Raw genomic sequence first — 71,728 nt, forward strand, 5'->3', positions numbered from 1 at the left:
GGGAGAGGTGACAGAGCTGAGACTCTAGCCAGGAGACCAGCAGGGGCACAGAATGAAGAACCTTGTACAGGAGCGTCAACTCTGCAAACCAGTCTAAAAGTCTGGAGGGATGGAAGGACCTCAGGCTTTCAAGTCAGAGGGATTCAGGCCTAAGTAGCTCAGGCTTCCAGGGCAGAGTCCTTGGGTTCTACTTCCCACACCTGAGCCTCAGTTTCCTTCTGCCTCAGAGGAAGCTAATAAATAGTAAATATCAAATGAGATAATATGTAGAAACATGCTTTTCTCAGCCAGGCATGGTGGTAAACACCTGTGATCTGGGTGACTTAGTGAGACCCTATCTCAAAATAAAAAAATAATAAAACATGCTGGTGATGTGGGTCAGTGGTAGAGGGCCCTGGGTTCAATCCCCAGTACTCTGGAAAGAAACAGGTGTTTGTCTTTTAAAAAATGAATAGATAAATAACAATTAAAAGAAATACAGATTTTAAAATGCCATTGCTATTCTTATATAGAGAAGACTATAAAGAGAACATTCTCTGGGAACAGGGTATACCACACAATTACCAAGGTCACTGCAGGCCATGGTAGTGGGAAATAGTGAAGAGAGGACACCTTTCTTACAAGGGTCCCCTCAGGACCACACAGAGACAAAGAACCAGACCCAGGATATGTCACACCTTAGCAATAGTCTCACTGCTAGAGATCAGATCCTGCCAGAGGCCAGAAATCAGCTCTCAGACTACATCCAAGGTGGCCTCTGTGTCTCCCAAAGACATCATCTCTGGCTCAGGAGAGTCCCCTTCCTGGAAGCAACCCTGCCTAGAGTGTTTTCTTTGAAAGCTGTGTGCAGGTGAGCTGGGGGACTGAACCCCTGATAGGGAGACTCACCAGCACTGCATCCTCTGTTGGCCACAATGAGAAACAGCAGGAAGCTGAATTGGATCATGGTAGCCTAAAAAAAAAAAAGCAAGATGAAAGTCACTGTCTTGATTATCTTTTTTTCTTTATCCCTATCCCCACTTCTTCTAATCCTACAAAGACTCAAAGTTCCCTTGCCTTTTTTTTTTTAACTCCACACATCTCTGGGAACTAACCCAGACCTGAGCTAAAATAAGGGATCCTCAAACTCACAGAAAGCAAACCCCTTCCACCAACACAGGGCCAGGACTGAAGTTGCCAGCGAGTGGAGACTGGATCTTTCTCTGCAGAGGCTCCTAATGAGAGGTGAGAGCTGAGCTCTTTATGGAGAAAGCACAGGGGCAGGTCTCCAGACTCACCCTCCCCTGGCATGATGCCTAAGGAGGTGAAGTCTCTGGTTATGATAGGAAAGATAAACAGTGGCAATTCATGGAATTAGCAGGACAAATAGTAAAGCTAATCCCTAACATTGTTCCTAGATTTGTGGATTTCATGGACCTGTGTATTTAAAAAAAATAGGGGAGACTATCAAGAGTTGATGTTGATTTTGGGTTTTCTTTGTGCCTTTCTTTCCTGCTAAGTAAAAACTTTTTCTCCTATTAAATATTTACTATCATCATCATTTCATAGAAAAAGGAAACTTTAACAATGAAAGAGGAAAGGTACGATTTCAGAATCAGTAGAAGTCTTTAGCTCCAATAAATGTAGTGCCATACAAAGTTTTGTTATTTGGTTGTTAATTTTCTCATTTTGCCACAAACTAGTGAAACTTTACTACACATTGAACTTGGGATTAAATTAAAAAAACCCAAAAAACCTTTGTTGCATCAAAGCTCCTATATCATTCCTGTCCTAACGTTATCCAAATCCCATCAGCTTATAATAGAAGTGATCGGCTCCTCCTCAGTGACTTCACATCCCTAATTCATTATAGTACTGATAACATTGCAACCCATAGGAAAAGATTGTGAACCTCTCTTTGAATAAGCTTCTATTTTTTATCTTTTTAAATCCAAAGTACAGATTTGCACAAAACACTCAGAGATATTGAGAGAATAAAATAAAACAGTGCCCATTAAGGAGTGCCCACTTCTGCCCCCTCCCCTCTGCACTGTCTGCAGTGGTACCAGCAATCTCCTGCTCAGCATTATCACAGTCTCAGACCTCTCACGAAGTCCAAGGTCATCAAAAAGAGGAACACAATGCTCATTCAGCTCTAGTCAGGCTGATATGTCAAAAGTATAACCAATAGAAACCCAGGGATAGCCACAACTGTGTACAGAGAAGATTCGAGGGTCACAGCTTCATTCTTAACATTGGTTATGGGAGCAACAAGAAAGAAAAGCCCATGCTACTCATTGGCTTCTGGAAGTTCCTGGTCCCCAAGGTCAAGGAGCTGGAAATGCTGCTGATGAGCAACGAGTCTTATTGTCCTGAGATTGCTCACAGTATTTCCACCAAGAACCTCAAAGCCATCGTGAAAAAAGAAACCCTACTGTGGGAAGCCATTCTCGCACGTGATTGGGCACCTCCCTGATTGCACCTTGGAATGCTGCCCCCCTCGACCTTCATTGGATGGAATTTTCCCCTGAATTTCTTGTTCCCCAATAAAAGCCCATGTGGGAGGCCAACCTTACGGGTGACTGAGTTACACTCCCCAGCTGGGTGCTGAGGTGATCAGTCACAGAAATGGATGTGTCTTGCTACAGCCCCATGGGTGCAGCTATGCTCACCTGTTCCTTTGTAATATAACCCCTTGCCCTGTTTAGGATAGAATCTTCCATGGAAGTGCCTTGTGTGTGTCCCCTCCTCTTACTGTGCCCTTGGGTGTGGCCTACCCAGGTGTCAGTCAACCTGCTGACAGTGGACATCATGAAGATACGCAGCCCCGTGAAACCTGACCCCTTGCCTCATTTGAATAGCTTCTCCTCAATAAAAGGGGTCAGCGTGTGTGCTCTCTCTCTCTCTCTCTTTCTGCGGACCCTTAAGGTCAGAGGAGGGCTGGGGATGTGGCTCAAGTGGTAGCTCGCTCGCCTGGCATGCGTGCGGCCCGGGTTCGATCCTCAGCTCCACATACAACAAAGGTGCTGTGTCTGCTAAAAAATAAATATTAAAAAAAAGAAAACAAAAACAAAACAAACAAACAAAAAAGGTCAGAGGAGCCATCACAGCTACCCCAAAGAAAAAGGTATTTGTGTCTCTTGTGTGGTTATTTCGTGCAGCCCAGTTAGCCCAGTTTAACTAGAGTGACCCCTGAGCCTTTTAGTCCCGGCAAGCCCACTCCCTTGCATGCTGTCTCTCTCTCTCTCCTGCTAGTCCTGAGTAAGCCTTGTTGCCCCACTGGCTGGTTTGAGGGGAGAGCCAGAGAGGAGAGCCATCTCGGACCTGGTCATAGAAAAAGATAATTGAGTCTGTGTGTGTTTATTTTGATCTCACTAGTTAACTTCTATGCCACAAACCTCTTTAAAGAAACCAGCGTGCTGGTCGCCTGGTGGACCCTACTGGCCCTCAGAGTCACTAGTTCCAATGCTAGGCTGCACAGTGAAGAAAATGAATAGGAGACTCCTGTGTATATTTCATTTGTACTTAAAAAAACCCAGAAAAAACTGCACACACACACACACACACACAGAAAATATATACTTTTAGTACTTTTCTTATTAATTCTTGGATGTATTTTTTCATATTTTGACATCTTTAGTATCATTTTGCATCCCATCTTTAGTAGTACACACATCATGGAACAGTCTACAATTGATTGATTGAACCTAAGAGTCTAGGAAAATGGTAGACTTGTTTGAGGGATATTATCCCTTCTAACCATCAGCATCCAGTCAGTGACTGTGTCCCACTGATTGTACCTCCTACTTCCTCTGCAATCTGTTCCCCATGCCACCTCACCTAAATCTCACAATGAAGTGGCTTAAAACAACAGCAGCCATTTCTTTTGCTTATGCATCTGCAATTTGAGTGTGGCTTGTTTCTGTTGCATATCAGCTGAAACATCTTAATGTCTTCTCTTATGTTCACTCACTTATAAATAGACTCTCAGCCTGGGATTTTAGGGTTGAGCTATTCAGACATCTGGGAGCAACAGTGAGCCCATAGCTGGTGGCCAGGGGGGTTGTATGGATGCTGGACACTTGCTCTCTCCAGTCTTTCTCTTCCCCACTTTGGGTCTTATTTGTATTTTAGCTCAACTTCCTCCACCACTGAATTTCCATATGCTGCAGAAAACAGGAATCGGAGGATTTAAGAGGATAACTGTAGGACCAGTGAGGACTATTTTAACATTGGCAATGACAAGTTGAGGGCAGAGGAGAAAAATAGCAGAGATAGCAATGGCAGCCAAATGCACTTTCCACTTACACTACAACCTATGCTAAGCTACAGGAGGGGGCTGGTTTGAGACTAGGTTGTATGAAGTGAGGAGCTGAAAGTTATTGGGAGTTGAGGGAGTGCTGATAGGTGTAGAAAAGAATTCGAGTATTTGCCTAAGCATGCACCAGGCCCTGGGCTCAATCCCCAGCACTGCAAAAACAAAGAAAAGAAGGAAAGATGATGGTTTTGATAGAATATTGCATTTGATGAACTTAAGGTTCATCATCAATGGCCAGTGCATGTCAAAATAATTCAAAATGAACCTGAGACAGAAAATTGACAGTATGTACGTGCACCAAGAGAGAAGCATGTGGAAGAAAGTTCCTCCAGTACCACCTCACTCCAGCCCTGCATCTGTCTCTAGTGAGTTAGTTATACTTTGTTATTTTTTAAAAAGAAAGGTTTGTTGTACACATACACACACACACACACACACGTAGAGTTTAATGAATTACCACAAGGCAAATATCTGTATCATTATCATCCTGTTCAAGAAATAGAACTATCAGCACCCCAAAAGCTTCCCATATGTTCCTTCCAGATTATAAACCTGAATCTTCTCCCTAAAAGTCATCAGCTGCCCAACTCTTATGGTAATCAGTTTCTGTGTCCTTGTCACACTGTCAAAGCTATCATAGATTTATAGCTTAAGTTGGTGGCCCACACCTTCTGTAGTCACAGCTACTGGTCCGGGAGTGTTAAATCAAGAGGAGTTCCAGTTGGAGGACAACCTGGGAAATGTAGTGAGACCCTGTCTCAAACTATGTTGGCGGATGCCCTGCATCTCTCAAAGCCTTTACCCTTAAAACGATAATTTCTGTTCACAAATCTTGGTTAGAACAAGTTGCATAGTTCTGCTTAACTTCAGAGATAAAGTGCAACTCTTTCTATTGAGGATTGAACCTAGGGCATTCTGGGCAAGCACTCTACTATTGAGTTACATCCTTAGCCTTTTAAATTTTATTCTGACAGGGTCTTACTAAGTTGCTGAGGTTGGCCTTGAACTTGTGATCCTCTTGCATCAGCCTCCAAGCAGCTGGGATTACATGTGCCTGGTGGTTATTCTTTAGAGTTGTAACAAGTATCAGAGATATATGATAGCCAGGTCAGTCCTCAACCTCTCCGTCCCTGCTCCTCTTCCAGCCTGCCTTCCATCTATCTATCTATCTATCTATTTATTTATTTATTTTCCTGGTGTGGGGTATTGAACCCAGTGGTACTTAACCACTGAGCTAAATCTTCAGCTCTATTTATTTATTTGTGGGACTGGGTCTTGCTAAATTGCTTTTAGGACCTCACCAAGTTGCTGAGGCTGGCTTTGAACTTGTGATCCTACTGTCTCTGCCTCCTCTTCCTTTCCTTTATAATGCAATAGATACTTATAACCCATGACATAACCCAAGAACTAAAATGTTATCTGTCACCTACCCCTACCCCAGTGCTCCTTTGTATCACTCCGCCTCATTTCCCCCTAGGTGTTGCCATAATGCCAATTTGTGTTTGTTGTTTTATTGCTTAAGTTACTTTTATTGACCACACACATATGCAACAAATTGCATACGTGAATAAATGTATTTTAAATCTCTTTGTTTTTGAATTATATAAAAGTACTATTACATTACATGTTGCTTTCTGGGGCATACTTTTTCCCTGTGACATTGAACAACTAGTTGTCCTCTAAAGCTGTTGCAAAGTCACCCATTCATTTTCATTGCTATTGCTATTCCGTGGTATGAATTTATCATGATTTGTTTTTCTACTCTCCAATGATTGGGCATTCATTTTGATTCTAGTGGTTTTGCTTTTTTCAATTAAGCACAATACTTCTACAAGCATTATTAGGTGTGTTTCTAGGTGCAGCTTTTTGTTGCTATGACTGAGATCTGACAAGAACATCTTAGAGGAGGAAAAGTTTATTTGGACTTAAAGGTTCAGTCCATGGTCTGTAGGCTCCATTCCTCTGGGCCTGAGGCATAACATCGTGGCAGAGGGGTGTGGAAGAGGAAAGATGCTCAGCTCACAGCAGCCAGGATGTCTAGGTAGGGGAAGAAAGGTAATCCTGTTTCCCCTGAGATTACGGAAGGAGAGAGATTAGGAAGGAGAAGAGCAAAACACATGTCCATTTAAAAAGTTAGTTGCAGTAGCAAAGCAGTAAGGGCTATATTCAAAGCATAAAGTGGATCACTGTTACAATATATGGAAGTTCTAGTCCCTGTTATCTCCAAATGTGACTTTACTTGGGGACAGGGCCCTTTAAAGATATAATTAAGGTTAAATGAGGTCGTCGTGGTGGGTGCTAATCCAATGTGCTTGGTCTCTTTATAAAAAGAGGAGGTTGGGGCACATATACAGACTAAGGGTCAACAATGTGAGGGCACTGCAGTAGGGTGGCCATCCACAAACCAGGAAACGGGCCTCAGCAGAAACTAAACCACGAACGTTGGGATCTTGGACTTCTGGCATCCAGAACTGTGAGAAAATAAATTTCAGCTAAGTCACTCAGTCTTTCGTATTTTGTTCTGCCAGCACTAGCTGACGTTGCTGCCTTTAAGGATGGTGGCCATTAAGCATATTTTTAACTTGTACAAGAAAAATAATTTGTGTGTTACTGCATTCATCCCTGACAATGCTTTACTCATAGCAGGATCTTACTTTACCCATAGCCTCTGGGCCCCTTTGAATCTCTGAATCCTGTTTTCCAGTCGGATCCTGCAGGGGATCATCCTGTTCTTGATGACTGACTATAAGGCTTTTTTCCATCAAAATCTCCTGTAGTTCGCATTCCTACTAGGTTGGTCTCATGGTAGTTGAGAGTTAGGTGGCAGTTTGTTGTGTTAGGTCCCTGGAGTGCCTGTTTTTATTAGGCAAAAGAGACAGAAAGCAGAAAGCAGGAAATAACAAGCAGAATTTATGTTGAGGATCCATTTTACGTTTATTAATTTGTAGCAAAATAAAAAATCAAAAAACACAAACCAAATCCAAAACATAAAGCCACTCTATCACTCAGGCAGGAAACTTTTGGGAAACAGGTAAATTAATGGACCACTGGTTGTCAAAACCTTTTCTGAAGCACATAACAGCAGCATGTTTCAATGGCCATAAAATCATTCACTCCCTGAAATTCAGCAAATCCTCTCATGGGAACAAACCCTAAAGAAATTATTAAACAGAAACAAAAGGTTATATACATAAATATAAAAGATATTCATTGTAGCATGATTTGTAAGAGTATAAGTTCTAAACAACAAGGAAATTGTTAAATTAGAGCATGTAAACCAATGGAATACTATGCAGCTATTAAAAAGATGATACTTTTTTTTTTTTCTCTCCATGCAACCTTCTTTAGTGCCAACAGCCTACAAGCACAGAGGCCAGGCAATGGTTTGGGAGTACAGTTTGTTCTGGTAGGAGACACTATAAGAGGTAAAAAAAAAAGTCCAGGTAAAAATGATGATTATGAAGAATGTGTAAAAACATGAAAAATATTTTATGATTTTGGGGCACATATCAAGAAAAAGCAGAATGTAAAATTACATTCATTTTATGATTACAGGTATGTAAAAAATGTTATGTAGTCAAAAATGGATGGAGGATTAGAACTAAAAACAATTTAAAAATATTTACTTACACCTGTAATCCTAGAGACTTGGGAGACGCAGGCAAGAGGATTATAAGTTTGAGACCAGCCTCAGCAACTTAGTGAGGCCCTAAGCAATTTGGAGATTCCCTGTCTCAAAGATTAAAAAGGGCTAGGGGTGTGACTCAATGGTTAAGCGCCCGTGGGTTCAATCCCCAGCAATTTATATTTATAAATATATAAATATATATATTTACTTATTTCTTTTTGTGGCAATGGGATTTAAACTTAGGCCAATGCTTTACTGCTGAGCTACATCCCTAACTCCAAAACAATTGTCTTAGGATAGTAAGTCTATACATTTTTGAAAAAGAAATTTTATTTAAAGTATATATTTTACATATATATTTTGTTTTTTATTTTGAGACAGGGTCTCTGTCAGTTGCTGAGGCTGGCCTTGAACTTGTGATCCTTCTTCCTCAACCTCCCAAGTAACCAGGATTAGAGGTGTATGCCACCAGGCCTGGCTCAGATATAAATTCTTAAATAACGAAGTTCTTAAGTTTTGTTTCAGGAAAAGCCTTTAGAACCCACCTAAGGATAGTATCAAACTGGCTTTTCAGAACGGACATTTGCGGGGCACAGTGTACCTACTGTAATCTCAGTGATGCAGGAGGATCACAAATTCCAGGTCAGCCCGGGCAATTTAGTGAGATCCTGTCCGTGAGAAACAGAAACTTCCGTGGTCCATTTTCAAAATATAGTACTTAGCCTTAATTGGGATGTAAAATACCATTGTAGCCATTTTTTTCTGTGTGCAACTGGTTATTCAATCCACCATAGATCAAAAGTATTCTAGAAAAAAAAACGTGCTCAGACATTTTTTCCTTGCCATTCTTCCCCAAACAATACGGTGCAGCAGCTATTTACCCAGCATTCCCACTGTCTTAGCGGTGAGAAGCAAGCTGGCTATCATTTATATACACAAGTAGGTTATGCAAATGCAGTTACATAAGGGGCTTGAACAGCCATAAATGTGCACATCCCCAGGAGTCCTCCCTAGACCCTGTTCTCCACAGACACTGAAGGTCAGCCGACTATCCCTAGGGTCCTGCCCAGACCCCATCCTCCTGACACTGAGGGACAGCTGACTATTTTTTCTTCCCAGTGTTTCAAGGAAACCCCAGCTGGGGAAATGGTGGTGCTGGTTCTATTCTTCTCCCTCAGTCTCCAGCTCCTTCTTTGCAGCAAAGAACACTCAAGCAGAACATGCTGGAAGAATGGAAAATGAAGGCTCCATCTGGGTTTGCAGGCTTTCACTGGGTTCCATTTACTCTGTCCCTATTAGGTGGAAAAGACCGTCAGGTCCTGGTAACAACCGACCCAGTCCCACTGCCTTTCATTCCATCCTGTGAAGAACAGCAATTAATTACACATTAGTTCTTTTCATGCTTTGTACTAAATTGAGATGAAGGAATGTTTACTTGTACACAAAAATGCAAATGTGAACAATCATTCTGAAAAAAGGGGTTAAAACTTTTTTAGTTTGTGTAAAAATGATTATAATAATAATAATAAATTATTATGCAAATTATGTTCGCCAGGAAGAGATGGAAGGGAACAACACACACATGCACAAAAATGAGGTGAACATTCCCATGTGACTTATTTTCTAGTCACCTTTCCAGTTTTGTTCTCTAATATCACCCTATTTCCCTCACAAAAATTACTTTTTATTCATTGAACAGAATATAGGTCCTAAAATTAAGGCCTAATATTATCCGTGGCCCTGACATCTGGGGAAATTTTAAAGGACTCAAATTACTTAATCCTAAATCCCCTTCCATCCTGCCGCTGCAGAGCTGGTCTCCTGGCCAGGCACTTCCTGTCATTCTCAGGCAGCCTCTGCAGAATGATTCCAGCAAACCAGTTGCATCTTCTGGTGGGGTTGCTCTCCCCACGAGATTCGCGTGAGAAGGACAGAGGGTCCCATGGAGCAGGGCAGTCACAGTGTGATTGTGCAGCATGGCCCTGGGGCTCTTCTTGGCCTCTCTGTGCAGCCTTTTCTCCTCCTGGGGACAAGCAGGGCCTCTTCTGAAATGGGGGTCTTGTGATCTACTACCAGACAAGGGAAGTCAGAGCGTTTGTTTGTGGCCAGCTCCAATACAAAGAAGGGGGATTTGTTTGATTTGGGGGAAGGGGCTCCAGTTCCCATGAACTGCCTTGAAAGAAAGAAATTCAGAATTCTAGTTTCTCGAGCTTTCCTGAGGGGTTGAGTGGGGGCAGGAGGATAGAGGAAGAGAAGACATCGGAGGCTGCTTCTGTTTCCAAAGTGCCATGCTTCGGGTGCCATTTTCAGAGCCCCAACAGCATGAACGTCAAGAGGCAGGGTTGTGGGCATTTCTCTCAAGAGCTGTCCACCCTCCTGGGCTTGATAACTAGACAGGCACAGTAGGGCATCAAAGATGCTGCTTCCTATTCCGAAGGGCAGGCCTCTTGCTGGAAGGCAGTGCCCCCCAAGACCCTATTTCCAGACTCTCCCCGGGAGCTACACAGTCGACCTTACCCATGGTGAGAGCAGCAGTGACAGGGTCCACCTCAGCTTCCCACACTTGCTCGCTCCTTTTCTCCATCTTGATCATCCTGCCCATGTTGGAGGCCAGTGGTGAACCAGCAATCCAGCTGCAAAATCAGGAACCGCGCAGAGGCCCAGTAAAGCTCTGCACTCAGTCCCTCCCAGAGTGACAATGGCAGAATTATGGCACATTATATCACAGGAGCCTAAGGAGACTTGGCTTCTGACCGACACCAATGCTCAATGGTTCATGGCTCACTCTCAGAGGTCCTGACAGGTGTGCAAAGCTGGCTCTCTAGTGAGCATGGGATCCAAACAGCACAGCCTTGTTCAGAGAAGGCCATCTCTCCTGCTTCCTGCTCCAATTTTCTTGGCATCTGTCCCTGGCAGAAGAGCAGAACCTCACTCTACTCATGTCTTCTTGCCCTGGCCAGCTCCCCCATCCAGGCCAACATGTCACCATTTCCTGGCTTTCAGGATGCTTAGTGTTCCCCTTATAGTTTTTTTTTCAGCTCCTGTATAGCACAGAAACCTGGAAGCATAGAAATGGATTCAAAGAATCCAACTGTAGCCATTTTAACTGTAACCCTTCCCTTTGCCCACCCAATTTTAAAATTCGCCAATCTTGGAGATTGTAACCCCAAGCTCCTCCTTATCAGAGCAAGGGGTAGTACGATGTTAGGGATAAAAACAGGAGAATGGCCAGCCCAAGTGTGCTTGCCTGCTGGATCCTCTCTGGTAACCTGCCCTTCTGCAGAAGTAAAGTTTGCCGAACTACTTCTGAGCATGCGTTTGATTCTTTGCAGCACCCAGGTATTACTAACATGTCTCAGAATAAAAAATAAAGGGACTGAGGATGTAGTGGATGGAGTACCACTAGGTTTAGTCCCCATTGTTGCAAACAACAACAAAAAAATACAAAAAAACACATGTTCAGAAGAAGCCTGGTACTCTGTCCATGAGCTTTTGACCTCACAAACTCAAAATTCCCCAGGCAGCCAGGTGTGGTAGGGCACACCTGTAATCCCAGCCACTTGGGATGCTGAAGCAGGGGGATCGAGAGTTCAAACCCAGCCTCAGCAACTTATAGAGGCCCTAAACAATTCAGGAAGACCCTGTCTCTAACAAAATATAAAAAAAGTGCTGGGGATTTGGCTCAGTGGTTAAGTGCCCCTGGGTTCAATCCAATTCAATTCAAAAAAAGAAAAAAATCCTAAAAATAAAAAATCCCCCATGCAACATGCAACCTGTGAAGAAACATAATGGCCATTTACACGCATGCAAAAGACCCTCAAACTCTCCTTCTTGCCATCTAATAAACAAGCTACTTCTTCCTTCTTATAAACTCCCCCACTGGCAATTGATCAAGGAGGCAGATTTGAGATTATAGCTCCTGGTCTCCTTGCTGACTGGTTGTGCAATAAAGCCTTCTCTCCTCCCTCGCCCCCAGTATCAAGGTTGAACCCAGGGCCTACAAGCAGGCTTGGCAAGCTCTCAACACGGAGCCACATGATCAGCCCCAGTAAAGCCTTTTCTTTTTGTAAGAACCTGAAGCCATAGTCTAACAGTGGGCATTCCTTTGGGAGCTTCCCTTTGTAAATTTGCTTATCCCCGCTTTGCCTGATGTTCTAAATTCTAGAGAAAAGCTGCACCTAAATGATTCAACTGTAAATGGCTAAATAATCTTTCTCTCTATTTACAGAACCTAGAACATCTGTTGTCCTTCAGATAACATCAGAATATGTAACACCCCTTTAGTCTTTCATTCTCTGCATCGACTAACACAAAACGTGTAGGTTGCTGTGATGTTTAACTTGGGGGTGGAGGAGGAGAGTATGTTTGTCTAAAGAATTACAGGAACGAGCTCTAGGAGCCAGGGTCAATTGCAAGTTTCTGGCCCCAAAAAGAAGAAAAAACTCCATGCCCTGGATGGTGGAGACCCCACCAGGCAGTGTCCTACCTGCCCGTTGCCCCCGAATCTCCTCTCCCTCTCCATAGAAGCCCTTTTGCTTACCTGAGCTCCCAGGTGGCCTTTTGGGGGGATGATAGTCCCCTTCATCTACTCAGGATTCCAGCAGATTTCCTTAACAAACAACTCTCACCTCCCAGGAGTGTTTGCTTTTAAATCACGAGCAATCAGACTTGGGTCCTGGTAACTGTTAGCAAGAATTTAACACAGGCAACACCATTCTGAAACTTAGAATAAGTCATCTCAAGGTCACTCTGACTCAACCTGGCCCTCAACCCCAAACAACACTCCAGAGGAAACGGTCATCTGGGTCTGAAGTCCTGAGAACACCTGATTCAACATGGAACAGTGACCACCTCAAAGAGTGGAGGTGCCACCAAAAGGATCCTTCCTGCCGACCCCTAGCAACAGCCCGGCTAACTGCAGAATTCCCCCACTCCCTCATGCCCCGAGGGACCCCAGGCTGTAATTGGAAAGTGGGTCTCAGTCTCCACTGGGCCCACCTCCGTAGGTTTGTCCTGAATAAACAAACCTCTCCTCTCTCTTTATCTCCTTAGTTCTGTTCTTTCCTTACAGTAGCAACAGCTTTGGCTTATGGTTGGGGGGGGGGCAGCAATACCAGAGTTGATCTGATCTTATAGCAGCCACAAGGGACTATTGGGCAGTGGTGTATACAGTGGGGCTGCTTCATGCCCCCGTGGGAAGGAATGGGCTGACATGACACCATCACTATGCTACTCAGAACTGCACGCATTTTATTTTATTCATTTACTTTTTTTTTTTTAATATTTATTTTTCAGTTATCGGTGGTCACAACATCTTTGTTTTGTATGTGGTGCTGAGGATCGAACCTGGGCCGCACACATGGCAGGCCAGCGCGCTAACGCTTGAGCCACATCCCCAGCCCCTCATTTACTTTTTTGATTTCATTATTTTTATTTTATTCTAAGTATAAAAATTAGTGTCTTGTTTATTTTTTAAATTTTTATTTGTTCTTTTTAGTTATGTATGACAATAGAATGTACTTTGACATAATATACATTCATGGAGTATAACTTCACATTCTTTTCCCATTTTGTGGTTGGACATGATGTGGAGTTACACTGGTTGTGTATTCCTATATGACCATAGGAAAAAAATGTGTGTGATTCACTCTACTGTCTTTCCTATTCCCATTCTCCATCTCTTTTCTTTATTCCCCTTTATTCCCCTTTGTCTAATCCAAAGTTCCTCTATCCCTCTGCCCTGTTATGTGTTAGCATCTGCATCTCAGAGAGAACATTTGGCCTTTAGTTTTTCTGGGGTTGGCTTAATTCACTTAGCACGATAGTCTCCAGTTCCATCGATTTACCAGCAGATTCCATAATTTCATTTTTCTTTATGGCTGAGTAAGATTCCATTGTGTACATATACCACATTTTCTTTATCCATGTACATATACGACATTTTCTTTATCCATTCATTTGTTGAAGGGTACCTAAGTTAGTTCCCTAACTTAGCTATTGAACAACACAAATTTGTGTTCCGATAAATACTAGTCAGTACCTAGGGACGTTCCTTGTTCTGGGCAGTGAGATAAGGAATACTCTAAAGGATGTGATATGGAAAGAAGTAGAGAGGGGAAAGTGGCCACTTCCCTTGTCTCATATTTAGGTGAGGATCAAAGCAGAGTGTCCTTGGTTGTAAAGTAAAAGAATGTCCCATAAAACGTCTGAAGAAACCCACATGCACAGTGAGCGTGCAGCCTATCCTATGTACTCCTCCTGCCTGTAGGTGTCGCACAGCCCTGCATTATATGCCAGCCTGCTGCCAGGGTGTAGGTAATAAAATGTTCCAAGCCTCTTCACTGAGTCCTCCAAGGCCTTCCTTTGGCATCAGAAAACAGTATGCTGGGGTCTTTACAGCCCTGAAGTTGATCAGTTTGGTTTTTTAGTCGTGGGGACGGAACCCAGCGGTGCTCCACCATTGAGCTACATCCCCAGTCCTTTCATTTTTTATTTTAAGACAGGGTCATGTTCAGTTGCCAGGCTGGCCTTGCACTTATCCCCTCCTGCCTCAGCCTCCCCAGTTATTGGGATCACAGGCGTGCACCACCACTCCTGGCTTCCATTTAGGATTTTGGACTGTGGTTGATGACCTTGGAAAGTGAAATCATGGAGGGGCTGTGGATCCATAGCAGACAGCCAGAGAAATGAGTCAAGCTCAAACTCAATCTCAAATGAGTCAATCTCAAATATTTTAAATACTATTTTCAGCTTAAAGAAAGGAAAGGGTTTGTGGGGGAAGCTGATTTGGGAAAGACAGACAGGAAAGGTATGGTGACTAAGGGTAAGTTTTATTATGCAGAGTTAAATCAGTGCCTTCTCTGCTGATTAGAGTCTAGTGATTTACTTCTCCTTCTGGGTACAGAGAGTAAGACCAATGGAGATTTCCTTTTAAGATGTGAATTTTCTGTACAAAAGAGTAACTTCTACTTTGTTCTCAGAGGAAGTGTCTCCAAATAATCAGATCAAAGTATTCTGTTAAAACAAAATCCTCACAGCGAGGGGGCCTGGCTCTTTGGTAGAGTTTGCCCCTCGCGTGAGCCGGGCCCTGGGTTCCATCCAGGGCCAATTACATCTATAGCTAAATTGTTGTACTCTTTTCTTTCTTTCTTTTAAGATGTTGTGGTTGAAAAGCCAGTAGTTGGTTCCCCAGTTTAGCTATTGTTCACAAAGTAGAATCACACCATCTGCAGCTCATGAATCGTGGCAGTCTCCATTCTATACAACAGAGTGAGAGTTCCCTGGGCAGTCCAGAATGGTGGGTTTTGTAAGGAAGTTCTAATAAGAAAATAGAACAATTTAGGGAGAAAATTCCCCACTACCATCTCAACAGACCTGATTAGTAACATCATGTTATTTTGGGTTACTTTTTTGTTTGCAGGAATTAAAACAGAAAATACTAAGCCAGGCACGGTGGTTCACACCTGTAATCCCAGAAACTTGGAGGTGAATGCAGAAGTATCACAAGTCTGAGACTAGCACAAGAAATAAAGTGGGCTGAGATATGGGGATGAAGCTCAGTAGTAGAGTGCCCCTGGGTTTAACTCCTTATATATATGACCTTGGAAAGTGAAACTATGGATGGGCTATGGATACATAGCAGATAGCCAGAGAAATTATATATATAAATTATTTTAATAATGTACATCCTGGACTCCTTCTCTGACATTTCATCAACTGCACTGTCCATGGATTCTATTATTATAGTATGCTGGCTTGTTTGGGGCACTTTCTTCTCTTGTTTTTTCATGTTTTCTGTATGTCTTCCTTTCTTGCAGTGTGGATATGAGATATTACAGTTTCTATCCTATAATCTTAGAGTGTCCCTGCAGATTACCTGTATCTCACCTTGGTGTTGGACTCCTAGACCCCTGCTGGTGTCCTACAATAAATGCTCCTGCAACTAAAGGTGGTAGCAGAGACAAATCAAGATAGCAATGGGAGTGTCCCAAGATGGATGCAACCACTTTCAGAGATGGGGCTGAAAGGGCGGGCTGTCTGTTTAGAGATGCAGCTGTCTCCAGGCTCTCTCTGTTGTCCCAAGATGGAGGCTACTATGTGGGGAGGGCTATGACAATGGCTGCAGTGTCCCAAGATGGTATGGGGTTGGCCTGGGTTCCATTGTGGTCTGCTGGTTGGCAGTGCGGTCCTAGGTCTGGGCCTGGGTTCCAGGCTAGGGCTGGTCAGCAGGGGTAGTCCTAGGCGTGAATTAACTCTTTCTGATACAGATACTAACAAAAATCTTTAAAACATTTTTTTTTTTCTGTAGAAGAGATGGAGTTTTGAAATGTTGCCCAGCCTGGTCTTAACTTACCAGTCTCAAGTGATCTCCCTGCCTCCAGCTTCCTGAATACTTGAGATTTTAGGTATACACCAACTCATCTAGCATAAAAAATCTAATTTTTTTTATGGTAGTGGGGATCAAACCTCTGCCACGTGGCCTGCGCAGTGGTTTCATTAATGAGGTTCTAGGCATAAAGTTAGTTAGAAGAGATCGAAATAAAACACAGACTCATTTACCTTATTTCTATTGCTAGGTCGGAGATGGCTCAACTCTCTGGTTCCCTCACCCAGCAGGGCAGCAAGGATTACTCAGGGCTAGCAGGAGAGAGAGAGAGAGAGAGAGAGAGAGAGAGAGAGAGAGAGAGAGCACCCCGGGGACTAGCCTTTTATTAGGGAACCAGAGATTCAGGGGAGAATTCCATCCAATGAAGGTTGAGGGGGGCTGCACTCCAAGGTTAGGGTCAGTGATTGGGTCCCCGGGGTCAGTGGTCAGGCACACCCCCACACAGATGGGCTCTCTCATCAGGAAAGGGCCGGGAAAAACTTCGACTTTGCCAAAGTGCCTCAGGCCCTTAACGGGAGTCGCCCAATCACGTGTTAGAATGGCTTCCCACAAAACCCAGGGCCTTATGCATGCAAAGCTTATGCTCTACTAGTGAGCTACATCCCCAGACCTCCAATAGTTTATTTATCCATTTATCAGTTGATCTATACATGGGTTATTTCTGTGAATTCTGTGTGTTGACTGAGCAATATATTGCCAGCTGGGTCACTTGTGTGTCTGCACTCAGCTGAGAGCCAGACAAGGCCTCCTCCACATGCCCCTCTTTCCATGTGCTGTCCCCTCCCTCCAGGGCCTCATCACATGACTCCTTTGTCCCCAGTATGACACTTGGATTTCTGTATAACTTGACTGGGTTCCAAGCTAGCAAAACAGAAGGTACTGTGAGGTAGCAGCTAGCAAAGAGCAGTGTCATCAAGGCAAGGCCACACGTGTTCTTTAAATTGCTTCAGATTCTTCTTTAAACTACTTTCAAAGTAGATGAGAAAGCAAACAGTGGCTGTTAATTTGCAGAAAATAAACAGAAGCAAAGGAGCTAATTGGGGACACACGTCAAAAGGAAAGGCTTCCTGGGTCTAACCCTTGACAGGGTCCGTTGAGGCTGGTGTGGAGCCAGGAATCATGGCTATAGGTGTCTCCATTTGTCTGGGAAGGACTATTCCTTCAGTAGTGCAGGTCACTAAGGTATATTCTGACTGGCCACTGACGCCAACGCCCACAACATGGCATTCACTTGTAGATGCAGTGCCCCTGAGTAGGACGGCCACCATGAAAGTTCCCTGGAAGACCTACCAAGGCCAGAACCTCCCCCCCTGCTGTGAAGGTGGCTGAGGGAGGACCCGCTCTCCAGGCAAACATCGACAGGAGAGGGCTCCGTTCCCTTGGCTGCTCTCCCTTGAGCATGCTCTCCGCGTGAGCCTTGCTTCACCTTCACCTATTTTCACTGTACTTTCTCCTGTAATGGAGCTCTCTTGCACGACTTTTGGCCTCTGACTTCAAATTCTCTTTCATAAGAACTGAGGTTTAAAGCTTCAGCTCCCCACTCTCCTGTGTCATTACCATTTCTTTTTCTTTTTAAAAACCTTTTTCAGCGCTGGGGATCAAACTCAGGGCCTCACACAAGTGCTCTGCCACTGACCTACATGCAGCCCGGCTCAGTACCACTATTTTCTTTTCCTGGTATTGGGATTGAACCTAGAACCTAGAGCATGCTGGGCCAACGTTTTGCCCCTGAGATACATTCTAAGGCCTTTTTATTTTTTATTTCGAGATGGGGTCTCTCTAGATTGCTGAGGTTGGCCTCACACTTGTGATCCTCCTGGCTCAGCTTCCTGAGTAGGTGGGATTACAGGTGTGCACCACAGTGACTGACCAATACTACTTCCTAAAGACCAGGATGCACCTATATCTTTTCAACTACATTTTATCAAAGAGGTCCAATTTTAGCTCGGATTTATGGAGAGGGGATACAGACTCTAATTCTTTCTTTCTTTCTCTCTCTCTCTCTCTTTTTTTTTTTGGACTAGGGATTAAACCCAGGGATGGTTTACCATTGAGCTACATCCCCAGCCCTATTGGTCTTTATCAAAGTTTTAAACTTTAAGACAGAGTCTCACTAATTTGCTAAGGCTGGTCTTGAACTTGAGATCCTTGTGCCTCAGCCTCCCCACTCAGTGGCATTACAGGAGTGTGACATTGCACCCAGCTTAGACTCCAACTCTTCCTTCCTTCCTTTCTCTCTCTCTGTAGTGCTGGGGATCAAATCACCTCATGCATGCTAGGCAAGTCCTCTACCACTGAGTTATATCCCCAGCCCTAGACTTCAATTCTTTTTTTTTTTATTATCTGCATATATATATTTCTGACATCAGACAAAAGCCTCTAGCGAATTCAAAACAGCTCTGATGGCTAAATTTGGAGTCATGCTGCCTTTATTTTAAATTATTCAGTGTGCTCCATAGCCTCAGCCTTTTCTACATTCTGCTACAGCCTGTTTTTTTGGCAGGCAGAATCAGTGAATCCCCCACAAGCCCTGAACCACTTTATCCTAGTGACCAGTCTCTAAGAGTCTATTGCTGCATTCTTCCCAGTGAGTAACTCCTCCATTCTCTACCAACACCAACTTCCACTCCACCACTGTATCTGCTGGCAGGAAAACAGAATGAGACCAAAACCCATCCTGGTGATAGTGGAGTGGGATGTAAGTGTTCCATCTCCCAAGATTCTCATGGTCTCCAGTTATTGCAATGAATTGCCTATCAGTGCCTGTGATGTAATGCACCTGAAACCTGATATTAACTGGCTGAGACTCTGAAGCCATTCTTGCGATCTTTTTTGTTTTCCCATTCACTTCCCAACCTCTTGCCTCCATAAGAGTGCTTCTGCCACTGTCCATTGAGGCCTCAAGACTGCCACCCAAACCTACATCTCCCCAAGATGAGTGCCTAGACACCATTTCCCAGTCCTCATGGTCAGTGAGGTCCTGCTGTTCAACTGCAAGACTCACTTCTGTAGCTCTGACCATGAGCAGGTTGCTAGAAGACAACTCCTCTGCAAACCATGTAGCTGCTTTCACGGATGTGTCATGTTCTTTTTGGAATCTCCATTCTCCTATGTGAGATTCAAGGCTTTTTTTTCTTGAAACTTGAGAGTAACCCCTGGAGTTAGCCATCTCAGATGTAGCTAGAGACTGTGTGTCTGGTATCTGTCTAGCAGGAGCATGCTGTCTTGCAGTGTCCCAGTATTCTCCGGAAGGATTCTGTGGTCTCTGTGATGCTTCCTGTAGGTTACCAAGACCTTTGTGCATTAGCTGGTGTTATGCCAATGTAGTTTTGAAGTTTGTTAAGGCAACATGATGAAGTCAGTCCATCCTTACTGAAAGACGTGGCTGTGTCCTTACCTTGTCTCAGAAATCAAATGTCCATTGCTTTCTTGAAGATGCTCTGGTTTGATGACCTCCTCCTGCTTGTAAGGTCCGGGGCTCAATCCACCGCTGCCAGCACCCTGATGGCTTCCCGGAGCCGCAATATCAGTGTTCTTATGCTGCTCCGTGTCCCCGTCCTTCCCGTTGTCCCCAGGGGTCGCCCCGCAGCAGCCAAATGAAAAGCGCTCCTGCCAGACCCCCTCCGACCAGCAGGGCTGCCCAGACGGAGCCCATGGCTGAGAGGCCGAGGGAGATGACCAGAACCTGGACCAGGGCTCCGATCTCGCAGGCAGAGCCACCTAGACTTCAATTCTTGTGTGTAAAGGGAGGGGAGAGATTGTGGGTGGTATCTTTGGATTCCTCCATATGTGCCAGTCCTCTTTCGATTAGAAGGGACCATTTGACAAGTTTTAGACAATGAGCTGTGAACAGAACAGACATATTTCACTTCCAGCCTGAAGCAAAGCAAAGCACACACCATTTTTCAGATCTCTCATTCCTCTTTTTTCTTCTTCTTTATCTATTTATTTATTTCAGCGCCGGGGTTAGATCCCAAGGGCACTTTACCACTGAGCTACACCTACAGCCCCTTTTAAGTTTTTGAGGCAGGGTTTCCCTAAGTTGCCTAGACTGACCTTGGACTTGTGGTCCTCCTGCTTCAACGTTAGCAACCAGATAATGGAAGGTTCTTGTGGCTCAGTAAGCAAAGTGTAGCTGCCCAAGGCTTTTAATCTGGAGAGTGATTTGAAGGAAAAAAAAAAGTGTGAATGATAATTTGCTGACAAGAGCAGGATCTATGGCTAATGGGTGAGGGTTAAGAAAGAGTAATCAGTTAGGGAAAAGGTAGATAGTTTTTTGTGCCCAAAGCATCAGTAATTAGAATTTATAGCTGAAAGTTCATTTATACCATTTCCTATTAATCTATATAATCCTAAAAGATAATCAATGTTCTATTTGCCACTTGAAAATCCAGTCTGAGGGAGGTTGGTGATTGGCACATACGAATAAGGCAAAACAAGTGCTTTGGTTTCATTCATCAGTTTGTTCATGCAATCTTATATGGTTTGATTCGTAACTAAAACACTTTTTTTCTGAATCTCTGCTAGACCAGTGACTGTAGACCTTTGAATCATGAGTCAAAAAAAGAATAATTTTTGCCTGGAGAGGTGCTTCTTGGGGTAGCCAATAAAAACATGTTCTCTGGTGTTGTGTTATGCCTTATTGTCTTCTGCCAAGATAATAAGTACTGAATTTAGAAACTATACACAGGGTATCATACAAATAACATTCAAATATATAAATCTCTTAAATGCTGGGGATTGAACCCATGGCCTTATGTATGCTAAGGCAGGCACTCTACCACTGAACTACATCATCAGTCACTCCAATATAATTTTAACTGAAGTAAAAATTTCAAATGGTTGTGAAAACAGTTTTGGGTTATGTATCACTATGAAAAATTTATGACCGTCAGCATCTCCTGGGATACCTGTAGCCTGTTTATTCCATACCATGGTGTTATGGTGCACGATTACAGAAGCTCTGGGCTAGACACTGTGCTGTGAGCTGGAAATACAAAGATGAAGGAGACCCTACTCAGCAGAATTAAGTCTAGCCAGCAAAACCCCAACAGGACAATTATTTAAATGGAGCTCGTTAAACCTGGTGACAGAGGTGTATTTAGGATACACCTAACTCATTCTAGAGGAATGGGGTTCTGTTAACCATACTCTCTTTCTCCCTTTCTTTTTGGTAGTGTGGATGGAACCAAGGGGCACTCTACGAAAAAGGTATATCCCCAAATTTTTATTTATTAAATTTTGAGACAGGGTCTCCCTGAAGTGTGAAGGCTGATCTTGAACTTTCTCCTTCCTTTCTTCCTTCCTTCCTTCTTTTCTTTCTTATGGTAGGGTTGGAACCCATGGCCTTGTGCATGCTACTAAACCACTTTACCAATAAGTCACATCCCCAGCTCCACATTTACGTATTAAAGCATTACTTTAACAAATTTTATTGAACACCTACTAATGGCAGACACTGTTAAGCACTGAGGACAGACTAGTGAATGAAAATATTGACTCTGCTTCCTAATAGTGACCTTTACCATGAGACCCACTGAAATGACATTGGAGGGAGAACCATGGTTTGTGATTCAGATTCCTAGATAATGAGCTACTAAAGGTACATAATGGACTTAACAAATTGACCTAATTCAGACAGGCTATTCACAATGGCCAGGTTCTTTTGGTAAACGTTAGTGGTTTCCAATGACTTGAGGCAGGTAAGGGCTATGAGTCTTCTTTTCCAGCACGTCCCCATTGAATGATATAGTCATCCCTTGTACCCTCCAGGGCTTGGTTTGAGGAATGTCCCCCTTCCCTGGCTCCCAGACCAAATCTGAGGATGCTCAAGTGCCTTACGTAAAATGGAGTAGTACATGCGTATAACCTGTGCACATCCTCCTGCATACTGGTTTTTTGGATTGAACCCAGGGGTGCTTTACTATTAAACTACATACGTCACAGTCCTTTTTCTTTTTTAAAAATTTTATTTTGAGATAGGTTCTTACTAAATTGTTTAATAGCTTATGAAGTTGCTCAGGCTGGCTTTGAACTTTGACCTCTCAGCCCCCTTATATACTTTAAATGTACTGGCTTACAGGCCCTGATACAGTGTAAACACTAGGCAACTATTTGTTACACTGTGTTCTTTTGGTAGGAGCTGGAGATAGAACCCAAATGCCTCACACACACTAGACCTGCTCTACCACTGAGCTGTGTCCCTAGCCCTATTATCCCTGTTAAGGAATAGTGAAAAGAAAAAAAAACATCTGTATGTAGTCAGTACCAATGCAACATTTTGGGGAATATTTTGGATCTAAGGTTGGTTGAATCTGCATAAGCAGAACCAATAGCCTGTCATCTATATTCCAATGAAAGCAAGCCTCAGACTGAAATGTGTCCTGCATGCTTTTTGAGCATGTACAAACCATTCATAGGACTATCCTTTGAAGTTCAGTATAAGCACTATGCTTTCAGACACTCCACCCAACACTTGCACAGAGACAATGCTAGGAAGTCCTTACCACTGAGCTCCCCCCCTGGCTCCTGCCCATTTTTTAATCGAATTCAACTTGAACTGAGGCAGGAGGATCGAAAGTTGAGTTTTTATTGTTGTTGTTGAATCATAAATATAAGTTTCTCAAAGTTAAATTCATGGGCTGGGGCTGTGTGGCTCAGTGATAGAGCACTTGCCTAGCATGTATGAGGCAGTAGGTTCAAACCTCAGCACCACATAAAAATAAGTAAAGGTATTATGTCCATCTACAACCAAAAAAAAAAAAAAATGGGGAAAAATGTCAACCACATGTCACAGCTAACTTAAAAAAAAGAGTCAAATTCATGCTTTAATTGAAGTTTTTAAAATTTATTATTATAATAATTTCTGGCATCAGGGATTGAACCCAGGGGTGCTTTATCATAGAGCCACATCGCCATCCCTTTTTAAAAATATATTTTATTTAGAGACAGGGTCTTGCTGAGTTACTTAGGGCCATACCAATTTGAAGAGGCTGGCTGTGAACTTGTGATCCTTCTACCTCAGCCTCCAGAGCTGCTGGGATTACAGGCATATACCTGCGCCCAGCTGCTCAATTGAAGTTTTTTGTTTGTCTGTTTGTTTTACAGTTTTAAAAGCATTTCAATTTTGAGAAAAAATTTAAATTGAAAGAACTTTTGCAAATAATTTTTGAAGTCCAATTTTAAAATTGTCATTACCAGGAAGATACTGCAATATTTTACTCCAATCCCAATCTTATTTATTTCTTCATTTAATTTTGCATATTGGGGTTAAAAATCAAGGGTATTTACCACTGAGCTAAATCTCTACCCCTTTTAAGTTTTTGAATTTTGAGACAGGGCCTCACTAAGTTGCCCAAGCTGGCCTCAAGTTTGTGATCCTCCTGCCACAGCCTCTTGACTTGCTGGGGTTACAGGAGTGCACCACTGTGCCCAACATCCAATCCCAATCTTGGTAAAGATCTAGCATTAACTAGTAGCCACAAGGATCAATAAGTGATTCCTAGAAATAGGGACTGTTTAAACATCAAAGGATGTCCTAGGCCTCTGGAGGAACCTCCTCAGGTCCAGCTTCTAGAGGATGCCCTCTCAGTCCCACTTCTTCCTCCTGCCCAACCCTGGGGACCACTGGACACAACAGGCTCATTCATGTCAAATGTGGGCTGACCGAGGATCCCCTTTGATGACACGTTGTCTGGGGAGCAGGCTCCAGGGAAGAGATGGTGTGTTCTAGACAATGTCAAAGACGATGTCTAGTGTGTTTGTACAGTGTTTTATGGTTCCCAAAGTGTTCTAGATAAACCACCCCATTTGATCCTCATGATAGCCCTGTGAGAGGTGTCCTCACTTTACAACCAAGGACACAGCGCTCTCCCAAGGGGATGGTCAGGGTCTGCTTTCCTTGCCATGCGGGGTGTTGTCTTGCTTTATCCTTGCATGTGCACGTGCTCAGGGGAACCCCTTGGATCTGGGTCTTCCTTTGCTTTCTGCCCAGGAATGGATGCTTCTGCTCTGTGTTCCACCCCTGATGCTGCAGCAAGCCTCTTGGCCAGGCAGCGTAGGCTCTGCTGTACTCTGTGGCTGAGAGGTCTCCTCCAACTTGGAGTACGAATCGAAAACATGGCCAGGCATGAGGGTGCACACCTGTAATCCAAGCAACTCGGGAGGCTGAAGCAGGAGAACTGGGAGTTCAAACCCAGCCTTGGCAACCTATTGAAGACCTAAGCAACATAGCTAGATCCTGTCTCAAAATAAAAAAGTAAAAAGGGTTAGGAATGTGGCTCTAGTGGTTAAGTGCCCCTGGGTACAATCTCTGGTGCAATAAATAAATAAAAGAATAGGAAACGTAGCTAGGAGTTGTGGTGCAAGCCTGTAATTCCAACTACTCTTTAGGTTGAGTCAGGAGGATCACAAGTTCAGGGCCAGTCTTGGCAACTCAGTGAGATCCTCGTTCAAAGTAAAAAAATAAAAAAGGCTGGGGTGTGTCTTGTTGGTAGAGCACCCCTGGGTTCAATCCCTAGTATGGAAAAAAAAAATTGAAGATTGTGTCTCCCACATACACAATGCTGTTTGTTGGGTAAGAGTAACAAGCATTCCTGGGCTAACAGTGAGGCCACAGGCTGTCCAGACCCGGGGCTCCCTAGTGTGTCCCTGAAGGTCACTCTTGCATTTTCCTCATCTCACTTTGGTTCTATCAAACCTCAAACCCCTTCTTTCTACTTCCCAGGTGAGAATAGTGACACCTTTAGAAGTCAACTGACAGGTCTGGGTTCACCAGTTAGGTAGAGGTATGTGTATTTCCCCCAACGCTCCTCTTTCCAGCCCAACCAATGGAAATAAATGCACAAAAATCAGAGATGGAATAATTTTCATGGTTAGTCTTGTTCTACAAGGTTGGAATGGGTTCTATTTCTTGAATTTTTAGGGCATAATTTATAATTTGTACAAGAATTATGATTGGGCTGGGGTTGTGGCTCAGTGGTAGAGCGCTCACTTAGCATGCACAAGGCCCTGGGTTCAATCCTCAACACCACATAAAAATAAATAAATGAACAAAATAAAGGTATTGTGTCTAACTAAAAAATAAATATTAAAAAAAGGAATTATGATTTTTCCAGTTTTTTTTTTATCACAGATAAATCAATCAGTAATACTGAGTCATATTGAAACATTTGATGATAATTATGCATACTTGAAACTTTTTTACATGCTTTAATATTTTTTTTTACTTATTTTTCATGCAGTTGTTATCACTTTAGTTTTTGAAGATGTTATTTTCTCTTTTAATTTAATTTAAAAAAATGTTTGTGGTATAAGAGATTGAACTAGGGGTGCTCTACCACTGAGCTTCATCCCCAGTAATTTTCATTTTTTGTTTTGAGGCAAGGTCTTGCTAAGTCACTGGGGCTGGCCTGGAACTTGTAATTTTTGTGATCTTCCAACCTCAGCCTCTGCAGTTTCTGGGATTACAGGCGTTCACAGCTGTGCCTGGCTAGAAGACTTTATATTGCAGAACAGCTAAGGAACTTTGAGTCCTGTTAAAAATTGTGTTTTATTACTAGAGAAATATCTAGACATTTGGACTGGCATCATCCTGATAATTTATAGTCATGGGAAGGCATCGATCTTACAAACTTAAAGGACCAACTAACTGGTGACTGCCAGAAACAGTGGTTTTTTTTTTTTTTTTTTTTTTTTTGTGACATGAAGAATAGACCTTGGGGACAGTGGTGGTTGCCCCTGACCTTACTGTCACCCAGCCCCTCATCCTCTCAACTCCACCAGCCACTTGACACAAAAGGCATATTCAGGAGGGCTTGCTTTGACTTTCCTTTGATGCCACACTATCTGGGGAGCAGGTATTAGGCAGCAGATGGTGAGCCAGCCCACACTTACTAAGAATTTGATATGATCTAATGTTTTCTCTGTGTTTTGTTCTGTGCAAAGGGCATGACCATTTCTTATCTCATTTTGAACCCTTTATCAGTCTTATCAGGTCAGTACAAATCTATAATTCCTAATCCATAATTCCAAAAAATGAGTACCATATTCAATTATGAGGGCTACTGTAGATTCTGTTAGAGATGTTGGGCTATATATGGTATGCTTGACCAATTTCTTTTATTTTTTTCCTTTTTCTTTTGTTTTGCTTTTGATACTGAGGATTGATCTTAGGGGCACTTTACCATTGAGCTACACCCCTATCCCTTTTTATTTTTTATTTTGGAACAGGGTCTCACTAAATTGCCTAGGCCAGCCTCCAATTTGTGATCCTCCTGCCCCAGCTTCTAGAGTCACTGAGATTACAGGTGTGTACCACCATGCTTGCCTCAACCTAACTCTTCTGAAAATCCTCAAATTTTCTAATATTCAGCTGGTGCTGAGTTTTGGATAAAGAACTGTGAAACTGAATTCTTATTTCTAACTTACCTGTGAGAAAACCAAGGTAATTCAAAGGGACAGGCTCTTCTCTTAAGGGATTTTGGGCAGATGGAGGGCGATTACTATAAGAAGATGATAGGGAGGATTCTAGGTGAGATGAATTCTTTTTTTCTTCCTTTGGTGCTGGAGATTGAACCAGGGCCTTGTGCATTCTCAGCAAGGGCTCTCCCACCTAGTTACATCCCCAGCCCTGTGAGGGGAACTTTTGTTCTCCTTACTTCTCTCTTTGTTTCCTGGTCTAATAGCCTCTGGAGACAAGGTGGGTATATTTTCAGCACCCAGCGTCTACTTGACTTCCAGTGTCCCCAGCTATCTATCTCAGTAGGAATGGTCACTGAAAAGGTGTGGGTGTCTCCCAAGAATTTTGCATTTCTCACACCAGACAATTGGAATGCTATCAATGGAGGATTTTTTTTTTTCACAATCAAAGAAGTACCACGATCATTAAGCCTCAGTAGGGAGAATACTAATTTAGCAAGCAGAGATCAGATTCATGCTTTAAAAAAAAATTTACTGAGAATCCACTGCAGGCCAGGTCATATGCTAAATTTCAGGAGGAAGTAAGAGGGTGGGAAAACAGAGGGTAATAACATGAAGGTCACAATCTGTTCAAGATCAGCATTTGGCAAATGTGGCTCACGGCCTGGTTTCGTATGGTCAGCGATCTAAGAATGATTTTTACATGTTCAGAGGTTGTTACAAATAAGCAAGCAAGAGAGCAAATAGACAAATCAAAAAAGTAAAAAGTGTGCAAGAAAGAATTATGTGGTCAAAAAGTCTGTAGTATTTGTTATCTGATTCTTTGCAAAGAAAAATTGTGATATCTGCTCAAGATGATCTATCCAATGAGGAAATTAGAAACACACACACACAAATAATAGGTCTAAACCATATAAAGAAAAAGATCTATAAACAGAGATCTGTAAATAAATAGAAAAACCAAGGTTCATATTAGGATCAACATTTGAAGCTGGGTACAGTGGCATGTGCCTGGAATCCCAGCAGCTTGGGAGGCTGGGGCAAGAGGAAGGTGAGTTGAAGGCCAATCTCAACACTGTAGTGAGGCCCAAGTCACTTGGTGAGACCCTGTCTTAAAATGAAAAATAAAAAGGGTTGTGGATGTAGCTCAGTGGTAAAGTACCATTGGGTTCAATCCTCATTACCTACCTCTGGCCAAAAATAGTTACCAATATTCAACTTCATTAATAAACAAAGAAGTGCAAATTATAAGTTTGTTTTTTAAAAAAAATTCAAAGTGAACAAAAATCAGTAAATTATAATTTCTGGCTATAAACTCAGTTCATCATTCAAACCTCTGTTTTCCCTTCCTTTCTTCTAATGTTGGTAGCGAATATTAATATTCCTAGCTTCTGTACTAGCTAGGGATGCTTTCTTTTTCTTTCTTCCTGGAATTACAAATATAATGCCTGGAGAGACCACAGTTATCCTGTGATCAGAAAGCTAAAAATCATGTACGAAGGATGGAGAAACAGTAAGATCAAAGTAGACAAATATCTTTTTAACATTGTTAATTCCCACACCAGTCCTGCCTGACCTACACTTGGAATTTTTGTTTTGTGACAAGTAATCCCCTTACCTAGTTAATCTACTATGAAAAGGTTTTCTAGACTTTTCATCAAAATATATCCTTGATACACTAACACTGGCCTTTGTTCGTTTCTAGTGGAAGAAAAATTGGCACAAGTTATCAGACCAATAAAGATGACTTCAAAAAGTGTTCATACTATTTTGCCCAGAAATTTCACTTCTAGAAATTTATGTCTGGGAAATAATTGCATGTCTAAATGAAAGATATATATATAAGAATGTTTAGTGCAGTGTTGTTTATTATAGTAAAAACTTGGAAATAGCTTAACAGTTCAACAATGAGACAATTAAATTACTAAAAAAAGTTAATGCAACTGAATATTTGGTGATTAAAAATCTTGTTTTCAAAGAATATTTGATAAATATTAAATGCTTAGCAGTTTTGTGAAAGTAAATAAATAACCGACTCAGGATATGTTTACTCTTCTTTCTGTTTGTTCATTTATTTGTGGAGCTGGGAATTGAACCTAGGACCTTGTGCAAGTTAGGCAAGTTTTCTACCTCTGAGCTATACCCAGAGCCCTCTTTATACATATGTGATCAGGAGTCAATGGGAGCTGTCTTTGAATAATATGGTAAAGAGGAATTTTTTATTGATTTCTAACATTATTTGGATATATATATATATATAGAAGAATAGCAAGTAAACATTTAATAAGATTTTACATAATAAATACTATATACATGTGAATGTGGATATTAGCCTTTCTCAGAATCAAAATATACTATTAAGGGATAATAATCTGCCTCTGAGTCACATTCCTACCATAGTACCAGTGTAAAAACAATTAAAATGACCCCAAGACTGTATTTAATGCCTATGAAAGCATTAACTATGATAGGAAAAAAAATAACACTGGGAAAAGAAATTTGAAAATAGAAAAACATCAGTTTAGATCTTCACCTCACATCACACAAGAAAATTAACTGCAGAGAATTTAAAAACGAAATTGAAAAATTCCAGGTTTTACAAAGAAATGTACTAAGTGGATAAGGAACATCTGTAAGCCCATGGTCTAGGGTGAGCTCTTCTCTCTTCCAGGCTCCTGGACTCACCTTTCCTGGGCGTGGCTGGTTCTGGTGTGGACATGCACCAGCACCGTCCCCAGGGTGACCGAGGAGTCCCGAAGAGGCCTGGGTCTCTCCTGGGAATCTGCCTTTCAGTCAGGACCTTGGTTCTCACCTACTTCATTTTGGGGGTGGGTCCTGGGGATGGAACCCAGCTGTGTTCCCCCACTGAGCTACATTCCAGGCCCCTTCTATTTTTTGTCTTGAGGGTAGGACCTTGCTGAGTTGCCAGGGCTGGCCATGAACTTGCCATTCTCCTTCCTCAGCTCCCCAGGCGATGGGATCACAGTGTGTGCCACCGTCCTGGCCTCCTCTGCTCCTTACCATCTGACTGTGGCAACTGGAGTTTTTCTCTGGATTGTTTTGCCCCTTCTGTTGTCTCCTGAAAGCAGTGGGAAACACCTGGTTGTTGTGTGTATTAGAACATGACCTGAGTATCTGATGGTGGAAGCATGGCATGGGGTAATGGAGCAAAGCGGAGAACTTTTAATTTCTTCTTCTTCTTCTTCTTTTTTTTTTTTTGCAGTACTAATGATTGAAACCAGGGTTTCATGCATGCTAGGCAAGTGGCTTACACTTAGTCACATCCCCAGCCATCCCCTCACCCAGATTTAAAAAAAAATTTGAGATAAGTTCTCACTAAATTGCTGGCCTTGAAGTTGTAATTCTCCTGTCTCAGCCTCCTAAATCACTGGGATTACAGGCAGGGCACCATTACCCCTGTTTTAAATTTTTGTTTTAATTTTTTTGTTACTGGGGATTAAACCCACAGCCTCACATGTGCTAATCACATGCTCTGCCTCCGAGTCACACCCCTCCCAGGAGTTTTACATTTTTCATTTCTTTTTAGAAATTTATTGAGCTAGTGTCGTGATGCATACCTATAATCCCAGTGACTCCAGAGGCTGAGGCAGGAAGATTGCAAGTTTGAGGCCAGTCTGGACCACTTAGTGAGATCCTGCCTCAAAATAAATAAATAAATAAAGGTTGGGGATGTAGTTCAGAGATAGAGCACTCCTGGGTTCAATACTGAAAACACACACACACACACACACGAACACACACACACACACACACACAAAAAAAAAAAAAACCAGAAAAGAAAGTTTTTTGGATGAACCATATGTAACATTTGTGTATTTTAGTACCAGTTGTAGTCAGTTTCTTTCATTAAATTAATGATTTTTTTTTCAATGCTGGGGATCAAACCAGTGCCATGTCCTCTATCCTTGCGTAGGCTCTTTTTCATCCATCAAGGAGGTCCATGGACCAGGGTAGTGCAGAGTGCAGCTGCGGAGTCATGAATCAAGACCTCCAGAGACCAAGCAGGAAGCAGGTCTGATTTTATTTTGCAGTTACCATGTGTATACACTGGGGCAGTAGCTAAGCAGGTTACAGGCAGCCACCAATAGAATTTCTGGCCAACTGTCCTTGGAGCAACCAGTGGAGGAGCGGGCCATGGAGCAAGCCAGGGACCGAAACATGGGGCCTGTGCCTAAGGGGGCAAGAGGACTGTTGCTCACATGCCTAGCACAAGGGGAGTGGCCTGCCACTCAGGTGCCCTTAACAAGTGCTACATATGCAGTACTCCATGCACTTGTCCCCACATATCCTCACCTCCTTTGACTCCTATCTGGGTCCAAGAGAGAGAGCAATATGCAAGAAACATTGAAAAACACAGTTTCCCTGAGGTCACCCAGATGCACAGCAAGTCCTGCTTTGGTGCCACGGACAGAGCGGCCGGTTTGCTCCCCCAGCACTGACCACGGTGGGTGGCTCCTGTGCCTGGGATGACAATGAGACGTGCTGGTGCTGAAGAGGAAGCAGTGTCTGAAGAGCAGCAATGTTCCCCCACTCCAGGCTCAGCATCAGAGGCAGCAGGACACCATGTCACACCGTCAGTGGTCAGCTGGGGCCTCAGACTGAGCAGCACTGGGAGGACTCAGGGGGGCTGGGGTTTGTGTAGAACGGAGATTTCTTGTTTGTTAGCCCACGTCCCCTGGGAATTATGGGTTTCAAAGAGGACCAGGAGTCTCCTTAGAATGGGAGGGGATGAAAGCCGGAGAACTTTCAGGGCCATTACAAAGCCCGCATAACCTCTGGGCTATTGTACCCCAGAGAAATATCAGTTATGCTGAAGAATTAATGATACACGGGGCGTGGTGGTGCACATCTGTCATCCCAGGAACTCAGGAGGATTGCAAGTTCAAGACCAGCATCAGCAACTTACCAAGACCCTGTGTCAAAATAAAAAATGAAAGGGGACTGGGGATGTGGCTCAGTGGTTAAGCACCCCTGGGATCAATCCTTCATACAAAACAAAACAAAACAAAACAAACAAACAAACAACAACAACAACAACAACAAACCAATGCTATGAAAGTGTTAGTTGTATTGTGGTTGTATGTGAGAATTATTGTATTGTTAGAAGACATTTATTTAGGGCTAAATGTTCATGTTAAAAGACATTTATTTAGAGCTATAGGTCCATGTTGTACGTAATTTACTGTGAGATGGTTCAGACAAAAAAAAAAAGTGAGTGTGTGTGCATGCATGTGTATGTGTATGGAAAGAGAGAATAAATAAATGATAAGCAAATGGGTAAAATATTCAGAATAGGTGAATGTAGGTAAAGGATATATATGCGTTTGTATTATTTTAATTTTTGCAACATTTTTAAATTTTAAATAATTTCTAAATAAAAATATAGTTAAACAATGGAATTGTTGTGAGATCTGTGTGATAAATTAGTGTTTGGACAATGCAGAGTGGGAGGACAAGGAGGAAGCCATCAGCTTTGTCTGGTGGGAGCTCAGGGGAGAGGTCTCAGAGAAGCTCAAGGAGAGCCTTGAAGGATAATATGTGTCTGGGGAGCTGGGGCATCAGATTGAGGTGGGAGGGCATGAGGCAGGGAAGGACTGTGAGGTCTGATGTACCCCAAGAGTCTGGTGACACACCCTCTGGTGTGCCTGACAAAGCAGGACTCCCCTACCAGATGGTAAGTGTCACCTGGGTGACTAAGAGCACAGCTCCCTGCTCCTCCGGCTGTCACCCATCCCATCTCATTTCCAGAGAATAAAGCTTTGGTACCTTCAAAGGGAAGAGTGTCAGGGGGAGGGGCAAGCAGCTGGGCTGGGCGGGGCTTGTGTGGTTTGGTTCTTCCCATAAAGGGCTCAGCACCTCACCCACATCAGGACCCTGTGCAGAGGGAGCTGCGAGTCTCCACCTGGAAGGACTTTCAGCTTCTGTGGTCTGTGAGGCAGGAAGGTGGGAGCTACTTGGGTGGATGGGAAAGGTCCTTTTCTTTCTTGGGTTCTGGGTGTTGAATCCAGGGGTGCTTTACCACAGAGCTACATCTGCAGTCCGTTTTAATTTTGATTTTGAGACAAGCTCTTGGTAAGTTGCTGTGACTGACCTCAAACTTGGGATCCTCCTGCCTCAGCCTCCGAGGTCACCGGCATTAGTGGTGGGGGAGGGTGAGGACACCAGTTCAGGTCTGGTGTCAGTCTAGGGAGGGAGGAGCCATGGCCCCTTGGGTGTTTACAGGGGTCAACAGGGTGGAGGCTATTTCAGGAGTTCCAGATGGTTGATCACTTTCCTCTGGAGATTTCCCGACTCAGCAAAGTCAGGGAGGAAGAATGGGAGGAAGACCAAGGTGGCCCAGTCAGTGATCCTGGAGTCTTGTTTCTCCTTACAGGACAATGACCAGACTCGGCTTCCTTTTGTTTCTCTCTGTGGCCACCGAATGGTGCAGCGCAGGTAAATCACTCCAAGGAGCATCAGTTCCCTCTGCTCCCCTCTGGGGCGCCTCACAGCACAGGGAGTAGAGCTGGGCTGGGTTTCAAAGCCCTGGGCCAGAAGAGGAGTCGTGGAGGCGCAGGGAACACACCCGTGGCTGCCAGCTTGAGATGTGGACTTGGGGCAGGTTTCTGGCTTCTCCTGGGTCTGGCTGCAAGGAGGTCAGGGCAGACAGAGACTGTCCTCTCCCAGCTGCTCTGGCTCCTGTGGCCTTGGCCTTGGATCTGCAGAGGGAGCTGGTAGCCTGAGGTGTCAGGAATCTTCCTCTAACTTCCATCCTCCGTTCCATTTCTCATGACAGACATGATGGTGGTGTGTTCCAGTGTTACTTGGTCTATTGTTGATTTCAGTTCATTCCATCGTCAAGTGAAAAGGCACATTTTCATACACTATTTCATTCGCCGACCACGAGTAAGAAGAGTTTATTGATGGCACTTTTTCCTTTGGTGGAACTGGGAATGGAGCTCAGGGGTGCTTCACCACTGAGCACATCTCAAGCCATTTTTGTGATTTTCATCTTGAGACAGGGCCTCATTAAGTGTCTGAGGCTGGCCTCAAACTTATGATTTTCCTGCCTCAGCCTCCTGAGTGGCTGGGATTAGGGGTGGGAGCCACCATGCTTGACTTCACTTCTGTGCGTTTAGAGCAATAAACAAGGCCCTTCCCCCCACTGGTCTCTGCTAATTCCTCAGCTTTAGTTTTCAACCCCATCACATCCTATGGTCCAGCCAAGGAGGCCACTGACCTGTGGTTTCAGCAGATGGGTCTCTGCTTGGTCCTCCCCTCACGCTATTTTGCATGCCTTCTGGAGTGTTCTCTCCCATTTCCCTCCTGTCTCATAGCCAGTTCCTATTCATTCTGTAAGAATCAACCTGCTCTGAGTGACTTCTGGTCCCTTCTCAGCAAGTTGTCTTTTCCTGTCCCCACAGGTGGGCCTCTCCTTACCCAGTTTCAGTTGGGTCCCTCTCGGGGTCCTTCCTCCCTCTAGGATGCAATCTCTTGAAGAAGTGTCCCAAATTGTCTTTGAGTGCCCAGTGTCTGGGGGGTGCACACAGCAGGGATTTAAGTAAAGTTGGTGGAGTAGAAGACTCCGACTCTTCAGCCTGTGCTAGCTTCTGGATCAGACAGTCTTAGCAGAGGGAGTCCCTGACTTCTTGGAATTTCAGAACAGTGACGAGCTGAGGCAGTGGGCTGGGTGGAAACTCATGTCCGGTAAGGACGGTCTCAGTGGTACCAGACTTGTTAATGAGAACTGTTCTCACGTTCTCTAGCAGTGGCCCGTTCTCCCGAGATGTTCTGGGAGGACGAAGAATGTGCCTCTTCCTTTTCTTCCCTGCCTAGAAGCTGCAAGGAAATCAAAAAAACTTGCCAGAAAGCAAGAGGTAAGTAGTGAACCAACCCAGCATTCTCTCTTTGAAGAAACTTCTTTAGTGCAACACAGCCTAGTCATGGAGATCAAGAGGAACAGAATCTGTTCTGGCTCCAATTTTCACCCTAAAGAGGTTTCCAGTGGGTCTTTCTTCCTTTCTGCACTGGGGATTGAGCCCAGAGGCACTCTTACTACTGAGCTAAAAATCCAGCTTTTTTAGTTTCTTCTATTTTGAGACAGGGTCTCACTAAGTTGCCCAAGCTAGCCCTGAACTTGTGATCCTCCTGCCTCAGCTTCCGGAATAGCTGGGATTATAGGTGTGCACTACTGTGACCAGACTCTGGTGGGAATTTGAGGTGTTTGTGTTCCATGCAGCACATGATCTTCTGAACACAGGGAACATGCAGTTTGCCAGTGATCTTAGGATGGTGGCAAGAACTGTGAGGACCTAAGATCCTCCTCTACTTGTGAACCATCGAGTTAGTCTGCTGCAGGTTCAGGGATGACGGCACAAAGCGTGAGATTCCAGAGGCAGAGACATAGAACTTCCTTAGTCCAGCAAAGCAGAAGCCAGAGTATCAATATCTTCTTGTGCCTGGCCAGGTGACATCTCTACATGTAATTAGTTTGTCAAGCAGGCTGACAAATGTGGCCAGTAAAGAAACAAGCTGGTGGCGGTGGCACATGCCTATAACCCCAGTGACATGGGAGACTGAGGGGGTAGAATCACAAGTTCAAGCCAAAAAAAGAAAGAAAAAAACAAAGGAATGAGCTCTTTGTCGAGTCAGGTAGTTTCTTACAGAAACAGCAAGATCAAGATTAGCAAAGGTGTCAGCTTTTCTGATGCCTTGTCCTGGGGGCCGAGGAGAAAGGGCTGGTTGACGATGTGACGTGGGTGGCAGGGTGCTCTGGTGCTGAGGAGCCGATCTGTGTTGCAGCTCAGCAGTCTCATAGGCTGCGACGGAACCCTAAGGGGCACAGGTAAGATGAAGCAGAAAGCCTCAGACCTCCTCAGAATCTGGGGGCAAAGAGAACTGTCCTGACGGCTGAGCAGCGACGACAGCTTCCATGGAAGTCGGGGGGCGGGGAGGAATGACCACGGAGGAGCCCCTCACCAGCTTCCCAAGTTGCCGTGGTTTGGGGGGATCACGGGCTCTCTGGTAAGATCTAGGTGAGCTGCCTCTGGGGCCAAGGGAGAAATGTGGCAGGTGCTCACCGGGACCAGCCCCTGCAGGTTGTGGAGAAGAGGCCCACTCTGAACTTGGGGAATCTGAGTCCCACATTAAAGCGCAGGAGGCATGTGCTCTGAGAAGTGCAGGGGCCTCGTTCTGATCTCTGCTGAGACGAGGCTCCATGAGGATTTCTGGCCTCTCCTGTCCAGAGGGAGGCTGTCTCTAAACGAAGGAACCATCTTTCTCTATGTGATTTATAAATTCTTTGAGAAGAATTAGTGTTAGGACAATGCAGAGTGGGAGGACAAAGGAGGAAGCCATCAGCTTTGCCTGGTGGGAGTCTTAGGGGAGAGGTCTCAGAGAAGTTCAAGGAGAGACTTGAAGGATAATATGTGTCTGGGGAGCTGGGGCATCAGATTGAGGTGGGAAGGCATGAGGCAGGGAAGGACTGTGAGGTCTGATGTACCCCAAAAGTCTGGTGACACACCGTTACACCCTCTGGTGTGGCTGACAAAGCAGGACTCCCCTGCCAGATGGTGTGTGTCACCTGTGTGACTAAGAGCACAGAACAATGGTGGTCAACACCTCTGCTTTAGAAAGGAAGAAACAGAAGATACCCATGGAGGATTCTTATTCTCCCCATGGAGATAAGTGAACAGTGTGAGAACCTTCAGAATACACTTTTAGCTCCCAGGGCATTCTGGTCTTAGGGCTCAGATGGACCAGGAGCTCGCAGACAGGGAGGCTCGGGGCCGGTTCTTTCCACAGATGGCTTGTATTTCCTCCGGGCCAAGGATGGTGCCGTCTACCAGACCTTCTGTGACATGACCTCTGCGGGTGGTGGCTGGACCCTGGTGGCCAGTGTGCACGAGAACAACATGGCTGGGAAGTGCTCGGTGGGCGATCGGTGGTCCAGCCAGCAGGGCAACAGAGCAGACTACCCAGAGGGGGACGGCAACTGGGCCAATTACAACACCTTCGGGTCTGCACAGGCGGCGACCAGTGACGACTACAAGGTGGGTGCCACTGGGAAAGGGTGAGGACCTGAGTGTGGCTGGGCCACAGCATGCAGGAGGTGGGTTGGGACGGGGGCTGCCGACATGGAGCTGGAGCAGAAGAGAAATAATTAATGTCTTGCATCCCAGTGTCAGGAGCCTCTCTGAACAGAAGCTGTGTGCACACCCTTAAGTCCTGAGTAAAGGGGTACTGAACAGTTATTGCACCCTGCAATACATTGGGCTTTACCTCCATTGGGATAAGGAAGGTGTGGCTTCAGGAGTTGGTGTCACCTGATGGAGCTGAATTACACTCTCCTCTTCCTTTCTAATCCTACCCCTTTGCCCTTTTTGGGATAGAATGTTCCATGGAATCTCCCCTTGTGTGTCCCCTATATAAGAATAAAGAATTCCAGTGGTTCTCTCTCTTTCCGTGAACCCCTAAGGTCACAGAGCCACCCCCTGATTTTGAAAAAGTACATCTCTGTGTTTGCATGCTTTCTTTGTCATTTTCTTAAGTTATTGGAATAGTCAGATTCTGTGAACCCAGCATGGGTCACCAGCTCAGATAGATGGCGATATCCAGCTTCCTCCCACAGGGCCATGAGGCAGCAGGTGGTGGTGGGGGCATGATCTGGGTGTGTGTGAGCACGGCTGGCCATCTGTCCACCTGGAGCCCTGGGCTGTCAGCTCAGCTGAGGGAGCCCATGTGTGTCTTTTGCCCCTGCGGGACCTGGGCTGGTCAGTCTCAGTGTTGGTTGCTTTCCAGAACCCTGGCTACTACGACATCCAGGCTGCGGACCTGGGCATCTGGCATGTGCCCAATAAGAGCCCCATGAAGAACTGGCGGAACAACTCTCTGCTGAGGTACCGCACCACATCTGGCTTCTTCAAGGAATTGGGACACAATCTGTTTGGCCTCTACCAGGTACACAGGGCTGCTGGCTGGGGAGCACTTAGTGTTTGGGGTCGGGAGACAAATCAGCTCTCTGGAGCCAAGTCCTGAGTGAGTGGCTGGGAATATCAAAGCCACTACTATTTGAGTGATATTTTAATGAGTTCACTGCAATATCATGCATATCCCAGGAACTGCAAGTGGGTGTGTGTGAGCACAGGTACATCTGTGTGTCTGCGTGATTTCTTTGTCATTTTCTTAAGTTATTGGAATAGTCGGATTTTGTGAACCCAGCATGGGTCACCAGCTCAGATAGATGGCGATATCCCAGCTTAGGGCAAGGGAAGAGGCCTAACGGAGAGAAGAGAGGGAAGAAAGAGGAAGAGACACAGAGGACTTGGGACTCTTGGGGAGATCCTGCTGTGGGGAGAAGGAGTCGTCATTATTAAGACTGGTTTCTGAGTAATGAAAGTTGACCCGAAGGGATCCATTTTCTGTCCAAAAAGGCGGCATATCTACTGTCCTTACAAAACTTTTCTTTTTGGTTCCTGTAGAAATACCCAGTGAAGTATGGATTAGGGAAGTGTTGGAATGACAATGGCCCAGCAATACCTGTGGTCTACGACTTTGGTGATGCTCAGAAGACCGCATCTTACTACTCACCTAATGGACAAAGTGAGTGTTTGCTCCCAAAGTCCAATCAGAAGTCCTTTCTTGAACTCTTGGTGAAAGAGGGAAAGAGGGTAATAACAATAATAAAGAACTGCTAGACAGGGTCAGAGGTACATACTTGTCATCCCAGCTACTTTGGAGGCTTGAGGCAGGAGGATTGCAAGTTTGAGGCCAGCCTCACTAACTTAGCAAGACCCTGTCTCAACATAAAATATAAAATGGGTTGGGGATGTGGCTCAGTGCCAGAGCACTCCTGCATTCATTCCCCAGTACCACCACCAAAAAAAGTAAAAGCTAGTATTCACTTATTGAGCTGTTAAAATATGTCAGACTCATTTCTAGGAATTTGACATGATTCTGTGTCATTACATACAAGAAAATTATGCAGTTAGGATTATAATTTTCTCCATTTTATAGGGAATAAACCCAGCCTTCCTAACTACCTCCCTATGCAGCCTCTTATAATAGTTAAGAAAAGGCAAAGGTTAATGTTTACAGGAAAGAACTAGCAAAGTGGCAAGGAAGATTTGTTTTTATTTATGTAATGTTTATTCTGGTCCTGGGAATTGAACCAGGGGCACTTAACCACTGAGCCACACCCCCAGCCCTTTTAAATATTTTATTTAGAGACAGGGTCTCACTGAGTGAGGGCCTTGCTAACTTTCTGAGGCTGACTTTGAACTCATGATCCTCCTTCCTCAGCTTTTAGAACCACTGGGATTACAGAGATGCAACACTGAATCCAGTGAAGATTTATTTTTATTTTGAAGGATAGATATTAATTTTCTTAAAAGTGAGGCACTAAGCAACTCACCGAGACCCTGTCCCTAAATAAAATACATAATTGGGCTGCGGATGTGGTTCAGAGTTCAAGTGCTCCTGAGTTCAATCCCTGATACCCCCTACTCCAAAAAAAAAAAAAAAAAAAAAGACTTTTTTTTTCAGTATAATAAAACCACAGAAATTAAGTCTTGGATCAGAAAATCAAAAACCATTGCCTTTAAAAAATTTTTTTTGTATGTTTGTTAATGGACCTTCATGTTATTTATTTATATATGTGGTGCTGAGATTTGAACCCAGTGCTTCACACATGCTAGGCAAGAGCTCTACCACTGAGCTACCACTCTCCTACTGTGGAGAGCAGTGAAAGAGTATGGGAGAGCAGTGACTGAGATTGGGGGTCTCTGATGACCTCATGACTGTGGCATGCCTGGTGCCTTGGAATGTTTCTGCGCCAGGGCACAGGATGCTTAGCCGCTGTGGGAATGCCCTGCATGAGGAGGCTCTGTGTACGAGTCTTATCAGCTTCCACAGTGATCTCAGGCACACAGCTCCTGGGAATAGAGGAACTCTCTTGCTGACTACACAATGTTTTCACCAGCTCTGTGACTCCTGAGCCTGTCCTCTTAACAGTACCTTTACACTTATGCAGCTTTTCCACAGCTGCAATGTGCAATGTTAGGAGCACTCCACAAAGCTCCTAACATTGCACGTTGCAGCTGTGGAAAAGCTGCATAAGTGTTTCTAGTCCTCTAACTTTCCTGAGTACAAAGAATAATTCATGCAGAGTCTTTAACCTGATATATAAATGCAGAGTCTTTAATCTGATATATAAATGGAGAGTCTTTAATCTGATATATAAATGGAGATTGCTGGAGTAACTCTTCAGACCTGCTTCTCCATCAAAAAACAGTGCTCCACCTGCCCCCAGCTTTATCTTCAAAATCATATGTGTGTGTGTGAGTCTTTATTTTTCTTATCTCCCTTCACCCCTCGCTGGAAACTTCTAGTTTGGCCACACTGGTTGCTGCACCCTACTGTTTGCTTTGACTTTAATGACAGTGGGAAGGCAGGTGATGCTGGGAAAACAGGCCCATGGTCACTGGCTGAGATGGGTGTCAACAGCAACAGGTGGCTGCATCTGACAGTTGCTTAACCTGCTCAACGTTACATAGCGATCTTTCTTTCTATTTTCTTTTTATTTAGTGGCATTTGGGATTGAGCCCAACGGTATTCTACTACTGAGCTATCTCTCCAGCTCTTTTTATTTATTTATTTAATTTTTGAGACAGGGTCTAAGTTGCTGAGGCTGGCTTAGAATTTATGATCCTCGGGCCTCAGCCTCCTGAGTCACTGGCATTATAGGCTGCACCACCCTGGTGGGCCTAGTGAGCTTTCTGTACCGTCTAATTTCTCCACAATCTTTAGGAAAACAAGTCTTCTGTGAGTTCCAGCCTCTTACTCCAGATGACAGAGGTTCCCTCAGGTCAAGGTCAGGGCTGGGATGCATCAACCACTGGCCAAAAGGGTGTGGGGCTTTGATGTTTGGCTTTAGCCTAAACTTTTGGCTTAGGGCATCTTCATCTGGTTAAAAAAGAAAATGCTTCTAGTTGTTATTGTTATTATTATTATTTGATACTGGGAATCGATCCCAGGAGCACTTTGTCACTGCACTACAGGTCCAGTCTTTTTTTAATTTTGAATTTTGAGATAAGATCTCACTAAGTTACTGATGGTCTCACTACATTGGTGTGCTGGTGTTGAACTTGGGATCCTCCTGCCTCAACTTCCTGAGCTGCTGGGATTGCAGGTGTGCGCCACTGTGTCCTGCTCTAGTCACTCTTTTAATACTTGGCTCTTGTTTGCATTTTCTTTTTCAGGAGAATTTGTTGCAGGATTTGTTCAGTTCAGGGTGTTTAATAATGAAAAAGCAGCCAACGCTCTGTGTGCTGGGATGAGAGTCACTGGCTGCAACACGGAGCACGTGAGTTTCTGGGAGACAGCAGCCTGCACGCATGTGTGGGGTGTCGGGGGGCATGCTGGCCTGTGTGGGATGTGCCATGTGTATCTAAATTGCTCTCTTCTCCATTTGGTCTCTTTACTCTCTTTTTCCATTTTTCTCGGTGTATTTATACCTACCAGTTGGCCTTGGTGCTACGTATTCCTACACGCACAAGACATAATTTGACCACTTTTCACTTAGTCTTTTTCTCTTCTCCTCTTTGCCTGGTCCTTCCTCTTTTCTTCTGGTCTTTCTTCTATTTTCATGAGATGCCCCACTTTCCCCTTTTTCTCTTTAGTTTCCACATATTGGTTACTCTTTTAATGGTGCCATATGAGCAAAATTTGAATCGGGTCCATTTTATCAATATTTTTAGTTTATAGTTAGTATGCTTTTGCTTGCTTTCTTCTTCCTTCCTCCCTTCCTTCCTTCCTTCCTCCCTCCGTCCCTCCCTTCTTTCCTTCCTTCCTTCCTTCCTTCTTTTCTTTCCTTTTCTTTTTATTTTACACAGGAGAGTGTATCCAGGAGTGCTCTATCAGTGAGCTACATCCCCTTTTCATTTTGAGACATGGTCTTGCTAAGTTGCTGAGGCTGGCCTTGAACCTGCCATCCTCATGTTGTAGCCTCCTGAGTCACTAGAATTATATGCATGTGCCACCGTGCCCACTCAACTTCTGCTTTCTTAAAGAAATATTTCCTTGTGTTGAGGTCATAAGGCTATTGCAAATATAACATTAATATTGGAAATGCTTTAATATTAACATCCAGAGTACTCATCTTTAAGTGAGAATATATATATATATATATATATATATATATATATATATATATATATATATGAGAATATGACTTCCCTTCCTCCTTGCTGAGTCTCAGGCACCAGGGCTCTAAGACCTCCTGTCCAGGCACAGGCATCCTGTGCTGTTTAGGACCAATAATAAGGGTTGAGGTTTCAGATGCACCATTGCTGTATGCTGAGCCTTTGGGGTAAAAAAATTCTGTTACCTGGAGTTATGGTAAGGATTACATTCAGGAACAACCCATAAAAGCCTTTTGAAGCTGAGAGTTTGTGCTATTGGGGCATGAGCAAGATATAGGTTTTTCCCAAACTGCTTTTAGGGTGGCCTCCTCATTGGAGGCTAAAGTTTGGCTAAGTAATAGCATAATATCTTTCTAGGTGAGGTCAAACATCTGGCATAAGTTCTAAAACATTTCAATATATGTATTTGGATCTTCTGAAAATCTCCCTGATTTCTTTCTTATCTGTATTAAGTTGGGGAGGGGGGTCTCCTTAATTTCTTTCCCTTAATAGGTGATTTCTTAAGGCCTTGTTTCATGAGCGTAATTGAGATTAGACCTAATAACAAATGAAAATGAAGCACTTTCCCTGATCATTTGTAATTTCATAGTATGTAGGCTAGTTGATCCATTTTAATGTTATATCTAGAATGCAAAATGGACAAATTAAGAGAACTTCAATCCCTTCTTGAGAGAAGGTCTTAAAATATCTTTATATCTTATAATAGTACCCTCTAAACAAGTCAGTATCTCTCAATTTTCCTTTGAAAATACAACCAAGTTTACTTTCCAGTGTAGAGAGTACCATGCAAATGTTACAATATATGTTATTGGTAATAGGTCCAGTCAGAGAACCCTGAACTATATAAGTGAATTTTTAATTTGTTATTTTTATATTTTGAATCATCATACAGCTTTCATTTGGAGAACTCTGGTTTTGATTAAATGTTCTCTTAAATCTTGCACTTTAAAGATTCACATTCTTAGGAAGTAGATGTAATTGATATATAGAAATTAGTAATAATTTTCATAATTATTGATTTTTAAAAAATTATTTGTTTTTAATTAGTTTTACATGACAGTAGAATGCATTTATGCACTTTGATATATCATACATAGAAGGGATATAATTTCTCATGTAGTCACATATATACATACAATAATAATGTCTGTTTCATTCTACTATCTTTCCTATCTGCACATTTCCTCCTCTCCTCTCCCATCACTTCCCTCTGCCTAATCTAAGGAAATGTTAGTGCCCCTGCCTTATTGTGAATTAGCATCCACATATTAGAGAAAACATTTGGCCTTTGATTTTGTGGGATTGGCTTATTTAGCTTAGCAAGATATTCTCCAACTCCAACCAATTACTGCCAAATCCCATAATTTTACTCTTATTTAAAGTTGAGTTATATTCCATTGAGTTTATGCACCACATTTTCTTTATCCATTGATATATTGAGGGACACCTAGATTGGCTCCATAGTTTAGCTATTGTGAATTGAGCTGCTATAAACATTGATGTGGCTGTGTCACTATAGTATACTATTTTTAAGTCCTTTGGGTGTAAACTGAGGAGTAGGATAGCTGGGTCAAATGGTGGTTCTGAGGAATCTCCATAGTGCTTTCCATAGTGGTTGCACCAATTTGCAGTCCCAACAGCAATGTATGAGTGCACCTTTTCACTGCATCCTCATCAATATTTATTGTTGCCTGTATTCTTGATGATTGCCATTCTGAAAGGAGTGAGATGAAATCTTAGAGTACTTTTGATTTGTATTTTTCTAATTGCTAGAGATGTTGAACACTTTTTCATATATCTGTTGATAAATTGTATCTCTTCTGTGAAGTGTCTGTTCAGTTCCTTAACCCATTTATTGATTGGGTTATTTGTTTTTTTGGTGTTAAGTGTTTTGAGCTTTTTATATATCCTAGAGATTAATGCTTTATCAGAGGTGTATGTGGTAAAGATTTTCTCCCAATCTGTATGCTCTCTCATCACGTTATTAATTATTCCCTTTGCTGAGAAGAAGCTTTTTAATTTGATACATCCCATTTGTTGATTATTAATTTTATTTCTTGCACTCTAAGAGACTTGTTAAGGAAGTCAGATCCTAGGCTAACGTGGTGAAGATTTGGGCCTATTTTTTCTTCTATTAGGCGTAGGGTCTCCATTCTAGTGCCTAAGTCTTTGTTCCACTTTGAGTTGATTTTTGTGCAGGATGAGAGATAGAGGTTTATTTTTGTTACATATGGATTTCCAGTTTTGCCAGCGCCATTTGTTGAATAGGCTACCTTTTCTCCAGTGAATGTTTGTGGCACCCTTGTCTAGTGTGAGATAACCGTATTTGTGTGGGTTTGTCTCTGTGTCTTCTATTCTGTACCATTGGTCTACAAATCTATTTTTGTGCTAATATCATGCCGTTTTTGTTACTATAGTTCTGTAGTATAGTTTAAGGTCTACTTCACTTTTCTTGCTAAGGATTGCTTTAACTATTTAGGGTCTCTTATTTTTCCAAATAAATTTCATGATTGCCTTTTCTATTTCTATGAAGAATGTCATTGGGATTTCAATAGGAATTGCATTAAATCTCTATAATGCTTTTGGTAGTGTGGCCATTTGGACAGTATTAATTCTGCCTATCCAGGAGCATGGGAGATCTTTCCATCTTCTGAGATTCAACCCTCAGCACAAAAAATAAGACAAACAACACAACAACAACAACAACAACAACAACAAACAATGAGGGCCTACAAGAACACCTAACTATGTTGGGGGTGTCTGGGAAATGATTGCATGAAAGGTAACTTCTGTGTTGTCTTGAGAGATGCATAGATAGAACTTCATGAATATGAGTGCAATTTAGGTTGAATGAATAATGTGTTCAGAGTCACCAGTGTTTCAGAGGGCATGTGGCACTGAGGGGGCAGCAAGCTGTTTTGCAGTTTTGGTGCATGAGATGTATGTGGGGTAGTGACAAGGACTGGATTAGGAAGGGACCTCATATCACACCAATGATTTTGAACTTTATTCTATAGATGACGGGAGCCAATAAAGTACTAAGGGAAGATCAACTTGATCATTTTTGTAACAATCATGCTGGTAGCAAAGTGGTGATAGATGCTAGTGGGATGAGATTAAGGACCAGGAGACCAATATTGAGGTGGTCACAATAGTTCAAGCCTGAAATAGGGGAGTGCCAACAGGAGGAACAGGAGGTACTGATGAATTCCAAAGATTTTAAACTTATGTCCAGTTGAACGCAAATGATAGAAAGACAACAAATCTAGAATGAACTCATCATTTTCATTTGAGTAAGAGAATATCATTTATTAAGTCAGGGTTTCTGGATGATGAACAGGTTTGGGGTCAATGAAGGATACACAGTCATATGCTGCTGCATAATAATATCTTGATCAATGACAGAATGCAAATATGACAGAGGTCCCAGGTGATTATATTACCTGTGACACCATGGTCATCTTAGTTTGTGTAAATACACTATCATGTCCACACAGTGTCAAAATTGCCCAAAGATGCATTTCTCAGGTAGTGTCCCCATTGTTAAATGACGTCTGGATGTACTTAACTGTGTTTTGGTTGGGGGGAGCTTGAAGTGCCTTCAGAGAGGTCCTGGTGATAGAGTTTGAGCCCAAGAAACAAATGGACTGGAGACAGAGCTTTGGGCCATCAGTGAATTGTTAGTTGTTGCAACACGCAACTAAATCAGTCAGGGTCACTCCAGGTGAATTGGGCTGGCTATTACATAACCACACAGACATAGAAAGTAGCCTTTTCTTGGGGTTCAGCGATGGCTTCTCAGCCCCAACTCCCACAAGGGAAGCAATAGAGGCAGACAAGAAAGAGACAGGGGAGCATGTTCTGAAGCCTTAATTATTGAGGAGGAGCCTTGAGAAAGTTCCACCAAATGAGGAAAGCGACTGGGTTTCAGGGGGGTATAGCTTAGTCTCATTGGGGGACACCCATCTCCAGAGCTTCATTCCCCTGCTGAGTGGAGGTGAGGTCCACCTGCTTTGTACACATCAGAAGCCAGTTCCACACCTCCATCGCTCAAGGCTAAGGGTATGTGCTCATCTCCTATGTGACAGCTCCCGGCAATTAAAACTGTAGCCAAAGAGGATCAGAATCCTATAAAGGAGAGGGAAATGTGTCCCCCTTCAAGGGAGCAGCACTTAGGGATTTCATGAAGGAAGAGTCCAGCCAGGGGATCCAAGAAGGAATGTGCAGAAAAGTTGAAGGAAAGTCAGGAGGAGATGGTGTGTCACTAAGGCTAAAGATTAAGAACTTTTCATGGGAGAAATAGATCAACACTGCCATTGGAGAATTGAGGAGGACCGCATTCTCCCCTGGATTTGGCTATGAAGGTCTTTGGACTCCCCGGCAGACCTCTTATCACCACCTCTTCCTCTCCTTGTTTCCTAGCACTGCATTGGTGGAGGAGGATACTTCCCAGAGAGTAATCCCAAGCAGTGTGGAGACTTCTCTGCTTTTGACGCAGATGGACATGGAACTCAGGTGCATTTCAGCAACAGCAGGGAGATAACAGAGGCAGCTGTGCTTCTCTTCTATCGTTGAGAACTTCAGACTATGGAACCCGGAGCTCTTCTCCCAGGGATGCGGTCCCAACGATGGAGAACAAATTGCCCAGGAACTAGAACGTTAGAGTAGAGGAATGAAGAATAAATCATGCTAATTCAGGGATTGGTGTTTGTGTTATTTGACTTTGCATCCCTGCGACCAAAATATCTGTCAAGAACAACTTAGAGGAGAAAAAGTTTATTTTGTCTCATGGTTTCACAGATCCAGTCCCTGGTGGATCAAGTCCATTGCTTTGGGCCCAAGGTGAGGTAGAACATCATGATGGAAGGGTGTGGTGGAGGGAAGTCACTCCACTTATGGCAGAAGGGGGGGGGGAGACACACGTGTGAGAGCGAATAGAGTAGGAAGGGGCCTCTGGGAAGAAGATCCTTCTGGGGTCACTAGACCCCAGTGACCCACCCCCTCCAGCCATGCCCCATCTGCCTACAGTTACTGCCCAGTCAGTTCACACAGATTAGGATGGACTGATTAGTTACAGTGCTCACAATCCAGTTACTTCACCTCTGAGTATTCCTGAATTAACACAGGATCTTTTTACGTAGGGAGTGAAGCACTGCAGGAGATTCCAAAAGACTGTCTATTGCTCTCAACTATTCAACTTCCACCACCTCCGTGCTTGGACTGTTAGGGCTTAGGAATCCTGACAGAGGAATATGCCATCCCCCAAAGCCCTTCAGGTAACCCTTTAAAATAGCCAGAGGAGTAAAGGGCAGGGAGGAGGCTTTTTGTCCTACTCCTTCTTACCGTATCCATATGGATGCTCAATTTGCATCCTCTACCTGAAACTCCTAAGGAAGAAAATAGTCTTTTTGTGTGGGGGATTGGTGTCTGACAGCCTTGGTGGTGGGTTTCTCCTTAGGGAAGGACGGGGCTGGCAGGCCTCTGAGGATGCCTCTTCTAGGGTAGTGGCTAACCCTCCTGGAATCCCATCTTCAGGGCCTTGTTCAAAAGGGGCCAAGTGACCCAATCATCCCCACTGGGTTATCAGTACAGGTGGGACGGGATGACATCAGTACTGGCCCTTGGTTAAATGTTGGGCATTTTATTGTGTTTTCCTCTAGAATACAACCATGTTTATAATCAGCCCTTCCTTATCTACACTACTCTAAGTGTCAATCATTCCTCTCTGGCTGGTTCAATAATTTGCAAGAGTGGCTCATAGAATCCAGGAAAATAGTTTCGTTATTCTTGGCAATTAATTTCAAAGTCCACGCCTCCTGATTTCAAAATGTGCTACAAAGCTACAGTGATCAAAACCATATGCTACTGGCATAAAGACAGGCACAGAGACTAATGGAATCGACCAGAGAGCTCAGAAATGAGCCCTCACATTATGGTCAAATGACTTGGAACCAGGTTGCCAGGACCACTCAATGGGAAGAGGACCTTTTTTGACCAATGGTGCTGGGAAAAGAGGATATCCACAGGCAAAAGAATGAAACTAGACCCTTGCCTAACAGCACACACAGAAATTAGCTCAAAATGATCCGTAATCTACATGTAAGACCTACAGCTATAAAACAGGTCAAAGTCTTCATAGTAGTGAGTTTGGCAATGATTTCTCAAACTTGTCACCAATGACACAGGCAACTAAAGAAGGAAAGGACTAATCAGCCTTCATGAGAATTAAACATTTTGTGCATCTGGCAGGGCGTGGTGCCACAAACCTGTAATCCCAGCAACTGGGGAGGCAGAGGCAGGAGGATCATAAGCTTGAGGCCAGCCTCAGAAACTTAGTGGGACCCTGTCTCAAAACAAAAAATAAAAAGGACTGATAACTCATTGGTAAAGTGTCCCTGGGTTCAATCCCTAGTACCCAAATATATGTGTGTGTTTTTGTAATTTAGAAGCACTATCAACAGAGCAGAACAACCACAGAGTGGAGGAAATATTTTCATATCATATATGAACTCCTAAAATTCAACAATGCAACCCCAAATAACGCAAGTCACAACTTGGTAAAAGACTCAAATAGACAATTCTCCAAAGAAGGAATACACATGGCCAAAAAGCACATGAAAAGTGCCAAGTGCCACTAAGCATTATGGAAATGCAAACCAAAGCTCTAGTGAGATACCACTTCATAACCCATGAGAACGGCTACAAAAATGAATCCAGAAAATAACAAGTGTTGGCCAGGATGCGGAGACCTTGGGATCCTTGTGCACTGTTGGAAATGAAATGGCTTAGACACTGTGGAAAAGATTTTGAAGGCCAAGTTCATAGCTGGAATGTACCAACCACTGGCCACAGGGGTGTGGGGCTCCATTCCTACATCTTGGATGTTTGGCCTAAACTTTTGGCTTAGGGCATTCTGGTCTGGTTAAAAAAGAAGAGGTTCTAGTTATCTTGTTGTTCTTGTTATTATTATTATTATTAGGTACTGGGAATTGAATCCTAGAGCACTTTACCACTGAGCTCCAGCTCCAGTCTTTTTAATTTCTAATTTTGAGGCAGGATTTCACTAAGTTACTGAGGGTCTCACTAAATTGCTGAAGCTGGTCTTGAACTTGTGATCCTTCCGCCTCAGTCTCCTGAGTCACTGGGATTGCAGGTGTGTGCCACTGGGCCTGCCTATAGTCACTCTTTTTTTTTTTTTTTTTGGTACGAGGGATTGAACCCAGAGGTACTTTATCACTGAGCTACATCCCCAGTCCTTTCTTAAATTTTATTTTAAGGCAGAGTCTCACTAAATTGGGTAGGACCTCACCAAGTTGCTGAGGCTGCCCTCAAACTGTTGATCCTCCTGCCTCAACTTCCTGAGCTACTGGGATTAGAGATGTGAATCGGCTGTGTCCTGCTCTAGTCACTCTTTTTAGTACTTGGCTCTTGTTTGCATCTTCTTTTTCAGGAGAATTTGTTGCAGGGTTTGTCCAGTTCTGGGTGTTTAATAAGGAGGGAGCAGCCAATGCTCTCTGTGCTGGGGTGAGAGTCACTGGCTGCAACACGGAGCACGTGAGTTTCTGGGAGACAGCAGCCTGCACGCATGTGTGGGGTGGGGGGCACGTGCTGGCCTGTGCGGGATGTGCCATGTGTATCTAAATTGCTGTCTTCCCCACTTGGTCTCTTTACTCCCTTTTCCATTTTTCTTGATGTATTATACACACTAGTTGCCTGGGTGCTACATAGTCCTACATGCACATGACATATTCGGTCACTTTCATTTTACAGCACCTCTTTCCCTCCACTCCTCCTTTCCTGGTCCTTCCTCTGCTCCACTGGCCTCCCTTCTATTTTCATGTGACGCCCCACTTTCCCCTGTATTCTCTTTAGCTTCCACATATCTGGTTACTGTTTTGGTGGTGCCCTATGAACAGAATTTGAACGGGGTCCATTTTATCAATGTTTTAGTTTTAGTTAGTATGCTTTTGCTTTCTTTCTTCTTCCTTTCTTTTCTTTTTATAGAGGAGAGTGAATCCAGGGGTGCTCTATCACTGAGCTTCATCCCCTTTTTATTTTTATTTTGAGACAGGGTCTTGCTGAGGCTGGCCTTGAACTTGCCATCCTCATGTCTCAGCCTCCTGAGTCACTGGAATCATATACATGTGCCACCGTGTCAACTCAGTTTGTGTTATCTTTAGGAAGTACTTCCTTGTGTTGTGGTCACAAAGCTATTGTCACAATAATATCAATATTGGAACAATTTTCATATTAACATCTAGAATACTAATCTTTATGTTTTAGGGGGTTTTCTCCCCAGTTTGGTAGAAGAGTGCACCATAGCTGTGGTGACTGAAGACTGTTTTGGGGGGAGGCCTTGTAACTCCAAGGTAGGGAGAGATAGTCATCAAGAACAAGGACACCCACTCTTCCCTTCCCAAGTGGCTGAGGCATGAGGATCTCAAATTCAAGGCCAGCCTCAGCAATTTCCAGACACCCTCAGCATTTGTGGTGAGACCCCATCTCACAACAATAAATAAAATAAAAAGGACTGGGAATGTGGCTCAGGGGTAAAGCACTCCTGGCTTCAACCTCCAGGACAGACAGACAAAAAACCAACAAGCACCACAACACCTATGGCCCACGATCCACGCTGGCGATGGAATCAGGGTCACTCTGATGGTTTGGGCGGGTGATGAAAAGGCCACATGAACATGAAGGTCCCTTTTTCTCAATTGTGGGAGGCGGGGCGGCTCTGCAACCTCAAGGGTCAGCTCCACACTGGACAGCACTGGACCTGGGCAAGAGGACAAGAGAGAGCGCACTCTGAACCCCTCTATTTATTAGGAGAAAGACATTTGATAGAATATTCCACCCAAATAAGGCAGGGCATGATGTTTCAGAAGGGGGGCTGCCTAGTCCCGTTGGGTGACGCCCAAGGCCAGAGCAGAGGCACTTCTTTGCCCAGTGAAGGGAAGGCCCATTGCTTCACACAGTGTGCGATGCCAGTTCAATGTCCTCGTTACTCAAAGCTGAGGGGGTGTGCCTAGCTCATGTGCAGGGCAACCCCCGAGAAACCCTCCTAAACAAACACACCCCCAAACCATCTTACATTGAAAAAGATATTCTCTTCTCACAATAAAGAACGATCTGACCTGCAATGTCCATAGTGCTGTGGTTGAGAAACAAAGGCCAGCCAACATAGTGAGACTGTCTCAAAAAAGAGACTGGGGATGTAGCTTGGGGTAGGATGGTAGAACGCATCTGAGTTCAATCCCCAAAACTAAAAAAAATCTCAAGGTCAAGGTATCCATTGTGCAATGCCAGGCAGTCCTTCACCTATCACCCCTTGGTCAGGGATCCTTAATCAGAAGGAGGAGGAAGGATGACCAATGTATTTTTCTCTATAACAATTTCATAATATATTTTTTGGGTAAGCAGCAGATTTTTTAATGGCAACATCAGGAGATAATTACAAGGCTTGTACAAGAGCATGTAAGTCTGATTCCAACTGGCTGAGTGGAGTGGATGAGTCTAACATCATTAGCACACAGGGATCAAAGTGAACGGGGATGCAAGCAAGAATATCTTATGCATAGTCATCTATGAATGAATGAGGTAATGAATGAGGCATTTCAGAGAGGATGATGACTTTTGCCTCCAGAAGGACTTAAATTTTCTCCTGGCAGGTGCTCAGAGGTGCTACTGCTTAGGGATCACCCTAATTCTATTTTAACGTTAAGATGACTCAGAGGAAGCTGGGAATGTAGTTCAGTGGTGCAGTGTCTGCAGAGCAGGCTGAAGCCCTGGATTTAATCCTCAGCATCAAAACAACAACAATAAAGTCTCTGGCTCTTCCTTAAATTGTATTAGTCTTAAGAACAGGACATTTCTGCACTAAAACTAAAATTTTCAGCTTTTATCATATTTTTCGGTTATTTGTTTAAAAATTTGTCTTCTGCTGGGTGTGGTGGTACATGACTATAATCCTAGTGACTTGGAAGGTTGAGACAGAAGGATTGAAAGTTCGAACCAGCCTCAGTAAGATAGCAAGGCCCTAGGTAACTTAGCAAATCCTGTCTCAAAATAAAAAATAAAAATGGCTAGGCAATTCTGGTTAAAAAAAGAAAGATGCTTTCTTTTTTTTTTTATTATTTTGAACATACCAAACTCTAAGTCTGTGTCTGATAACTCTGTTACCTGGATTCCTGTGTTTGTTACATCATCTGTTATTTCTCTTGGTTTCTGTCATTGTTTTTTCTGCACCTTTGGAAAGTGATTTGTGATTGGGTGCTTGCCTTAGTCTGTCCAGACTGCTACAACAGAATACCTTAGAATGGGTGGCTTAAAATCAACAGAGATTTACATTTCTCGGTTCTGGAGGCTGGGAAGTGTAAGGTGCAGGCACTGGAAGACTTGGGGTCTAGTGAGGGCTGCTTCTGCACAGCTCACTGTCTTCTCCATAAACTCCCCTATAGAAGGTGTGAGGGACCTTCAGGACCTCTTTAATAAGTGCATGAATCCCACTCATGAGAGCTCTGCCCTCATGACCTTATCTCACAACGTCTCTACCTCCACATACTCTCACATTGGGGAGTAGGTGTCAACACATAAATTCTGAGAAGAACATCAGGCCACAGCAGGCTGGACCCTGTGTATCTAAAATTGCAGACACAGTTGGAGACCTAGGATGACGACTGCTGTTGGGGGTTCAACTGTGTTCCCTAAGAAGATATGTCAAAGAGCTAATGTCAGGAACCTATGAATATGACCTTATTTGGAAATAGGGCTTTGCAGATGTGATTACTAAAGAAAGAGGAGTTATACCCAGTTAGGCCTGGCCCGAGCTCTAATATGATTGGTGTCCTTATAAGAAAGAGAGAAGAGACAGAGACAGAAACCTACAGAGGGCAGAGGGCCCTGTGAAGATGGAAGCAGGGAATGGAGTTATGTTGCCTCAGGTCAAGAAATGCCAGATGGTGACAGTTACCAGAGCCAACGCCAGTCCCCTGTGGAAGGCAGAGGACACCATCCCCTCTGAAATGCCCCATTCATTACCAGCTCTTTCAATGACTATGACACACACAAAATTCTTGCTTCCATTTCCCCTTCACTTTGGTCCCTAGGTGCTAATGTCAGACTCATTCATTCTGCTCAACCAGTTGGAATCAGATAAAACAGAAAGAAATTATTTCTAGAATGCTTTGCTATCCTTCACATTCAAATCAAAGGTAGATGTGCACACTGTAATGTCATGGCTTCAACAAGAAATGATGATCCCATCTAAAAGAAGTCAGGAGCTGCGTGCGGTGGGGCTGGCTCCTAATTCCAGTGGCTCAGGGAGGCTGAGGCAGGAGGATCGTGAGTTCAAAGCCAGTCTCAGAAACTTAGCGAAGCCCTAGCAACTCAGCAAGACCCTATCTCAAAATAAAATACGAAAAAAGGGCTGTAGGTGTGGCTCAGTAGTTATGCACCCATTGTGTCAATCCCCGGGACAACAACAACAAAAAGAAAGTAGAAAGAGTCAAGAAAAAACCCTTTTTGAGACTCTTCAGAAAGAACATGGCTCTGAGGATGCCTACATTTTGAACTTCAAATCTCCAGAATTGTGAGAGAATAACTTTCTGTTGTTTTAACCACCCAAGTTGTGGTAATTTGATTGAACAACCATGGAGAATTAATACAATTGTGTTTTTGTTCCTTGTTCTCTCTTGTTTAATATTAAATATTTATTTGCAGTCCTGGCGATTAGACCCACAGTGCTCTACTACTGAGCCATATCCTCAGCTCTTTTTTTTTTTTAAATATTTTATTTTTTAGTTGTACATAATACCTTTATTTTGTTTATTTATTTTTATGTGGTGCTGAGGATTGAATCCAGGGCCTCGCATGTACTAGGTGAGCACTCTACCACTGAGCCACAACCCCAGCCCCATCCTCAGCCCTTTTATGTTTGATTTTGAGACAGGGTCTTTTTAAGTTGCTCATGCTGGTTTGGAACTTGATATCCTCTTGCCTCAGCCTCCCAAGTAGCTGGGATTACAGGCATGTGCCACCATGCCTAGCTACAATTTTGTTTTGTTATTTGTTTTCTCCTCTATATGAGCTTTAAAATTATGCACTTTGTTTCTATTCTTTTAGTGGTTACTATAGAATGAACAGCATATTTTATGAATGTCTTCTAACCATTCATTCATAAACTTAATGATATTCTCTACCATGATATTTTCAGCCCTTTTTATTTTTTTATTTTGAGAAAGGGTCTCACTAAACCCTGGCCTCAGACTTGCAATTCTGCCTCAGCCTCGCTAGTCGCTGTATTAAAAGTGTGCCACCACGCCCAGATAAATTTCATTCTTTTTACAAGAATTAACCAAGAGCCTATCACATGCCAGATCATGTTCTAGACACTGGGGATAGAGCAGCAAAACAGGCACAACTTTCTGCCTCCCTGGGGATTGTGCTCTAGTCCTGGAAAGCATACAGTATAAATAAAGTAAATGGAATGTCAAGCTTTGACAGGTATTTTAGAAAAAAGAGAGTAGAGCAGGGACTTGGAGGTGTTGAGAGGTGGTTTGCAGTTTTGAGTGGATTCCTGTGAGGGACTGAGCCATGGAGGGGTCTGGGGTAGCATGTCCCAGGCGGAGGGAGCAGCACAGGCAGTACACTTCAGGTGGAGGTGAGTCTGCTGTGTTCAGGGAGCAGAAGGAACCCGTGCAGCAGAAGCTGAATAAGCACGGAGCAGAGTAGGAGGTGATGATGTTGGAAAGGTAAATGGAGGTAGGAAAGGAGGAATGAGAAATAGGGAGGAGACATAAAGGAAGGATGGGGGGAAAGATTTAAATTCAGAAGTTCCCCACACTTTTCCAGGTCTGTGACACCCCCACCCCCCACCTCAGTCTGTCTTCCTTGCAGACCTGCCACTCCCAGATTCTTAGGGAATCTGTAAATCTACCTGTGCACTGTTCATTAACTCCCCCCAAAAACAGAGTAAGCAAAGAGAGATAGGATGCCTTGGGGAACCTATAATTTAGGGGACTTTCTAGCATTATCTATCATCAGATAATGAAGACCACAGCAGCTGGAGGATCCTGAGGCTGAACAGACCACCAGAGAGATCACCAGATTGATATCATCGCTACACACCATCTCATACTCACCCCTCCTCGAGTTTCGTTTGAGAGAAGAGCTCGGAATCCCCTAAACATGCCCTTCACTCTGGAGATGGGCCACATTCTCTCTTGAATGTGTTTTTCTTGTTTGATCCCCAAAGGCATCGCTCTCTTGAAATTGTCCTCGTTCTCTCTTGTTTAAATATTTATCTACTTCCCTAAATTAATCTGTCTATTCCTCTGCAGATGTGGGTTGAAATTCTTTTCTATTACTTACTTATCAAGAACCCAGCTGGGGGGTATGGGGCTGGGACTCAGCAGTAGAGCACTTGCCTGGCATGTGTGAGGCTCTGGGTTCGATTTTTGGCACATATATAAATAAATAAAATAAAAGTCTATCAACAACTAATATATATATATATATATATATATATATATATATATATTTTTTTTTTAAACAAAGAAAGAACCCTGGTGGTCCTAAGTCAAGTTTCCTCTTCTCTCGGTATTCCTTGAGCCCTTCTTCAGTCCAGTTTGTATATATGTGTATTGTGTGTGTGTGTGTGTGTGTGTGTGTGTGTGTCTATACATACAAGTATACATACACATATTGGGGATTGGGACGCTTTATCACTGAGCTATGTCCTCAGTTCATTTTATTTTTTATTTTGAAACAGGGTCTCACTAAGTTGCTGAGGATGGACTTTTATTTGTGATCCTTCTGCCTCCTTCTTCTGAGAAGCTGGGATTACAGGTGTGTACCATAACACCTGGCAGATCAAGGCTTTAGATATACTTGATGCCTTTTCTTAAACTTGCAGACACTTCCCCTCCAACCCTCTTTTCCTCCCTTCCTTCCTCCATACTTCTCTCTCTCTTTCCTTCCTTCCTTCTATCTTTCCTCTTTCCTTCCTTTTGTGTTTCCTTTCTTTCCTTGTCTCTTGTACAAATATCCCCTGAATCCTCTTAAATGCTATGCAGTGTGCTTGGTGTGGAGCAAGAGGTTTATTGTGAAATGCAGGCTCCATATCCCCTTGTTAATTGAATTTTGAGTTTCTCTGCTGCAGTGAACTTCTTTTTTTTTTTTTTTAAAGAGAGAGTGAGAGAGGAGAGAGAGAGAGAGAGAGAATTTTTAATATTTATTTATTTTATTTTATTTTTTAAAGAGAGAGTGTGAGAGGAGAGAGAGAGATTTTTTTTTAATATTTATTTTTCAGTTCTCGGCGGACACAACATCTTTGTTGGTATGTGGTGCTGAGGAGGATCGAACCCGGGTCGCAAGCATACAAGGCGAGCGCGCTACCGCTTGAGCCACATCCCCAGCCCATGCAGTGAACTTCTGTTGTCAGTGGGAGAAAAGAAAAGTCATGGTTTTCTGAGGTCGTTTTTCTCATTCTCACTCTGCTCGTCATTTCCCTCCTCGAAGCAATCCTGTAAGTAAAGATTATTTTGTTTTTCATTTTTAAAATTTGCTCTTTTTAGATACACATGACATTAAAGTATATTTTGACAGATCATACACATATGGAGTATATATCTTATTCTGATTAAGGTCCTATTCTTGTGGTTATACATGATGTGGAATTTCACTGCTGGTGTACTCATATATGAACACAGGAAACTTAGGTTCAGTTGATTCCACTATCTTTCATATTCTCACCCCACCCCGTCATCCTCTTTGTCTACTCCAGTGAACTTCTATTCATCCCTGAGGTAAAGCTTATTACACATATTTTGTGGATAAGAAAACTGAAGTTGAGAGGGATGAAGTGGTTTGCCCAATGTCACATATCTAATTAGTACCCAATCCTGAATTTGAACTCAAATCTTTGGGCTTGCAGGAAGTTCTTCATTCCAGCATACCAACTCTCTGCTAATGTCAGAGCGAGCATTTCTCATCAAGTCTAAGGTGATAGACTGCATCATTATTTATGTACCATTCAAGGTGAAAAATAAAATATGATATGCCATTGAATGAAGATGCATTTGATATCAGAGATAGTAAAGTGTTAAATCTAGCATAATAGGAAGTATACATTTTATGTGAACAATTGTCTCAGTCCCGGATACAATTCTATTTCCTCTTATTGATACATCAGGAGGTGTGTAAATCTTCAGGGAAAGTGTTGGCTTAACAAATAGAGTGACACATAATTTTTTTTCCTAAGAACTGTTGTGAGAGAAAATAAACAATCAAGTGATGATGGTATTACATTAATACAACTCTGCAGGAGGGATGGGGGAACACTCAGGAAGAATTGATCTGTTTTATTCCAGTAATGAGGGAGGAGAGTTGTAAGTAACACTTACGCTTAGGGAGATGAGGAATGAGCCTGGAACAGGGGGAGGGAGCAGGTATGTATGGAGCAAAAATTCTAAAATGCAACTTGGGGACCAGTGTAACTCTACAAGTAGGTTTTATTGGCTTGTAGCACAATGAGGGTAAAAATAAAATGATCATTTTGGTAGATGGAAAAGGTGATTCATACAATCTAAGATTCATTCATGATAAAACATCCATTCATAGATATTTTAAATATTCACTCTTGATGAAAATTAGGTTAAAAAGGGGATTTTAGAATCTAATAAATGTGGGCATGGTGGTGCATGCCTGTAATCACAGCGGTTCCAGAGGCTGAGGCAGGAGGTTCACTGAGTTCAAAGCCAGCCTCAGCAAAAGCGAGGCACTAAGCAGCTCAGTGAGATCCTATCTCTAAATAAAATACAAAATAGGGCTGGGGATGCGGCTCAGTGGTCGAATGCCCATGAGTTTAATTCCTGGTATCAAAACAAAAACCAACCAACCAACAACAACAACAACAACAAACCCCCCAGAAACATTGAAATCTTTGTTGTGTGGTGGAAGAGGAGGATCTCTGCTACTCAACATGATACAGAAAGTAACCACAGTGCAGTAGGCCAGGAAAGAGAAACAAAAGGTGTGGAGATGAGCAAGGATGAAATGATACTCCTTATTTTCAGATGTTATGCAGATTTTCCAAAATAATCTCCAGATCCGTGATCAGAATGGGTAAGAGAGAAGACAGTGTTTGCTGTATATGAAATCAATATGCAAATCAGTTGTATTTTTTTACATAACCATCAAACAGAAAATGAAATTTAAAATGATAAGCACTTAACAACAGCACTAAAAATGTCAGGAACAAGCCTGGTATGGTGGCACATGCCTGTAGTCCCAGCAACCTGGGGAAGCTGAGGCAGGAGGATCTCGAGTTCAAAGCCAGCCTCAGCAATTCAGTGGGACCCTGTTTCTAAACAAAATACAACAAAGGGCTGGGATGTGGTTCAGTGGTAAGTGCCCCTGTGTTCAATACCCTGTACCAAAACAAAACAAAAAGTCAGGTACACAGGAATGAATATAAAAGAAAATAGGCAAAATTCCTTATGGAGCACTTTTAAGATATTATGAGAAAGCAATAAAAACCCAAATAAATGTGAGATATATCACATTCGATACCTTAAAGGCATCAGTTCTTTCCAAAATTATCTATAGAGTCAATGTAATTCATATAAAAATCCCAAAGGTTTGTGTGTGTTGTATGGGAGTGTGTGATTTAAGTAGATTTAAAAGGTTTTATGTAAGAACTGGGGTTGCAGTCAGTGGCAGAGCACTGTCCTAGCATGTGTGAGACCATGGGTTCCATCCTAGTATTGAAAAACAAAAAAGGTTTTATGCAAAGGCCAATAGTCACCAAGACAGTTTTGAAGAACGGGTATTAAGACACTTTATAAATCTATATATTTTTAATTTTTCTATACAGGAGATTGAATCCAGAATTTTACTACTTAGCTACACCTCTAGTCCTTAAATTTTTTTGGGGGGGTGGGTGGGTATAGGCTATTGAATCCAGGGGCACTCAACTATTGAGCCACATCCCCAGTCCTCTTTTTATATTTTATTTTGACAGGGTCTCAGTAAGTTGCTCAAGGCCTCACTAAGTTGCTAAGCCTGGCTTTGAATTTGTGATCCTCTTGCCTCAGCTCCTGAGTTACTAGAATTATAAGCATAAGCCACAGGACGTGGCTCCTTTAATTTTTTTTTTTTAATTTTTGAGACAGGGTCTCACTAAGCTGCCTAGGTGGGCCTCCAATTTGATCTCCTTTTGCCTTTTCCCTCCCACCCCTCCAGTAGCTGTGATTATATAAGGTGTGTGCCACCATGCCTGGCTACAAATCTATAATATTTTTGACAGTGTGGCATGGGCACAGAATCTGATTACTGTAAGAGTTGGGCCAATGATGAATTTTAGGGAGAAGATACAGGTTTATAATCTGGAAGGAGCAAATGGGAAGCTTTTAGGGTGCTGATAGTTCTATTTCTTGAACAAGATAATAATGACCCAGGTATTTGCCTTTTTGTAATTCATTAAACTCTCTCTCTCTCTCTCTCTCTCTCTCTTTCTCTCTCTCTGTCTCTGTCTCTGAATCTGTCTCTCTCTCTCTTCTGTGTGTGTGTGTGTGTGTGTGTGTGTGTGTTTACAATAAAGCTCTCTTTTTTTTTAAAATAAGAAAGTATAACCAAGTCAGTAGAGATAGATGCTGGGCTGGAGTGAGGTGGGGGTGGAGGGAATTTCTTCCACATGCTTCTCTCTTGGTGCACATATATACATACTGTCAATTTTCTGTCTCGGGTACATTTTGAATTATTTTGACATGCACTGGCCATTGATGATGAATCTAAGTCCATCAAAAGCTTTGTTCTGTCAAAACCATCATCTATTCCTTCTCTTCTTTGTTTTTGCAGTGCTGGGGATTGAACCCAGGGTCTTGGGCATGCTTAGGCAAGTGCTCTAACTCTTTTCTACACCTATCAGCACTCCCTCACCTCCCAATATCAGCTCATCACTGCATACAACCTAGCCTCAAACTAGCCCTCTCCTGTACCCCAACATAGGTTGTAGTGTAAGTGGAAAGTGCATTTGGCTGCCATTGCTATCTTCTGCTATTTTTCTCCTCTGCCTTCAACTTGTCATTGCCAATGTTAAAATAGTCCTAACTGGTCCTAGAGTTACCCTTTTAACTCCTCTGATTCCTGTGTTCTGCAGCATATGGAAATTCAGTGATGGAGGAAGTTGAGCTAAAATACAAATAAGACCAAAGTGGGGAAGAGAAAGACTGGAGAGAGCAAGTGTCCAGCATCCATACAACCCCCCTGGCCACCAGCTATGGGCACACTATTTCTTCCAGATGTCTAAATAGATCAACCCTAAAATCCCATCATGATAGTTTATTTGTAAATTAGTGAACATAAGAGAAGGCACTAAAATATTTTAGCTGATGTACAACAGAAACAAGCCACATTCAAATTGCACTCATAAGTAAAAGAAAAGATGGTTGTTGTTTTAAGCCACTATGTTATGCAATGGACTTTTAAAAAAATTATTGTTTTTAGTTGTAGATGGATACAACACCTTTATTTTATTTATTTTTATGTGGTGCTAAGGATTGAATCCAATGCCTCACACACATGCCAGGCAAGCACTCTACCATTGAGCAACAACCACAGCCCCTGAGCAGGTTGTTATTAGTAATAGATAACTGACACAACTCCAGTGCCGTGGATTTTGAACCAGGTTGTCCAGATGATGTAGGAGAACAGGAATATTTTTAATGGGATTGTAGGGAAGGCTTGTGTTTTACAAGGATTCTTATTGGCACAAATATGGAGAAGGGATTAAAAGGAGCCAATACTAGAGATTGAAGAAGGTTAGGAATGTTTGAAATAGAGACTAGAGAAAGCCTTGTTATTTGACTCACCATTATTAATCACAAGCCCAGATGAATGGTTTGGGGCAATCTGGACAGATCTATTCCCCTGGCCAGGGATTGCTTCAGGAATGGGTATGTGAGTGAATCATGTTCTCATATTTAAATGTTGAGCATGAATGTGATTGCATTTGAAGATAGAGACTTTAAAGAGGCAATCAAGTTAAAATGAAGTAATTAGAATGGATTCTAATCCCATATAGCTGGTGTACTTATAAGAAGAGGAAATTTGGACAGAAAGAGAGACACCGGGAATGCACTGCACTCAGAGCTTAGACCATGTAAAGACACAGAGAGGTGGCTACTACAGCTAAGGAGAGAGGCCTCAGAAAGAATCAGACCTCAGAAGGAACTAGAACTGGGCACGTGTACCTTCGACTTCTAGTCTCCAGTCCTGTGAGAAAATAGGCTGGCATTGTTTAGAGCACCAGTCTGAGCGTGGGTAAAGGAAGCCCCATGGAGCTAGTGTCACATGTGACCATCTCAGGCCAATGAGACATTAGGAGCAGGAAGCTGGGGGACTCTGGAGAAAGCTTGCTCTCTCCTGAAAAGAGCCACAGGAAAAGATGAGCCCTCCTCCCTCGGCTTGTAGGTAATGCCTGGAATACCAGTTGCCATCTTGAACTCAGTGGTAGGATGAAGCCTGGTGGAGAGAAGCTAATGAGTCAGTTAAGCATAAATCCTACCCTCTTTCTAGATTTTTTACTTCATTAAGTGATGTATTTACTTTTTGTTTAAGCCACTTTGAGATGGAGTTTCTATTAATCACCACTGAATGTGTCCTATATAATCTAGACCTTAACTAAACCAGTGTCAAGGGCAGTGGGATTTGGAGGAGGTGGCATGGGGAACAGATTGCAGAGGAAGTAGGAGGTACAATCAGTGGGACACAGTCACTGACTGGATGCTGATGGTTAGAAGGGATAATATCCCTCAAACAGGTCTACCATTTTCCTAGACTCTTAGGTTTAATCAATCAGTAGTAGACTGTTCCATGATGTGTGTACTACTAAAGATGGGATGTATAATGATACTAAAGATGTCAAAATATGAAAAAAATCTGAGAATTAATAAGAAAAGTACTAAAAGAATATATATTTTCTTTGTGTGTCTCTCTGTGTGTGTTTGTGTGTGTGTGCAGTTTTTCTGGGTTTCTTTAAGTACAAGTGAAATACACACAGGAGTCTCCTATTCATTTCTTTCACTGTGCAGCCTGGCATTGGAACTGGTGACTCTGAGGGCCAGTAGGGTTTCTTTTTTCACAATGGCTTTGAGGTTCGTGAAGGAAATGCTGTGAGCAATCTCAGCACAATAAGACTCGTTGCTCATCAGCAGCATTTCCAGCTCCTTGACATTGGGGACAAGGAACTTCCAGAAGCCACTGAGTAGCATGGGCTTTCCTTTCTTGTTGCTTCCATAAACAACGTTGAGAATCAATTTGTGACCCTCGAATCTTCTCTGAATCCAGTTGTTGATATCCCTGGGTTTCTATTGGTTATGCTTACTTTTGACATTAAGGGCAAAATAGCAAAACTTTGTATGGAACTACATTTATTCAAGCTAAAGGCTTATATTCATTCTGAAATGATACCTTTCCTATTTTGTTGTTAGTTTCCTTTTTCTATGAAATGATGACTAGAGCCTGACTAGAGCTGAATGAGCCTTGTGTTCCTCTTTTTGATGAACTCAGACTTCTTGAGAGGTCTGAGGCTGGGGATAATGCTGAGCAGGAGATTTCTGTTAGCATTGCAGGCAGTGCAAGGAGAGGAGAGGGGCAGAAGTGGGCATTCCTTCATGGACACTGTTTTATTCTATTCTCTCAATATCTCTGATTATTTTGGATCTACAAAAATAAAAATACTGGCTTAATCAAAGAGAGGTTCACAATCTTTTCCTATGGGTTGCAATGTTATCAGTACGACAATGAAGTTATATATTAGGGATGTGGTGTCACTGAGGAGGAGCTGATTACTTTTATTATAAGCTGATGGGACTTGGATAACATTGGGACAGGAATGATATAAGAGGTTTGAAGAACTAAAGGGGCTTTTTTACTGATTTAATCCCAAATGCAGTGTGCAGTAAAGTTTTACTAGTTTGTGGCAAAATGAGAAAATTAAGGACAAAATAGCAAAACTTTGTATGGAACTACATTTTTTCAAGCTAAAGGCTTATATTCATTCTGAAAAGATACCTTTCCTATTTTGTTGTTAAAGTTTCCTTTTTCTATGAAATGATGATGATAGGTATTTGAAAAAAAGTTTTTACTTAGCAGGAAAGAAAGGCACAAACAAAAAGCCAAAATCAACATCAACTCTTGTTAGTCTTCTCTATTGTCTTTTTTGAAAATACACAAGTCCACAGAATCTGCAAATTTACAAACAATGCTAGTACTTGACCTCTAATATTTGTCCTGTTAATTCCATGAATTATCACTGTATATCTTTCCTGTATTAACCAGAGGCCTCACCTCCTTGGGCATCATGCCAGGGGAGGGTGAGTCTGGAGACCTGGGCTGTGTCCCCTGTGTTTTCTTCATAAATGGCTCTGCTCTCACTTCTCATTAGGAGCCTCTGCAGAGAAAGATCCAGTTTCCACTTGCTGGGAACTTCAGCTCCTGGCCTTGTGTTGAAGGAAGGTGTTTGCTTTCTGTGAGTTTGGGGAGCCCTTGGGGAGCTCAGGTCTGGTTTAGTTTCCAGAGATGTGTGGAGTTAAAAGAAAGAGACAAAGAGAGCTTTGAATTTTTCTAAGATTAGAAAGGAGTGGGGACAGGGTTAAAGAAAAAAAGATAATCAAGATAGTGACTTTCATCTTTGTGTTTTAAGACTAACAATGACCCAATTCAGCTTTCTGCTGTTTCTCATTGTGGCCAGCAGAGGATGCAGTGCTGGTGAGTCTCCCTGTCAGGGCCCAGTCTACCCTCCCCCCCCCCCCTCCGTCCCTCCCCGCACCCTCCCTCACCTGCATACAGCTTCCAAAGAAAACACAACTAGGTAGGGTTGATTCCCAGGATGGGGGACTCTCCTGAACCAGAGATGACGTCTTTGAGATGCACAGAGGCCACCTTGGATGTAGTCTGATTTCTAGCAGTGAGAGTATTGCTAAGACCTATCCTGGATCTGGTTCTTTGTCTCTGTGTGGTCCTGAGGGGACCCTTGTAAGAACTGTGTTCTCTCCTTGCTATTTACAACTCAAATGGTGTGCCTTGGCCTTGGGATTTCCATGGCAATTGTGGGTATGCTCTGTGTCCAGAGAATGTTCTCTTCATACTCTTCTCTACAACAAGAATAGGAATGGCATTTTACAATCTGTTTTTCTGTCTGTCTGTCTATCTATGTATCAATCAACCTACCTTTTAATGAGAAAAGCCTGTTTCTTTTCTCAGTACTGTGGATTGAACCCAGGGGCACTCTACCACTGAGCCACATCACCAGCATGTTTTATTATTTTTTATTTTGAGATAGGGTCTTACTGAGTTACCCAGGCTGACATTGAATTTGTGATCCTCCTGCCTCAGCATCCTGAGTCATTGGGATCACAGGTGTTTACCCCCGTTCCTGGCTGAGAAAAGCATGTTTCTACATATTATCTCACTTGATCTTTACAAAAATACTAGTAATTAGCTTCATCTTAGGCAGAAGGAAACTGAGGCTCAGGTGTGGGAAGTAGAACCCAAGGACTCTGCCCTGGAAGCCTGAGCTACTTCGGCCTGAATCCCTCTGATTGAAAGCCTGAGGTCCTTCCAGCCCTCCAGACTTTTAGACTGGTTTGCAGAGTTGACGCTCCTGTACAAGGTTCTTCATTCTGTGCCCCTGCTGGTCTCCTGGCTAGAGTCTCAGCTCTGTCACCTCTCCCTCTGCCTCAACCCCCTTAAGCTACCTGTATTTCCTCCTCAAGCCGGGCTTTGCTCCATTCTTTTCTCCAGGTCTTTGGACATGTTTTTCTCCTGCCTTGAATTCTCTTTTCTTTCTTCCAACTGATGAATCATGTCTATTCTCTCAGAGTACACTGTAGTGTCACCAGAACTAGAAAGCCTCTGTCACTAAGTCATCCTACCCCAGACAACCCCCTGGCTCCCTTCAGACTTCTCTATTCTCATCTCAGAGTCTTTCTCTTGTTCTCCTGAGATTATCCTTCATTCCTTTTAATAAAATTTTGTTGGTTTTGGCACCTCCCTCTAGAGGTAAGTTCATGGGGATGTTTAATTTCTTGAATGCCCTGTGCCCAGGGCAGGGCTTGGCACAGCACAAGGACCTGTGGAGGGAGGGAGGTAAACCTGTGCTGGATGCTGGCTCAGATGGGCTGATGGATGATGCTGGATAGCTCAGGGTCTTTCAACCCAGGCAGCGAGGCTCTGCCACAGAGGTGGAGTGAGTTGGGGATTAGTGGCAAGGGAAGGCTGGGTTTTGTGTCAAAGCAGCAAAGAGAATGAAACTCTGCATATTCTCTAGCTGTGATCAGTACTGTTCCCATGAAGTGGACCTGGTCTTCACTGTATGCATCTCTGCCTGGAAGCTGCAAAGAAATCAAAGAGAAGTACTTTGGTGCAGATGGTAAGTAACAAGCCCTGTCAGAATTTTGTCCTTTGTGAAGTCTTTTTTTTTTTTTTGAGTTTATTTAAAAAAAATTTTTTTTTGGTACTGGGGATTGGACCTGCTGAGCTACATCCCAAGGCCTGCCCTCCCTTTTTTTGAGACAAGGTCTAAGTTGCTGAGGCTGGCCAATTTGTGATCCTTCTTCCTCAGACTCCCCAGTTGCTGGTATCATAGCCTGTGTCACTATACCCATCAACACTATCCATCTCAAGAAAAATTTCATTACCCAAACAAAAACTCCATAATTATTAAGAAATAAATCTGCATTCTACCTTCCCTAAGGCCCTAGTAACTTCTGTTCTACTTTCTGTCCTATAAGTTTGCCTATTCTAGTTACTTCATATAAGTAGAATCATAAGGTAGCTGTACTTTTGCATCTGGCTTATTTCACAAAGCATAATGTTTCTGCTAAGCATAAATAATTCATTCCTTTTTATTCATTGTGTATAGATATATATGTCAATGTATGCATGCTATATATTGTGTATGATGTGTGTGTGTGTGTGTGTGTGTGTCTGTGTGTGTAGATCTACATATACACTCAATGTTTTATTTGTCCATTCATCTGTTGAATATTTGGGTTCTTTCTATCTTTTGAGTCTTGTGACTAGTGCTACAGTAAATGTTATGTGTACAACTTTCTGTTTGAGTTTCTGTTTTTAATTCTTTTAGTATATTCTAGAAGTGGAATTGCTGGGTCATGTAAATATTCTGTGCTTAACTCTGTGAAGAACATTGCTGAGAGATTGGATAATTTTATGTTTTGCCTCAATCAGAGAGATGTGGTCTTCTGAACTTGGGGATGCATAGTGACAGGACTCAGGAGAGGAGCCCTTAGGCCATGTTTCTAGTTCCCAGAGCTGTCCTGGTCATGGCACTGAGAGGGAGGCTAGGGGCCGGTTCTCTCCACAGATGGCCTGTATCTCCTCCGGGCCAAGAATGGTGCCGTCTACCAGACCTTCTGTGACATGACCTCTGCGGGTGGTGGCTGAACCCTGGTGGCCAGTGTGCACGAGAACAACATGGCTGGGAAGTGCTCGGTGGGCGATCGGTGGTCCAGCCAGCAGGGCAACAGAGCAGACTACCCAGAGGGGGACGGCAACTGGGCCAATTACAACACCTTCGGGTCTGCAGAGGCGGCCACCAGTGACGACTACAAGGTGGGTGCCACTGGGAAAGGGTGAGGACCTGAGTGTGGCTGGGCCACAGCATGTAGGAGGGAGGTTGGGAGGGGGGCTGAGGACATGGAGCTGGAGCAGAAGAGAGAAACAGTCACATGCCTCGCATCCCAGCTTCCTCCCACAAGGCCATGAGGCAGCAGGGTGGTGGGGGGGCATGATCTGCTGGAGGTGGGTGTGTGTGAGCACGGCTGGCCATCTGTCCACCTGGAGCCCAGAGCTGTCAGCTCAGCCGAGGGAGCCCATGTGTGTCTATTGCCCCTGTGGGACCTGGGCTGGTCAGTCTCAGTGTTGGTTGCTTTCCAGAACCCTGGCTACTACGACATCCAGGCTGCGGACCTGGGCATCTGGCATGTGCCCAACAAGAGCCCCATGGAGAACTGGCGGAACAGCTCTCTGCTGAGGTACCGCACCACGACTGGCTTCTTCCAGCATCTGGAACATAACCTGTTTGGCCTCTACCAGGTACACAGGGCTGCGGGCTGGGACTGGCTGTCCTGGGTGCAGAGAGAGGCAGGTGTGTGAGGTTGGGCAGGAAGCACCTTTCCATGGCCCTTCATGTCCCCTCATCCTAATTTGCTGATGGCTTCTGTCCCACTATCCTCAGAAATTCTGAGCCAGAGAAGATAAAGACCCAGGGGAGAGGATATTTGGGGCAGGAAGAGAGAGAGAAAGTGCACCACTTGGCTGGGGCTGTTGGAGAAATACAGCAAAAAGGAAAGATTCATATTTTGACTGGTTTTGAAATAATCTCAGCTTCTGAGAAAACATCGCTTCCTCTTTATGAATGACAGTAATCTACCCAAACCAAAACTATTGTCCTTATTCAATGATTGTTTTTGTTCCTTATAGAAATACCCAGTGAAATATGGAATAGGAAAGTGTTGGACTGACAATGGTCCGGCGATACCTGTGGTCTACGATTTTGGCGATGCTCAGAAAACTGCAGCGTATTACTCACCCTATGGCCAGAGTGAGTTCTTAATGCTCCTGGAACTCTTCATAGCAAAGATGATAAATTCAGTTATGACAGGGAGAAGTTATTTATCACGACAGCCTGGTTCTCTTCTATAAATGTTACATGTTTTGTCACATTTAATTTGCACAACTACCCTTGAGGACTATTATGAACCCCACTTTATTGACCAGAAACCTGAAGCACTGAGAGGTTCAGGAACCTACCTGAGATCACAGTGCACAGGCAGGAGAGGCAGCATGTGGGCTGGGAAGGCCTAAAATAAATGAGCAGGAGGTACTGATGAATTCCAAAGATTTTAAATTTATGACCAGTTGGCTCCAGATTCTATTCCTAGTTACCCCATTATCAACCCTTCAGCAACTTATTGAGACCAGGCCAGGATCGTGTATAAAACAACAACAAACAACAGACAAAATGGTGAGACAGTTTTATTTCTATTGTGAGGGATAAATATTTGTTTAATGTGAATCTAAGTTTGGTAACATCACCTTTGTAGAGGTTGAGCCTATTCCATAAAATTCCATAAAAAGCTGTTGTAACTACATTTAGGTCTTGAGAATTTAAAATCCTGGGGTGTGTAGGACAATTGTAAGTCTGAGGCTATCTGGACAATTAAGTGAGACCCTGTCTCAAAAAAGAAAGGGGGGGCAAGAAAAACTAATTGCTGCAACAAGCCTTTGTTTGTGATTCCCCAATATTGTTGAATTTCTCTAAACAAATTCTAGTAGAATAGGGGCTGCCTCTGAGATCCACTTCTTGAGTTCTGGGGTTGGGAAAAGGTTGGTGAAGTTTGGGGCTGGGATGCACCAGTCATTGACCACAGTAATGAGTCTCAGCCTGGCATCCACTCTCTCTGGGCAGCCTAAAGGAAGCTATTTCTGGCATCCTCCTTGAGTGCTGTTTTCTGCATCTCATTTTCAGAGGAATTCACTGCAGGATTTATCCAGTTCAGAGTATTTAATAATGAGGGAGCAGCCAATGCCTTGTGTGCCGGAATGAGGGTCACCGGATGTAACACTGAATTTGTGAGTCTTTGTGGGGACCAAAGGCACTCATGAATGAGGCTGAGTATGTGAGTGTGTATGTGTTTTGAGTGTGGTGTGAGCATGTGTATATGCTTCCCTTCCTCCTTGCTGAGTCTCTGAGGGGCCAGGGCTGCAGGACCTCCTGTCTAGGCACAGACATCCTGTAGTGTTCAGGATCAATATCAAGTTGCATGCTCAGCCTTTGGGATACAACATTCTGTTACCTAGATTTAGGGTGAGGATTATGTTCAGGAACAACCCATGGAAACCTCTTGAAGCTGAGAGTGCTTGAGAAACATGAGGTGTTGTTATTCTCCACCTGAGTTTTAGCTGCCAGAGTCAACCTTGGCCTTCCCATCCCTGTCCAGGGATTGCATGGATGGACCATGTGTTGACACATTACCAGGAAAGTCCTGGACATATTCTGCTGGAACCTCACTCAGGCCATCCCAGCTCCCTACCACAGGTACTTTCTCTGGCCAGAGGACACCAGGGGGACTGATTGTCAGAGCAGGACAAGGCAGCTTCACCATCAAGGAGGACCCTGGGGTTAGGATGGGGAATATTCAGTATGGAAACACTAAAGGAGCAGGTGCATTGTGACTATCTAGCTCCCCTGGCACCTTGAAGCCATGGCTTCAGGCATGTGTAATGTAGTGTGCATGTGTGCCAGCACACACCTGCTCTTACCTGCCCTGGGCACCTACACTGCACTAGAACAGGAGACACAACGGTGATATATTCCTTGCTCTCGTCCAACAGGACAGACTTTCACACAAAGGTGAAATTACTATCTGATGAACCCAAGGTCATAATAGAAATATAAACCAGGGAGATGTGAATGTAGCTCAGTGTTGAATGCTTACCCAGCATATGTGAAGTCCTTGGTTCAACCCTCAACAACAAAAATAAGACAACAAAACAAAACAATACAACAACAACAACAACAACAAATAACCAGGGGCTATAAGAACACTTGACTCTGATGAGGGTGTCAAGGAAGTGATTGCAGGAAAGGGAACTTCTGTGCTGAGTCTTGAGAGCTGGAGAGAGAGAACTTTATGAGTTCTCAGTGCAATTTAGGAAATGAATAATGTGTTCAGAATCATCAGTGTTTCAGAGGGCATGTGGCATTAAGGGGGCAGCAAGCTGCTTTGAAGTTTTGGTGCATGAGATGTATGTGGGGTAGTGACAGGAACTGAATTAAGAAGAAATTTTAACATCACAACAAAGATTTTGAACTTTATAGGTGATGAGAGCCAATAAAGTACTCGAACAGGAAGATTGACTTGATTGTCTTTGTGACAATCATGCTGGTGGCACAGTGGTGACAGATTCTAGTGGGGTGAGATTAAGGACCAGGAGACTGGTATTGAGGTGGTTGCATAGTTCAGACGAAGGCCTGAAATAAATGAGCAGGAGGTACTGATGAATTCCAAAGGTTTTAAATTTATGATCAGTTGAACACAGAGGATGGAAAGAGAAAAAGTCTAGAATAAGCTCATAGTTTTCATTTCGGTAAGAGAATATCATTTATTAAGTCGGGGTGTCTGGAAGATGGACAGGTTTGGGGTCAATGAAGGATATGCAGTCGTACGTTGCTGCATAACAATATTTTGATCAATGACAGACTGCAAATATGACAAAAGTCCCAGGAGATTGTGACATCATGGTCATCTTAGTTTGTAAATAAACTATCATGTTCACACAATGTCAAAATTGCCCAAAGATGCATTTCTCAGAAAGTGTCCCCATTGTTAAATGATGTCTGGATGTACTTAACTGTGTTTTGGTTGGGGGGAACTTTAATGCTTCCTCCAGTGATAAGAGTTTGAGGTCTTCAGCCCAAGAAAAGAAAGGACTGGAGATAGAGCTTTGGGGCCATCAGTGAATTGTCAGTAACTGTAGCCAAAGAGGATCAGACAACCTATAAAGGAAAGGGAGATGTGTTCCCTCCTAGGGAGCAGCACTGAAGGAATTCATGAAGGAAGAGTCCAGCCAGGGAATCCAAGAAGGAATGTTCAGAAAAGTTGAAGAAAAATCAAGAGGAGATGGTGTGTTACTAAAGCTAGGGGTAGAGAAGTTTTTATGGGAGACATAGATCAACACTGCACGTGGAGAATTGATGAGCAGCAAAGATTCCTCTGGATTTGGCCATTAAGGTCTTTGGGCTCATCAGCAGACCTCTCATTGTCACCCCCCCCCCACTCCTTGTTTCCTAGCACTGCATCGGTGGAGGAGGGTACTTCCCAGAGAGTGATCCCTATCAGTGTGGAGACTTCTCTGCTTTCGACTGGAATGGATATGGAACTCATGCTTCTTACAGCAGCAGCTGGGAGATAACAGAGGCAGCTGTGCTTCTCTTCTATCGTTGAGAACTTCCGACGACGGGACCCAGAGCTCTTCTCTTAATCACATGCGGTCCCCAGGATGGAGAACCACTTGCCCAGTAGCTAGAATGTAGCAGAGGAAAGAAGAATAAATCATAGTAATTCAGGGATTGGTGTTTGTGTCACTTGGCTTTGTGTCACTGTGACCGAAATATCTGGTAAGAACAACTTAGAGGAGGAACAGTTTATTTTGGCTCATGATTTCAGAGACTCAGTCCATGGTGGATCAAGTCCATTGCTCTGGGCCCAGGATAAGGCAGAATATCATGGAGGAAGGGTGTGGTGGAGGGAAGTTACTCCATTCATGGCTGCCAGGAAGGGGGAAGAGAGAGAGAGAGGAGAGAGAGAGAGAGAGAGAGAGAGAGAGAGAGAGAGAGGAAGCAAGAAGGAGGGAGAGAAAGAAGAGTAGGGTGGGGTCTCAGGGAAGAAGAACTCTTCTAGGGCACACCCCCAGTGCCCACCTCCTCCAGCCATGCCCCACCTGCCTACAGTTACTGCCCAGTCAGTTCACACAGATTAGGATGTCTACCACGCGGCCTGCGCAGTAGTTTCATTAATGAGGTTCTAGGCATAAAGTTAGTTAGACGAGATCGAAATAAAACACACCGACTCAGTTACCTTATTTCTATTGCTAGGTCCGAGACGGCTCCCCTCTCTGGTTCGCTCCTCTAGCCGCCCAGCAGGGCAGCAAGGATTCCTCAGGGCTAGCAGGAGAGAGAGAGAGAGCACACCGGGGACTAGCCTTTTATTAGG

At 43.4% G+C, this 71,728-nt stretch overlaps 2 protein-coding genes and 2 pseudogenes across 3 annotated transcripts in view; 2 read left to right on the forward strand and 2 right to left on the reverse strand.

Annotated features, from left to right (window-relative positions):
* LOC144249194 (intelectin-1a-like) overlaps positions 1–946 on the reverse strand; it is a 6,641-nt gene extending 5,695 nt beyond the window's left edge. Inside the window, exon 1 of the mRNA XM_077791425.1 lies at positions 889–946. Coding sequence (XP_077647551.1) covers positions 889–946 — 58 coding nt within the window. The remainder of the gene's footprint in view (positions 1–888) is intronic.
* Positions 947–18,820: 17,874 nt separating this feature from the next.
* Positions 18,821–19,966, reverse strand: LOC113178250 (starch-binding domain-containing protein 1-like; annotated as a pseudogene).
* Positions 19,967–33,113: 13,147 nt separating this feature from the next.
* On the forward strand, positions 33,114–46,505 carry LOC144249192 (intelectin-2-like). Of its 2 annotated transcripts, none has more exons than XM_077791424.1 (7): positions 33,114–33,186; positions 34,500–34,607; positions 36,535–36,782; positions 37,531–37,689; positions 38,211–38,331; positions 40,989–41,092; positions 46,353–46,505. In XM_077791424.1, the coding sequence occupies exons 1-7, from the start codon at positions 33,129–33,131 to the stop codon at positions 46,503–46,505; spliced, it is 951 nt and encodes a 316-aa protein (XP_077647550.1). In that variant the 5' UTR covers positions 33,114–33,128. The 2 variants fall into 2 exon arrangements, with proteins under 2 accessions (XP_077647550.1, XP_077647549.1); XM_077791423.1 differs by having other exon boundaries at positions 33,129–33,186; positions 34,497–34,607.
* A 17,135-nt stretch (positions 46,506–63,640) lies between these two features.
* On the forward strand, positions 63,641–70,960 carry LOC144249195 (intelectin-1a-like; annotated as a pseudogene).
* Positions 70,961–71,728: the final 768 nt, after the last annotated feature.

The sequence above is a fragment of the Urocitellus parryii genome, chromosome 11 (assembly GCF_045843805.1).
Source record: "Urocitellus parryii isolate mUroPar1 chromosome 11, mUroPar1.hap1, whole genome shotgun sequence".
Lineage (NCBI taxonomy): Eukaryota > Metazoa > Chordata > Mammalia > Rodentia > Sciuridae > Urocitellus > Urocitellus parryii.

Bases quoted from the DNA above. Each gene is read 5' to 3' on its own strand.
- LOC144249192 (XM_077791423.1), top strand. From the start codon at position 33,129: ATGACCAGACTCGGCTTCCTTTTGTTTCTCTCTGTGGCCACCGAATGG. The intron at 36,783-37,530 runs GTGGGTGCCACT...GTTGCTTTCCAG, and splicing joins CGACCAGTGACGACTACAAG to AACCCTGGCTACTACGACAT. The intron at 41,093-46,352 runs GTGAGTTTCTGG...CTTGTTTCCTAG, and splicing joins CTGGCTGCAACACGGAGCAC to CACTGCATTGGTGGAGGAGG.